Genomic DNA, 70682 nt, shown 5'->3' with positions numbered 1-70682 from the left:
TTGCACTGATCTGTCTGAACACATCCGAATAATGTTGAGGAACAGATAAAATAAAGATGATTTTATAGAGATCTCTCAAACCAGATTCATAAAACTTTGATGATTAGACAACACTAGTCGGGTCAGACTGAAAACATTTGCAACAAATCCCGTCTGATCAAAGTGAGGAACAGTTAAATTTCTATGATGCCTCACCACTTAACCAATACTGCTAGAATATACTGAGGAACTTTAGGATTTTTTAAATCTTTATTTTAATACACAATCTGGTGGCTGCAACTTTTTATCATGAGGAAAATACAGGCTTAAAATGGTTCTGGATGAATGGATGGATGGATGGATTTTGTTTACATCTTTATTTATTAATTACTGAAAATGTTCTGATTTCTGATACATATTAGGTTAGCTGGATTCTTTTTAAATCCAGAGCATTTTCATTTTACTTATTGGGGATTTCAGCATTGAAAAATGTAAGTATTTACTTATATATTCAAAAACACATTTTTGTATGAATTAGGAAATCTATAAAACACAATGTTCCAGAAAAGCTACACATCAAGTCAATTTTATCTACAATAAAAGCCAGAAACTATGTCACTTCTGTAATGTTTTTTTAAAGCCTCTTATAGACAAATCCCCTTTTTGCTAATTTTCTAGATTTTTTTATGTATTTATTTATTTTTACAAGTCAACCACTAAAGATCTAATAATCAGGAGTGCTCATTTATCAATCCTGCCACCACTTTCCAGAAATGTGAGATCTATAAATTAACTTTAGTCAGTTAACACAACATGATGATACAGAATCATTTTCTAAGAAACCACTGAATGCATTTTTGAGCTGCACACCAACACTAAAGGCAGTTCATTGCTCTTTTATACAATAGAAGCAGCCTTCTAGTTATACCCAAATATGTCACTTTGCACATAAATCTGATGGGGGGGTATTTCAGCCCTGTGGGCTTCAATCATGTGGATTATTGGTATGAATGCTTGTTATGTTCCACTAAATTCTGAGGATGTCTCGTCATGAAGAGAAAAAAACTGCTGACCTATAGATACTAGAGGTATATGTTTGATATGAAGGACTCAAGCCAAACAGACAAAGCAGAAAAGGCTCGTTCTGTTCCGTCTTTGTGGATCCAAATGAAAGATATTTTACGTTGAACTGCTGATGGTATCACTGTGCTGGACGGTATAACAGGAGCAGTGTGTCTGTGGTGTCTACACAGTCCTGAAAATTTAATCTGAAGGAGAACTAAGTAACTGCAGATCGCCTATATCACCATAATGATCTGTTTATAGAATTTTCTTGGAATTGTTTTTTTTTTCTCAGCTTAGCGCTTTTGAGCGTAAAATTTGGTTTACAAAAGTAGCAAATTAATAATATGTCCTTTTTTTAACTGTCCTTAGCAAATAAATAAATAGTACACTCGGTCTGTACTAAAAGTTAGATAATGTGCTTGAAATTTTCTTTTTACCGGACATTGTTCAAATCTTGAACACATAAAATGTTCCAATTCAATTTGTAGACGTATTCTGTTAGTATATTTTCTTTACGACATGCACATGGACATTAAAGTCTATATTTTCTATACTTAAAGTACTTAAGAATCCCTAGAAAATAAACTTAAGTTGTACTTTTGGCTCAGGGGTTGTTTAGCAGGGTAATAAACTTTTGGGATATCAGATTAATCTCAGTGTAATATGCCTAAAAAAGTGTAACATTGTGTTTTATATTTATAAAATTACAGTGTTTAAAAAAAACTACTGATTCCTGCACTAACAAAAACTGGTATAACAATTGAAGCTTGGTCTCAATTTGAACTTCAGAACTCTTTTTTCCCCTGTTTCTTCTTCTTCTTCTTTTTTACTGCTTCTTCATTTTTTATTCAACCTCCTTGGATGATGCTCTGTATATTTCATGTTTGTCAATAAAGTTCATCAAAAAAAATAATAATCTCCGTGTTTTCTTTGTTCGTTCACTGGTTGTTCAAGAATTTAATATATGTGAATTTACAAAAATGTATTTATTTTTTATAAGCTATTTATTTATTTATTTTTATAAAAAATATACATTATTTGAGAGCGTTAGACTTCTTTTTTCCTTACTATTTAACCGTTTTTACGAAGCTTTCTGATTCCTTTGCGTGTTACGTCATTGACCATGTGACCAAAGAGAGAGGCTCGTCTAATACCCCGTTGTACGCCGGAAGACGAGAAACTCGTTAGCCCAATTACACACGTTCGCAATAAGATCATTACATTTAACATAATGAACATAACTGCCAATCTAGATTAGTGTCACATATTCGGATGGGCTTTGCTCAATAGAAAATATAGAAAAGGGAGAAATAATACATTGCCCTTGTTGTGAACGCTACGGTGAGTCTCGAGCACAAAAACGAACGCCCCTAACACAACGCGGGAAACGCCGTTGTGTTGTTTTCCACCGCGGAGCAACCACCGGGCTAACCCTCAACTTAGGGGATAGTGTGACTACCAGACAGATGTCCAGCTGTCCGCTTTGGTGTGCTACTCTCTGACCCTAGAGAGTCCGTCCTCGACCGGGACCCCTCGGTTTTGTTTTAGCCCGGGCCGCATGAAGGAAACCCGGAAAACTAAGCGGTTAATTATATGTCTGTCCCCGCGCTGCTCGTTCTAGCCTACGAGAAGCCGTTAGCTCCGAAACAAAGAAGGGTGTTTACAAGCGCAGACGGCCCGGTTCTGGTGGGAAATGGATACGTTTCAAAAAGTGGAAAAGATCGGAGAAGGGACGTATGGAGTGGTGTACAAAGCTAAGAACAAACTGACCGGAGAAACGGTCGCTCTGAAGAAAATCCGACTGGACACGTAAGTGAAAAGTTCCTGCTGTGTGAGCAGCGTTAGCTGTGATTTAGATTATCTCAAATGGTTTATTCCACTCTCCTTGTAATATTTAAAATGTATATAATTAAAGAAAAGACAAGATATTTTAAATAACATGTTTTATCTTAAGTCATTTCTCTAAATGAAATCTCTAACTTGATTTTGTAGGTTGATTTTAAATTCTTTATATTTCCTTACAAATTACTCATACAAAGAAAAATAGAATTTAGAAGATAAAACAAAGGTCAAAGACTAAGTGAACCCATCTAAACTAAAGAGTTAATTTAACTTTTACTTGTTAAATGTTGATACAAAACTCATATCATAAAAAAATACATAAAAACATTCAGCTCTTATTTTCAAATTCAAGCTGGCATCACTGCCAAAATATACTATACCCCTTTTTAAAATGTCCGTTCTTAATATTTGAGTGTAATAATAAACACTTTTGAACAACTGGTCATTTAGATTGATCAAATTGTGCATTAACCTAGAGCACTATCGCTGGGTGATTTTCACCCGAGCAAAAGTATTTACATTATTTTCAAAATGTTACATGTTTGAGTGTCATTGGTCACTGGGTAAAGTCTTACATGTCCCAGAAATGGGTGGATCAAAGGCCAGGTCTCCAGTATCGTTATTATTTTTAAATTAATCTTTTGTTCTCAAATTCCTACTTTTTCAGTAATTCTCGAGCATGTTTTTAGGATCTTCCTGTTTATATTATCCATTACATCACATAAAGCACAGTTTAAAATAAAAGGGAAACTATTTTAATTTATCATATCTATTGTCATATTTTTATCTATTTTTTTTATGAGAAATGCTTTTTATTGGGTGTATTATATCGGGTAAAAATTACACGGCAATAGTGATGGTGTAACTTTTTTATAGCAAAAGAGTTCTAGAGTTAAAAACGTACTTACTTTTTTTTGCCCAACAACACAACTAATAGTCTTAAAAGGATTTTAATCAAAACCGAATGTATATCGTGCTTCTTCTATGTGACATTTGAACAAATGTTTTACCTCATGAAAACATCTTCTCTGATCCATTTATTTGTGATGTATTTATTTTAATCCAGAGAAACGGAGGGCGTTCCGAGCACAGCAATTAGAGAAATTTCCCTTCTTAAAGAACTCAGTCACCCAAATATTGTCAAGTAAGTTTTTAACCATGCAGCAATATTTATATTGTTTAAAATAATATTTGTAGGTTTTTTAACTTTCTATTTTTTTCCAGGTTGCAGGATGTGATTCACACGGAGAACAAACTCTATCTTGTTTTTGAGTTCCTCCATCAGGACCTTAAAAAGTTCATGGACTCGTCCTCGGTGACTGGCATCCCGCTGGCGTTGGTGAAGGTAAGCATCCGTTTGGAGAGAGGATCTTGAGACTTTCCAGACTTGATTCATCACTTTACTATCTTGTGTTTCTAGAGTTATCTCTTCCAGCTGCTGCAAGGCCTGGCCTTCTGCCACTCTCACAGAGTTCTTCATCGAGACCTGAAGCCGCAGAACCTCCTCATCAACGCCCAGGGGGAGATCAAACTGGCAGACTTTGGTCTGGCGAGAGCTTTTGGAGTACCGGTCCGCACCTACACTCATGAGGTATAGTGTGCTCCGACATTTCTAAATCTATAGTTAGGTGCAATAAAAGCTGGTTTTGTTTTCCTGTGATTTTAGGGCTTAATCTAGATAGTGAGAATACATTTATTTCATCATTTAAAATAGCTTAGCTCTTTTAAAAACTGTATTTTTTGTCTTGGATCAAGTTTACAAAATAAAACATTTGCTTTTTTCCTGATTGTGGTATCTTTTAGGTGGTAACACTTTGGTACAGAGCCCCAGAAATCCTCCTCGGCTGCAAATACTACTCCACGGCTGTGGATGTGTGGAGTTTGGGGTGTATCTTTGCTGAAATGGTAACGAACATGACCGATCTCAGTAGAGAATGTGTTGAGTTTGGAGCACGCTGTGACTAACTGATGTTCCGTGACTCTGTGTTCACAGATCACCAGGAGGGCTTTGTTTCCCGGAGATTCCGAGATCGATCAATTATTCAGGATCTTTCGCACCTTGGGCACACCCGACGAAACGGTGTGGCCAGGAGTCACATCCATGCCCGACTACAAGCCTTCCTTCCCCAAATGGGCTCGTCAGGATTTATCCAAAGTGGTTCCGCTTCTAGATGAAGATGGAAGAGAGCTGCTCGCAGTGAGACTTTTTTTTCTTATTGATTCATGCTCTTTTCTTTTGTTAAATATCAGAAAACACATTAAATCAAACGTGAAAAGAATAGAAAGTAATTGGCTTAGAAACCATGACAAATTCTCAACACAAATTATGACTTTTTCATGGGGAGCTTCTGCCTACTGAAAAGAAAAAAAAAAACATTAAAATAATTTTAAATACTGTTCAGAAATATTCAAAACATTTTTTTATTTTCACTTTTGACTGAAGAATAAGAACTTTTCTTGTTATGGATTATTGATGATTAAAGCATCAAACTACTATTAATATTGTTGTTGAGATCACAGTATCATGTTAAAAGTTTGGACTTGATCCTAACTACCACAGGGCCTTTTTGAACTTTTTATTTTTACTACTTTCCAATTTGCTTTACCTTTAAAACTGTTTTGTGGCATTGTTTGATAGCTATCTTTTTTAATACAACTCTGGCTTCTTTTTTATATATTTTACACAATAAATCCACAACAAATCAAAAACTTCACAGAAAAGTCTATTCCAAAAGGTAAATGTAGTATTTTTTTATGCAAAAAAAAACCACATTGGTTGAGATTAAACAGATTTTTTATGTTTCATTACAAAGATCAAAGATGTACTAAGAAAAATAAAACCTATAAACCCCAAAATAATACAAAATGCAAAATTAAAACCGGGTGAAAAATGCAAAAAACGTAAACATTATAAAACGGACGAGCCTCCACTAAATTATATATACAAAGTTCTAAGGATTGATTTAAAGAATTATCATATTTGTTTGTCATAACTTTTGTTTTGTTGGTTTTATACCAAGCAAATTAAAAGCTAAAAAGCTTTTGAAACCTTCACGTAAAAAAAAAAAAACCTCTAATAAGGAGAGTCAGTGTCATTAGCACATTCCACTTTCTAGCAACCAATATTGTTTTTTTTTTTTATTAAACCTTTCTACTAGTGTGAAAAAAATAACATTTTTAAAAAATGTGACAAATGGGACCGTTTGTTGACCTAGGATGAAGTATTTTTTTCGAACAAATTTATATCCTCCATATAAATATAACATGCACTTCTCTAAACTCTTCCAATCCCAGTAAACTTTGTGCATCTCAGCCTTTGACCTGTAAGGAAAATGTACAAAATATAACAGTCACGTGAGATGCACATGCACTTCTCTCAACTTCACTGTCAGGCATAAAACAAATAATATTTTTTTCCATTATTTTATGCAAATATGAACTTGTTATTGGAGTTAAATTGTTGATAAACTTATTTTTTGCTCTAAAAAGTTTGACTTGTTTTGCTTTAATTTTCACTATATATTGATAAACTTGATTCGTATGAATTGATGAATATATAGTGTTTAAAAAAAATCACTTTTCAAAGCAAAAAGAAATGTTTTTGTTGACCATCTTTCTCATTTTCTCTTTCCAGGAAATGCTGAAATATGATCCAAACAAAAGGCTCTCTGCCAAAAACGCACTTGTACATCGCTTTTTCCGGGATGTGACCATGCCTGTACCTAACCTCAGACTCTGAGCTGTGCTAAATCTATCTGCACGCTAAACCGAAATTAAGTCTGAGCTATAAACCCCCCTCTTTTACCTGGGCGATGCAGGAGACGGTGGATTACTGAGCAAAGGCCGGATGTCTGAAGTGTTTTGCTGTTATTTAATCTGCATTGTTCTAGTAGATGTGGCGGTTCGACTGTAATTTTCATGATTAGTTTTTTCTACATGCAAAATTGAGATGTAGCTTGGTTGGGGTTCGGGATTTTGTTGGTAAAAGTTAACTTCAGAATTACTCTAAATCCAAATGCAAGCTTGTGTTTAGGATGTTCAAGTTAGAGTTTAAAATGACTGAACAAAGTGAATGGAAAGGGCAGATAACTGAGGAAATGCTCGAGTGTTCAGAGTCCTCTGTGATGCTTCTGTTATCTTCACTGTGTGGGACCACCAGGGTGTTTAGAACGCCTGCTGAAGGTTCCAGGATCACTACCCAAACTAAAGTTCTGATGTACAAATGTTCTGGGTTTTTATAAAATTGAATGCTTGTGGATCTTAAGTGAGATTTTATCAGTGCCTAAATAGCATTTTTATAGATATTGTTTATATGCAGTTTGGAAAAAAATAAACTGGTTTAAGTAAAAAGTTTCTGGTGAAATGTGTTTTCTGTGTATTTTTTTATTATCAGAAGACTGCAAAATCTTAAATTTGCTAAATAGCACACTTGTAATCAGATTAAACCTTTACTTTAAGATTCACACATGAATAAAGATCAAAAGAAAAGTGGGATTTATTATTTATTCTTTTGTAAAAAGCACAAACAGAAATGAATGTTTTACTTAAATAAGTTGTTTTATATTCTAGATTCCATTGAGTTAATGCTGCTGTTCTTTATACAGTAAAATAAAACATTTTAAGAAAAAAAGTCAAATGTGTGGTTGCTAGCCTACTAGCTTTTTTTGCACGAAACGTGAGAATCTTCTTACCTTTTTTTAAGTTAATAATTAAAATAGACCAAACAGCAGAATAATGTTTGTGCTAAATTTCCACTGGCATACTGTAAGACCATCTCAAACGTTGTTAATGTTTAGCAGATCACTAGCTGTTTTAAATACCTGTATGTATGTTACCTGATACAAAAAGTTTAAGTCATAAAGACGAAACAAAAACGAATTTAAAGTATGAAATGCAACTGAATAAATTGTATTTTTAAAGTAAGGTCTTTGGAGCAATTTGGCTGGAAATATATATTTTATTATTTATGATTCTGCCACATCTTCATCATTCAGCTGTTTTATTTTGGGGGCTGCTGTGTCTTTATTAACGTTCTCTTGGATTCTAGGACAGCAGTATATTCATCTTAGACCATATTTAGGTTGTGTGATTTTTGAGCTTTTATTTAGTTTTTTTTTCATCTTTTTACTATTTGAGTTTATTAAATAAGAGATAAAAAGGAAGAACAACCTTTTTTGCATCAGAGAAGTGAAGCTTTAGCGCAATTTTAATAAGGAGGAAGATCTACTTCATTCGCTGGGTTGCTGATTCTTCACTCCACATGCCACTCATCAATTAGTCTTCACTCTGAGCCATAGACTGTATATATAGAGAACTGGACTGATCCTCCCCCCTCGCGTTCCAAATAGGAAGTAACCGCTGGTCCCAGAAAGCCAAAATCCCATAAACTTCTATAGAGAAATAAAGAGCTATTACTCAGTCATTTTGTTTGTCCGAATAACCATCCTTACTCTGGTGTCTCTTTTTAACATGTTCTTGCTAAACTTTTTTTTTTTTCTCATGACATTTTTCTTTATCACAAGTTATTCAAGTTATAAACTGGCCAATTAGATGCCTCAATAAGAACATGTGGTGGCCCCACCTCAAACATTCAAAGCAATTGACAGATTATTAGACCAACTGCTTGCTAACGTTGTCTGGTCCCAAAATGGCAAAAATCAGGCGATATCCGTACATAAAAAAAAAATCTGAATTGATTTCCTTTTGATGGAACCCGAGGTGACAGTCTTGTTTTGTCCATGTCTATTCATGTCAATGCTCTGAGCCAATAGCCACTGTGTCCACTGTCTTCACAGCCAATCACAATCAAATTCCTCCGGCCCACCTCCTGCCCGTTCTCCTGGCTCTTCACTTTTGGCACGGTCTGGCCTTGGCCACCACCAGCGTCTAGGCTCTCAGGTCTCTTCACATGGTCATCCCAAGTATGCAAGATGTCTCCAGCCTTGAGTCGAACCGCCAAAGACCGCCAACTATTCATACTCAATCACACTTTTAAGATCTCTCCTCATTGAAATGACAGTTGCTTCCCCCCTAAGAAGGCTGAATGTAACTTGAACAGCAGTTGTAACGTTGGAAAAAATCTGAAGAAGTGAAAATTGGCAACACATGGAATTGTAAATATTCTATTTCCTTGCTTCATAACACTCAGAAAAAAAGTCAGACCGAACAAACATACAGAGCATTCACAGCTGTCTGAGAAAAAATAATCAAGAAAAGTTCCAGAAACTTTAACAATTCTTAAAAGTGTAGTCAGCAGATTTAAATAATCTGCTGTTAGGAAGCAAAACCCCCTCAAGACTGAAACGGTTTTATTTGAAGCCTTAAATTTCCAGTTTCTTTTTCATGACCAGCTTGTAGAGGATCTGGTAGCCGTCATCCCAGGCGTAGAGCAGCTGCTCCTGCGGGTTGTACTTCAGGCTGGAGTGAGAGCCGTACCGCTTTGGGAAGTAAATGAGAGGTGCTTCCTCTGTGGTCACCATGTCGTTGACGTCAAACACGCACTGCACTCGTGAGCGCCCGGGCTGCTTGGTGTTGTACACCACGTAAAGGGTGCCGCAGATAACGAAAGCTGCCTCTGCGTTCTCTCTTGGACAGTTTGTGTCCCACATTTGCTCGACGTCCAGAGAGTTGGCGTCCATCTTGGCTAAAGAGATGTGCTTCTCGTTCTGGCGTGTGGCATAGATGGCCCACAGGCCTTCCTCATCCACAGCCAGGTCCATCAGGGTCTCGGGGGTCAGATCGTACACAGGAACATGGTCCTGCAGTGGAAACACTGCACTGTCCGTCACAGAGTTATTTCTCGGGTCGAATTTGACCACCGTTATCTCCTCCGCCTGGCTTACATAATACACCTGGTTGTTGTGGACCACATGTCCTGTTCCACTCCAGGGACTCGGGAGCTTCAGGTCAGAGGACAGAGAGAAGCCCTGGGACCGTGTCAGGTCTTGTACGGAGGCGAACTCGTTAATGGTGTCCTCAGCTGTGCCGTTGAAGATGTAGACCTTCTTGGAAGACCCGCTGGTGTCTTTGGTCCACATCCCCTTCGGCCCGCCGGCTCGTTTCAGGATCTTCATGGCTTTGATGCTGGAGATCATGTCGCTGCAGTCTGGGGACGAGAAAGAAGCTTACATGCCATGGTAACCAAAGAGTAAACCCTTTTTACCTTTTTTTGTTGATTTTTCAGGTCCATCCATCCATTTTCTTAACCCACTTTACCCCTTCCGGGGTCACTGGATTGCCAGAGTCTAACCTGTTTACTATTGAGGGCAGGGTACAAGTATGGACAGGTCACCAGTCAGTTTTAAAACTTTATTTCAGATTTTCATACATTTGTCATTTTAGTTTCCCCAAACGTATTCATTTTTGTTCTCCTTCTTTCATTCTTTACCATTTTTTGTACATCCTTGTAGTTTATTTTTGTTTTTTATCTGTTAATAATGTGAAGGACAAACACATTTTTTGTAAATCGTAACAAAGCCCTGCCCTGACAGCACTGTGCAGTGGTGCAGTGGTTAGCACTCTTGCCTCGTAGCAAGAAGGCCTCCGGTTCCAGTCTGGGGACCTGAAACAGAATCACCAACTGAGGGCCTTTCTGTGTGGAGTTCACATGTTCTCCCCGTGCATGCAAAGATTTTCTCCAGTGACTCCGGTGTCATCCCACCATCCAAAAACATGCTTCATTGGTTACTCCAAATAAGAGGTAGACATGCTACATCCCAGGGGCCATAATCCATATGTTAAACTATTTAATCTGGCCTGCCAAACTAGAATATATTTTATTAGTAATCCCAGATATTGTTTTATTTTCTCTGAATTTCAGGTGTCTCCCCATAGATGGTGCAATATAGAAACATTGACCTCTGTCTAGGTTGAGAAAGTTATACATTCATGTGTTTTTATAAAGATTTGTTGTTTTTCTGAAGTTTATGTGTAATTTCTGAGTTGGACAGGCATTTTTCCCATCATTCCAACGGCACATGAACGCAAAATTTAGTTAAGTTTATGTTGTTCTCTGAGGGACATCAACCCATTGGTGCAGTTGGCAATAAAAATAAACAAACAAAAAAAAAAAAAAAAAAAAATTGTTTTAAAATATGTTGCTTCTAAATTAACATTGTCTTCGTACATTCCGTGTTATTTCTCTAATGAGCTGGTTTACCAAAACCCTCCACGCCTCTACTCTTCGTCCGGGAGGCTGGAGTGAACCCAGCTACTGATCGGCCCTTAGTCTATTGCAGGGCCCCACACTCACATGAATACCCAGGAAGAATTAAGATACACCAATTAACCTATGAAGCATTTTTTGGAGAGAAAATCCACACATGCACAAGGAAAACACGCAATCACTACATTGAAATTTCCAGGTGGGATTTTAACCAAGGCCTTCTCAATGAGGTGACTATGCCACCACGCAACAACAATTTTTAAATCCTTAACTAATTTTCTTTCCTCCTTAAATTTTTGAAGGACTATTTGTAGCTTGAAGTGACAAATACTCTTAAATTAGTAAAATTATTGGTCACTTTTCCCCACCTCTGCTCAAAAATTAAAGATGGATTAAAGTGCTTTAGTTCTGTGTGCAATGATCTGCTCAAAAGAAAAGGATTTCTCACCGGTCAGTTTAAAGTATTTGGCCTTCTGTTTCTCCTGGACCAGAGTCACCTGCTGCTCAATCAGCTTGTCGTCCACATCCACACACGGCTGAGCCCCATTCTGCGTTTCCAGGTAGTCCAGTTCCCTCTCGACCCTGTCCACCCTCGACCCCATGCTGTCCAAGCTGGTTCGCAGCGTCTCCTTTTCTTTGTCCAGATTCTCCAGCTGTGAAACCATCTGCTGCTTCAGTTCCCGCAGCTCAGAAGCGTAACGAGTGATCTGCTCATGCCACAGAGAAATCCTGTCCTGTTTTAAGAAAGTCGACAAGTTCAGCCAGTTGAAAAAGCAAGGAACTGATGTCTTCAAACATTACTGAGATCTTGATTTCCAGTTTTATTCTGGCACGTTAGAAGGAGAACACTGCAGGAGAAAACCACAATGACTTACAGACATACAGTTGTGCTCATAACTTAACATAATATGGAAGAAATTATGAGTTTTAGACTATTTTAGAGGATATAAATGACAACAAAAAAGTGTTTCCACTCATGGTTAGTGCAAGTTTTCCCCCACTATCTTCTGATAACATGCTGCATTCATGCTGCCATCAATTTTGATCTGGGACTTCGTGGCTCACAGATCCCCAAACCACCACTGATCCGCCTCTGTGTTTCACAGTAGGAATAGTGTTATTTTCATCACAGGCCTTTTTGACTTCTCTCCTTGTTTATGGTTGTGACCAAAAAGTTCATTCTTGGTTTCATCACTTTGAATGACTTTGGTCCAGAAGTTTGGGGGCTTGTCCCGGTACTCTTTGGGGTATTGTAAGCAATTTACTTTGTGGCATTTGCACAAAAAAATGTTTTCTTCTGGTGACTCGACCATGCAGCCCATTTGTCTTCAGGTGCCTCATAACTGAAGTTATTTGTTTGCATCCCTAACAATTTTACTGGTAGTTTTAGTGGCTGAAATTTTTGATAACGCTAAACCCCTCACTCTCCACTTCTTCATCAAAGTTTGAACACTTCTGACTGGCATTCTCAGTTCCTTGGATATCTTCTTATGACCCTTTTCTGTTTTGTAAAGTTCAGTTACCTTTTCCCGTAGATCTTTTGACAGCTCTTTTCAGTTACCTTTTCCCGTAGATCTCTTGACAGCTCTTTCAGTTACCTTTTCCCATAGATCTTTTATTGCTCTTTAGCTTTCCCCATGAATCAGGATTCAGAAATGTCAGTGCACCACTAGAAAAGGAGTCTGTTTGTAGCCCAGACACTCCAAGACCTTTTGTGTTCACATACTGATTACAAGCAAATGCATCTCAGGTGAGGATGGTTACCTTTAGCTATCATTCAAACCCTTTTGCATCGGCTTGTGTGCATGTTTTCAGAACAAAGTCATCAAACTTATGAGCACAACTGTGTCTGTTCAATCAGAGCCACACGTGGCAGCTGCTGCCCACACTGATCAGATTGTTTCTTAGAGAAAAGCTTCAAGTTTTGACTGTAGTGCTGCTCTGCTGTGATATCCAACAACGAAAAGTGTTAATCTGAAACGGAGATTAAAGAAGAATGCCGACAGAAGATGATCTCATTCAATGTTTGTAGAAGAACAAAAGAGTCTCGGACACTCTAAAAGTGGGTTTACTGGTTGAAAATATCTTTTAATTGGATGAAAGTTCTAATTTTTGTTAAAATTAGCAAATTATGATGAAAAAAACTATTATTTTTTTTTCTTTTTTTGTAAAATTATTCTATTTTGTCAAAATACATTTTAGAACCTTGACATTTTTTCTGTGAGAATCTTTAAAGTACTTTTCTTTAATGTTTTAAGGCAGACAAGAAACTCCTGACCCCTGTGTTATCCAGCTGTATCCAACATTTTCTCCTGAATTTGCTCACAGCTGCATTCCATTGCCTTTTCCGTGTCCCTGAAAGTTTCCTCTCATGGGGAATCTGGAGAGCAGGGCTCTGCAGAGAGAAACTTACCTCAATCGCAAGCAGCCTCCTTTCTAAGTAGTCGATGAGTGCCTGGTGCTGAGCATTAGCCAAACAGGCCAAAGAGAGCAAGACTAGAAGTCCTCTCATTTTGTGTCTCTTGTAGCTCTGTCCCAAATACTGACCGAGGAGTTAAAACCCTAACTGGAACAAGAAGGGGCGCAGGAGCCAGCAGATTTCCAGAAAGTGGGCTGGAATGTTTTATTTAGGGAGGAGCCAGCCAGAACCATCTGGTTGAGATGGAGGCAGGGGTTGTGGATGTGACGGAAAACTTCACCTGGTTGTCCAAGGAAAACTTTCCTCATGTTCATTTGGAATTCTTTGTCTGGCCATAATGAACTGTAGTCCATCACAGTTTAATGCAGAGAGTAAAAAGAGTGTGTCTGTGAATTATAATAGAATGATGATTTTACAAAATCCTCATTTTAGCATTTAAACAGAAAGGGGAAGTCTATGCCAGGGTACTGGAGAGGAGAGTCTGTCCGATAGTCAAACCTCAGATCCAAGAGCAACAGTGCGGTTTCCGTCCTCCAGCTCTACACCCTCTTCAGGTTGCTGGAGGTAGTTTGTTCATCTAGTCCATATGTGTTTTGTGGATTTGGAGAAGGCATTCGACCGCGTCCCCTGTGGTGTCCTGTGGAGAGTGCTCTTGGAGTATGGGGTCCAAGGAGCCTTACTGAGGGCTGTCCGGTCTCTGCATGACCGGAGCTTCATTGCTGGCAGTTAGTAAGACCTGTTCCTAGTGCATGTTGGACTCCGGCAGGGCTGCCCTTATGGCACAGCCAGGGTCTGGAGGGGATCTGGTTTGGGAATTATAGAAATTCCTATCTGCTCTTTATAGATGATGTTGTCCTGTTGGCTTCATTGACCGAGAGCCCTATGGTCATGAGCTCACTGAAAGACCAAGGTTAAATAAGTTTGTGTTTGAGCTGGGCACTTCCTTTGAGATAGGGTGAGATGCTCGGTCCCCCGGAGAGAGCTCGGAGTAGAGCCACTGCTCCTCCACATTGAAAAGAGCCAGTTAAGGTGGATCGGGCATCTGGTCCGGATGCCTCCTGGAAGCCTCCTTAAAGAGGTGTTCCAAACATGTCTCAGTGGGTGGAGGCTCCAGGGAAGACCCAGGACACACTGGAGAGACTATGTCTCTCGGCTTGCCTGGGAACACCTTGGGGTCCCTCCAGAGGAGCTGGAGGAAGTGACAGAGGACAAGAAAGTCTGGACATCTTTCTTTGGACAATGTTTTCTTGTAAATGGGCCATTCCATGATTTTATTAAGCCTTTCAGAGTGGACTATATTCATATAGATCATGTATTACCTTTGGAACACTTAAAAACAGATTATTTATGAAATATTACTTATTTTTTGTGAGTTTTTTCCTACCTGGAAGTAACATGACTCAATTCCTGAAGCTCCGCCTGCTGCTGTGTGTTGCTGCTGCCCATTTTATGACGTCATCCTAGAGTCTTTCTTTCTTCATTTTTCCCACGAAAATAAACAGTATCCACATTTTTTCAAAGATGGATGCCTTTAGTAGGCCTGGCCATCGCTGCACTGGTTCACAACACAAATACACTCGACGTCTGGACGATTGGGAAGGGGAGGGGGGTCTTAAAGGAGCCAGCGTCTAAAGTAAACAACACCTATTTGAGCTGGAATTTAATGAAGACAGGACACAACTGGAACATATGTGGTATTTTTCATCTAAAATTAAAGTTTTTTGCTGATCAGTACTAGCTCGGTGGAGAAATTGGGCGTTGGTGTTAGACTAGTTGGTGCTGGCCGAGCAGACTCTTCTCGTTTTTGTGGGTATGGGAGGGGCTGCTGCTGAGAGCGCAGGTTTTCAGAGATGCATGAACTGATCAAAATACCACTTTGGGGTTCTTTATAGTGAAGAATGAACAGTATAATACACTTAAAAGCTCAAAAGGTTGGTTTTTCATGGTATGGCCCCTTTAAATAAGGCTGGCTTTCTATCCTATGATTAAAAAAGTAGTGTTGAGTGTTGACTGAAAAAGGTGAATTCACTTGAGAACATTTTAATATTAATCTTCTAATCCTGTCAGAATGCAATCAGCTGCATATTCCCTGAATTCCTTAAATTTACATCATCTTTATGGGGGATAATGAAATATAAACCGCCAAAAATTGCTTATTTTCTCATCATCTTTCACATTATGAAACCTTTTAAGCAAGCAGACTCACATAAGAGGACTTTTTTAGACAATTTTGTTAGTTGAGGACTGATGAATTTGTCACCCCCACTGCTGTTTTGGATGTGCGGGGTACAAAAATTTAATATTCATATAAACAAAAATAACCAAAACCTTTTTCTGCAAATTTCATGCAGATTTACTCTTGTTCTTCTGTGGAATTTTTCCTTAATCACACAAAAGCATCATTTACAAAGGTGTGGGAGGAAATGAATGTTTATCTTAGACCCAGACATGCACGACTTTGCCTTTCATCACCTAAATGGCCGCTTTTCCAAACTCATCTTCTCTGACCTCCCTAGACATTACATGAAGTATAATTTTGTGATTTTCACAGAGGGAACTTGAACGATTGTTTAAGTTTGTGGGTGTTCCATTTTAACAGCAGTTAGATGAGTAAATTAAAGGGAAAAGGAAAGAAATTTATTTTAAAGTTTTCACGTTAATTACACACTCAACAAACAAAACCAAAGTCAATGTATTTTATGTAAAAAAATATTTTTGTTTATTTATTTAAACTCTATATTGTTATTTGTTATTGCCAATTTGAAGCAACACTTAAATTTGTGAATTTGGAATTCCTCTCCATGAACTCAATACAATGGGCAACAGGTTTTCTATGAAATGAGATGTAAATCATTTATCTTCATGAAAGCGACCACACCCCACACACCAAAGTAGTAAATGCACTTTGCAAAGCAAATTGGATGTTTTTTTTTTTTTTTTTAATTCCATGGTAAAAGATGGAACTGCTTTGCATTTTTATATTGACAGGAAGACTAATTGCTTATTTTATTTAACTGATATGCCAAAAAGAAAACATTTATTAAAAAAAACTGAGTTAAAAAGAAAATATTTGGACTATACCTTCCAAAGTTTTACTATAAATTACTTTAATTCCTGAGGTTTGCAGACATTTGCTTAAGTACCGGTTCCGCTGGAGCTTTACAGGCAGGTTGAGGTATGGACTTTAACTGTCACATCTCAATTTTTATCATTCAAAAGCCGTTTCTTGGTGCATTAGATTGACCAGAATTTTTCCGTTTACAGCTGTCAGACAAATTATATTAAATTTAAATAGAAAACAGTCAGTTTTTTTCATAGTTCCTTCTTTCTGTTACAAAAAAATCCTTTCATTTAGAACAGAGGTCTGCAATCTGAGGCTCCGGAGCCACATGCGACTCCTTCATCCCTCCATTGTGGCTCTTTGGCTTTGAATAAAAATGCTAAAAAAATCAGGAAATAATATGTCTATGGTTAATGTATTTTACTTAATCAAGTTTTGTCATTTATATTTCGAATTTTAACACGTCACATAAATGAGAAAAATAATGGGAAGAGTAGTTTATTATCAAAATAAGAATAAAGCACATTTAGATGTATTTAAAAAATAGATTCTACACAAATACTATCCTGTTTCAGTGGCGGGCCGTGCATTTCCCACCTAGGCCTTCAGTAGTGCTCCATCTGAATCAATCCAACTCTCAATAACTATTTTATGGCAATAAAACTTCTAGTGCAGGTACAGCTGCCACACACACACCAAAAGCATAAAAAATAACCTGATAAAATTTCAATATTATGTAGGGATATAGTAAAATTTTACTCACCAAAAATCCAGATTATTTAAACACAAAATCCATCCTTTCTATCCTCAAGATTTCGATCACTCTGTCGTGCAGAATCCATGCGTTTCGCAGATGGAAAGTGTTCCGTGGCTGTGATAAGCTGGAAAAGGCTGCATGCGGGAAATGTTCTGGTATTCCTGAAGCCTCTTGTGGTCCAGGAGGGAGACAAACATCAGTTTTTGTGATCGATCAAGGTCTGTGTCTGGAAAATAATATTGTCGGTAGTGCGCGCGAGGATTTTGCGCTGCACCCCTTCGTGCGCGAGGAGCGCCCGCGGTGCGTTCAGGGGCCTCGTAGATTTCCTCGTATCAGCTTCACTCCCGCTCAATGGAGTCACGGAACTCCTTTACCCGTGTCAGACAAAACTGTGCCACAACTTTACCCAGACATTCATTTTCCACCAAAAATCAGACGATGAGACGCTTTCCACTGGTAACATCTTCAAACCTGACACGCCGCTCCTCGGCACCTGTGTCCGTCACATAACGCAGAACCAGAGCGAGCTGCGAGCTATCCAATCAAAGCGCGTGAAAATGATGACGTTTCCGTTCGCCTGCTAGCTGGCCTTGGTGTCGCCTACTCCAAATCTGAATGGTTGAAGCAACAGTTTGGTCGACAATTATTTTATGCTACAGGGCCCGCTGAACTGATTGTGAAGGCCTCCGGGCAGATTTCTTTGACCCTAGCAACAAATGGTGCTGCAATGTGATTGGTTAATGCTTAAATAGGAAAATACACGTCTGGAAGCAGCGCAACCAGGGAGACAGCAATGAAAGGACGAAGACAGAGCATTTGGAATTATAGAATACGTATTCACGGAAATAAATAATAATTAATATCAGTCTGTGATTCAGATATTTTTAGGCCAGCAGAGAAGGCCTCTCAGGCCCTGACGGCCCGCCACTGTCCTGTTTACATTCAATTGTAAAAAGGAGGAAATATATAAAGCACATCAAAGTCCTAAAAATGGAAAATACCATGTTTGATTTGACTTTCTTGCTTATTTGACACAGGGTTGATTTTATTTTGAAGGATCTTGTGGGCTGCTGTCAAATGTAAAAGAAGTTAAAATAGTTGCACAGTGAAAATTATAGTAATTTAATTATTATAATTATTTAAAACACATTTTATACAAATAAATGGAAGGAAAAACATAGATAAAGTGTATTTTTCTAAACAGTGACTTTGCGGCTCTTACTCGGTTTTGGTCAGTAAAAAACTGGACCAAATGGCTCTTTCAGAATCACAGGTTGTAGACCTCTTATATAGAGTAAACATAAAGTACTTTCATTTTTTAAAGAAAGTCAGCTTCAATTTGGTTTCATGTTCTTTTGTTTTGTTTTAAAATAAGTATCGAGTAATAAATATGACAAGTAAAAAAACCACATAGAACAGCAACTGTGTGTAAATTCACCTATTTCATAGAGACTTTATAAACACTTTGTTGTTCTGTTTGGGATACTACACAGGATTTTATTTGACATTATGTATTGTTGATGATATTACAGTTTTTTTATTCCAACATTTTGAAAAATGTTAGAATTAATAAAAAAAACCCTGTAAAATCATTGTCTTTCTAGAAATAAGTAAAAAAAATGTAGAAAATGAGATGTGTATCCCTTGTAAGTAAAAAGAAAAAAAATCTGCCAATGAAACTAATGGAATTTTTGTCTTAAAATAAATATGTTCTACCCTTTAAAACAAAAAATGCACTTTTAAAATAAGCAAAAAACATTCATATTTAGGGATTTTATTCTGGAAATTGAAAATACTATGTGCTAAAACAGGCGTTTATTACAAAAAAAAAAAAAAATCCTCAAAGTCTTTGTGACATGCATGTTTTTACTTGTTTCACCCAAAATATCCTTTTTAACTTATTTCTCATTTCTATACATCACTCATGTCTTCCACACATTCTAAGTGAGATATCTACAGACACCTCTCCATGTAGCGATCATGCTAAAAACATTAACTAGTAGCTTTTGTCGTTCGTTGTAAACAATGAGTTGCTGGATCAGAAGAAAATTTATTTAATCTGCTGCATTTGAAGATGATTTCTTTTTTGGAATCTGCTATAGAATCTCTAAAAGTATTCCCCTCTCTGATTTTGAAAGATTTAAAGATAAGAAATCCTTTCAGGGTGAAGTTGTTTTAGTAATCGTTTCCCTTTTAACCAGTCTTTAGTCATTATTTTGGCAGAAATTTCTCCTCTAACCATAAAAATGTGACTCATCAAGGATAGCTGCTTCCCCAAACTTGACTGCCCACACTTCCTGTTAGCATTTGCTCTCATATCTGATCAGCATAAATTTTTCCTACAGACAGTGGGTCCTTTCAGAGCTGTGAGTTTATGTCACCTGCAAAACAGCAGTAAAAACCGGAGGGGGTGAATGGGCTCAGAACAAAGATAGACACTGAACAGATGATTGGGATGCTCACGAGTGCACATTTGAATATGACTCGCTCATTTGCCTTCAGTAGTTGATAACTTGGTCTGTGATTGGGCCGAGTGCCACCACATATCCTGCAAATGCAAACTCAAGCAAATATTTTAGGAGAACTGACGGCTCCAGCTATCAGAGAGGATCAGCTGGTGGATATTCCCGGGATCTTATAGGAACAAATAACTGGTATGTATTGCTTTATTTTTTAACATTTTTACAACTCTTTTATGTTTAGCAAGTTTTAAGAATGATAATCAATAAGTTCCAGTAAATGTTTTAGACAGTAACACTTTTTCTTATTACGTTTCTATGATTACACCACAAAATTGAATTTTAAGAAAATAAAAGACTAATGTAAGAATTTTACCTTTTTTTCTGTCTAGCAAATAATAATAATCTCATTAGGAAAGTTTATCATTCCCAGAATAATCGTAGTTCAGGAAAACATGTCTTTGTGACTGCTTCTCAAAATAAGAATTCCTAGTGCAACATGTTTTCTTACCCCATTGTCAGACTTTTAGTGCTTATTTAAAGAAAAAACAGCTCAGTGGCCCTGTGGTGGAGTGTCTGCCCTGAGACTGGAAGTTCGTGAGTTTAAATCCAAGCCGAGTCACACCAAAGACTCTAAAGATGGGACCCAGTGGCTCCCTGCTTGACACTTAGCATTAAGAGGTTGGATTGGGGGCTAAAGCACCAAATGGTTCCAGAGTGCGGCTGTGTCTGCATCTCACCGCTCCCCTAGGGATAGGTCAAATGCAGAGAACAAATTTCACATACCCAGGTGTGTGACAACGGATAGGACTTTAAATTAAATGTATATTTAAAATTTTTCTATTTTAAGATTTTTTGACTTATTTCTCAGGGGCCTGTTTTTGAAGAGGTTTATTCATTCTTTTTTACAGATAACCTTAAAGTTCCTGGTGAAGATTTGTGGATCTAAAAACATGGAGGTCACGTTTAAAGCCGTCACTCACAATCCTGGGATTATAATCTGGAGAGTTGAGGTGAGTGTTTTTTATTGAAAAAATAAAAACAACATAAATATGGAGAATTATTGTTGTCAAATCTTAAGGTAAAATTTGTTTTGTCCTGCTGTTCAACAGAAAATGGAGTTGGTTCTGATTCCTGAAAAGACCTATGGAAACTTTTTTGAGGGCGACTGCTATGTGCTGCTATTTGTATGTTGAATTTTGCTATTTACAGACTTTGTACTCTTAAAAATCTTGTTTTTGGTCTCAATATTGGATCATTCGGTAGTTTCCTCCTCATTTGCATGTCTTTCCAGACTCAGAAGGTGAAGAACGCCTTGAGTTACGATATCCACTACTGGATTGGCTCTGAGTCCTCTCAGGATGAACAAGGAGCGGCTGCGGTTTATTCTGTGCAGCTCGATGATTATTTAGGCTCCAGTCCAATCCAGCACCGTGAGGTTCAGAATCACGAGTCGGACACTTTCAAAGGCTACTTCAAACATGGAATCATGTGAGTGAAAAATGAAAAAAAGGAAGAGAAAAAACTGTTGGAAAGAGGGTGAAACATCTGTTCTGTTTAGATATAAGAAAGGTGGAGTGGCAACAGGGATGAGACACGTTGAAACCAATACTTATGATGTCAAGAGACTGCTCCATGTTAAAGGAAAAAAAAGAGTCATCGCCAGGGAGGTGAGCCTCCAGAAAGTTACATAACAGAAAATGAAGGAAAGCATCTGTTAGAAACATTCACTTTTTTTGTCGTTTGTTTTTCTTTGAACTGTTTATAGGTGGAACTGAGCTGGAAGAGCTTCAACCTTGGTGATGTGTTTCTGTTGGACACCGGCAAGACCATCGTTCAGTGGAACGGACCCAAAAGTCACAAACAGGAAAGACTCAAAGTAAGATTTTCTTTAACTTACAGGAGTTGCAGGAAACAGAAATCGTTCAGTCTAGTCACATCTAGTTTGCTTATGTTGGCTCTAGTTTAGTTGCCAAATCTTACAAATTGCTTAAATTTGATCCTGTTTCTGTCCCAAAATCAGTCAATTTGAGGTTCAAATCCGGGGTTGGGTCATGCAAATTGCTTTAAAAATTGACCTTTCTGCCTGGCTCTCTTCACACGAACTAGGACTTTAACTTTCAAATAAGTTTGAGGTTAGTTTGAAAGTTTTAAAGATTATTTTCTATGTTATGTGCACAAATATCAGCATTTGCTCCATAAAATCTTCCATCATTGTTCTCGTGGCACAAAGTTTGAGTTTTGCAGGTGCAGTTTCAAAAAGGATCATCAGATGACTTCAAATGTTGCTATATTTATTGAGTGGTATGAGTTATATGAGTTAAAATGAATAAATCCATAATTTCTTTAAAAGTAAATCACTTTTAATTTAACTAGAAACTCAAACCTAAACATAAAAACGCATCTAAATAAAACCAAGACGACAAAACAAAATCACAGTTTGTCTTTTACCTTCATCTCTGGAGCTTTGGTCAAAATGAATCAGGGTTTAATGGATCCTTTAGTTGGTTTTCAATTTGTCACATATATATTTCTTATTTGTTTCTTTGCTTGGCTGTGGTTTGTGTGCTAGTTTGTCAAAAAAATGCGACGACAACAACAACAACAAAAAAAAACTTAAAAAAACGGTCAAGTACAAGTGGACTGAAATTGAATTTGCTAGAATACAAAACCAAAGGAGATCTTGGATAAAAAAAGAATCAAATTATTAGTTTTTATTAAAAATGCAAAAATGTTGGGGAAATTGGGAGGAAATTACCAATTTGAGCATTTTTTTAATAATTTATAACAAGGGGTTCTAACATTTGACTGAAGGGCTGGACCAAGAACCCCTCACCAAGGCGTAGCAAGTTTTGCTAATCCACTTTACAAGAGACAAAGAAAAAAAAAACACGCTAAATCTGGATGAAAATTAACTTTAATTTTGATTTATAATGATAATATATTTTAAAACTGAAAATTTTGGAGCATTTATTTCTAAATGTGACTCATATTTTAGTGGCACTTGCATTAATGAGTTCAAGTTCCACAAGGAAAAATTAAAACTTGGAGAAATGTGGCGTTTGAATACTTGGAAAAATGACCGTCCAACTCCGAAAATACACATGAATGTCAGAAAAACGACAAATCTAAACCATGTAACCATTTAATGACATAAAATTTTTTTTAGGAATTTACAAATGGTTAATGGTGAGTACTTACTCTGTAAATGGCACACTGGTGCCAACCTATAACCACCAGAGGCAATGTGGGCATCATGTAACCTGCAAACTTCTAGTCAAAATTAAAGAAAATATTGGTTAGTTAAAATCTCCATTGAATCCTTTAGAAGAAAAATGACTCCAAGCTAGTGGTCAGAGGGGTTTTATTTTGAGCATTTTTTTGTTGCACAGACATGGAAATAATATAATCATGTCACTTTTAGAACCAAAAAATCCATGTTTGTCTGTATGCTTATCTCAGGGTCTTCTGCTGGCCAAAGACATCCGAGACAGAGAGCGCGGAGGCCGGGCGGAGGTCAGGTCGGTTGAGGGCGACGCGGAGAAACAATCTCCTCAGGAGATGGAGATCCTGAACAGCTTCCTTGGGGAGAGAAACATCAAACTAACCGATGGGCCTCCGGATGAAACTTTTGATCAGGAACAGATGGGCAAACTCTCTCTTTATTGGTGAGCTGCACCATAACAGAGATGCTCAGAACCATAACCTGACGATGACTTCACTTTGTGTGTGTTTGCAGTGTGTCGGACGATGATGGTCAAATGAAGGTAACAGAAGTGGCCACACGCCCACTGGTCCAGGACCTGCTTGATCATGAGGTGAGTTTAGACAACAGTGATGTATGTGGACAGCAGAGTGGACAAGAGTGAAAAAATGTGACATCATCGTAGAGCTGCTTCCTTCTGGACCAAGGAGGAGCAAAGATCTTCGTATGGAAAGGAAAGAAGGCAAACAAAGCAGAACGGCAAGCTGCGATGGCCAGAGCTTTGGTGAGCGATGAAAGAGTGGAGGCTCGTTTCAAACAGAGTTCTGACTCTAACGCAGAGTTTGTTTGGCTCCTACAGGACTTCATAAAGACCAAAAACTACCCATTCACCACAAACGTGGAGACAGTAAACGATGGGGCAGAGTCAGCTGTTTTCAAGCAGCTCTTCCAGAGGTGGACCGTGAAAGACCAGACTCAAGGCCTGGGGAAAGTAAACACCAGGGGGAAAGTTGGTATGTGTCATTTCATAATGTTGAGTGAAGATTTTGACAACTTTTGATCATTTGTTGTCTGCCTCTCTGACTGTTTTTGCTGCAGCTCATGTCAAACAAGAAAAATTTGATGCGTCCCTCATGCACGCCATGCCAGAGGTTGCTGCGCAGGAGAGGATGGTGGACGATGGTTCTGGTCAAGTAGAGGTATCGATCAGCACCCCCTGATTCATTTCAACACATGAACATGAAAAAATCTACATTGTATAGTAGCCTACTATAGTATACAGGTTTGTCATTGACACTATAACAGAGGAAAGCAGTTCATCTCCAGGACATAATTTGTTTTCAACAAATCATTTGAATATCTCCAGTTATTGAAGGCCTCTACAATATCATCCACATCCATATTTACGCTCTCCTCATCTTACTTCAACCAGTCCCCAACTATGCATTAGTGCACATCCGTGCGCGCTTACGTCAGTAACTTTATTTTTTCTTTTTTAAATTAGCATCTATTTTGTTTTATTCAACCAAAAGAAAATGACCAACCATTTGCTTTAATTCATTTGTTTATTAGTCACCTGTAGTTTCACAGCACCAGCATGTGACAGATAAAAGTAATTAAATTGCAGTAATTACAGTAATTTACAGTAAATTACAGATAAAATAAAAAGCTGAGTCAAGAATTTTGCTCCAAAGTTTTGTTAATGAGGTTTTGGTGATTATTTTTAGTTCTTTGGACATTATTTTAATCATGTTTATTTTGTGTGAATGGAAGCAAAATGAAAGGTTAAATCTTAAAAAAAAATAATAATAAACTTCTGTACACATGTAGCCCAAGATCTTTTGGAGTTGTTTCATTAAGACGGAGTTTTATTGTTTGGATCTCACAAAATCACTTTCACTATCCCCTAAGATCATATAGATGGTTTAGATTTGTTAATTCCTCACCTGCTGGAGTGCAGCAGCAGACTCACTGACGTTCTTGAACTTTGGACAAACTCAGGTGTGGAGAATCGAGGATCTGGAGCCGGTACCTGTGGACCGACAGCGGTACGGATACTTCTATGGAGGAGACTGTTATCTTGTCCTTTACACTTACTTGGTCAACAACAAGAAGTGCTACCTGCTCTACATGTGGCAGGTGAGCAGGACGTTCATGTTTAGGAGGTGTGTCGCTGTGCCACAATGTAGTCAATCAACTGGGTCTGTTGATCCCGTAGGGGCGCCACGCCACTCAGGATGAGCTGGCCGCTTGTGCATTTCAAGCTGTGGCTTTAGATCAGAAGTACAACGATGAACCGGTTCAAGTGAGAGTCACAATGGGCAAGGAACCAAGACACTTTATGGCCATTTTCAAAGGGAAAATGGTCATCTTTGAGGTAAGGGTTGTAAATAATTGATTTAATCTGAATTAAAATTCTGCTCATTAATGTCCTCTGATATGAACTGTTTTCTAGGGGGGCACTTCTAGAAAGGGGTCTTCTGAACCTGAGCCTCCAGTACGATTGTTCCAGGTTCATGGATCGGACCTGTCCAACACAAAAACCATTGAAGTTCCAGCCCTGGCCTCATCTCTCAACTCCAGTGACGTCTTTTTACTCAGGAGCCAAACAGAGATTTATCTGTGGTGTGGGAAGGTAACAATGATGCAGCTGCTCATGTCTCAAATCATTTATTCAGTGTTTCCTGGATCTTGTCAATACACACCCCTACATCAAATACTCACAAATCATTTCAAAATAAAAGCCCTAAAATTAAGAATTTGGGGATCTTAATATGAATGTCCTGCAATGACATTACCATTTAATCCTAAGAGATCAAAACACATGTATTTCTCTCACTTAGGTCTATTAAAAACAGTGTTATTCTACACAATAAACGCGTCTAAAATTAGGCGTTGACTTACAGATTCACCAAATGAACTTCTTTCTTCCAGTTCTTCCAGAACTTCCTGCCATGTTCACTAGAGACTGAATGTCATGTTTTAGATGAGTTTGTCTGGTTTTGTTTGTGGTTCACCTTTTTTTTCTCGTGCATGCTGACGGTGGCTCCTCCTCCTTCTCCTGATGGCTGTGGAGGAGTGCACCGCCGTCTGCACATAGTCGATTTGGCTTGCTCCCTATTTAAGTTGAGGTCCTCCTTTGCTCAGTGTTGGTTTGTTTTCCTGTCGGTTTCCCAGCACTGCTTGCTACTTTGTTTTTCCTCCTTTCCTCTGGTGAGGATTGTTGTTATTAAATCATTAGTCTTTTAGCTTGTTTCTGAGCCTCCTTCTCTGCATCTGGGTCCTCACCGACCAGCCCGTGACACTGAATCCAATTTTTCCAGCAAACTGTTAGACTATATGTGTGAGAGTGACATTATTTTTTTGTTACAAGGGCTCGAGTGGAGATGAGAGGGCCATGGCAAAAGAGGTGAGCTCTGTGATTTGCCTCGACACCCAAAGAAGCTCAGAAGAGATCGTGGCTGAAGGTCAGGAGCCCATGGAGTTCTGGGAACTGCTTGGAGGGAAAGCTCCCTATGCGAGTGGCAAAAGGTGAAGGATGTCACAAATCCTGAAATCTGGAAAAAAAAAAAGCAGCCATTGTGTGTCCGTTGTGTTGTGATGTGCCAGTTTGTTGTTTGCAGGCTGCAGCAGGTGGTTTTAGATCATGAGCCGCGCCTGTTTGAATGCTCCAATAAGACAGGCCGTTTCATTGTGACTGAGGTGACTCACTTTAACCAGGATGACCTCAATGAAGATGATGTCATGCTACTAGACACCTGGGACCAGGTAAGTTTAGGGGAAAAAATGCAAAAAAGGAGAAAATGTCAGATAAATATTGTTTTTTCTCATTGTATTTTCTAGCTGTTTCTCTGGATTGGCAAAGAGGCCAATGAGACAGAGCGAAAAGAAGCCGTGGCCACTAGCCAAGAGTACCTGCGCACCCACCCGGGTGACAGAGATCTGGACACCCCCATTGTAATGATCAAGCAGGGCTTCGAACCTCCCACCTTCACCGGCTGGTTCACTGCATGGGATCCCTTCAAATGGAGCGTAAGTTTTATAAGATACTGAAGTATAGTAATCTTTTTCTGATAACTAAATTATTATGTTTTTCTTTCAGAGTGGAAAAAGCTATGATGACCTGAAGAGAGAGCTGGGAGACGTGGCGTTACCTGTTGACATCAAACCTGTACAGTCACTTTCTAACATCGTTTAACAGAAATGTGCTTTAAAACTGATAGTGAACTATTAGAAATCGTAATTTAACAGTTTATATTTGAGGGGAATTCACATTAAATATGCTTTTTTTTATTGTGTCAAGGCAAAAATTTGGGTTTTCTTTAAATTTTTCTCTGATAAGGTCAATAATCTGGACAAAGGTTCAACATTCTTTACCAGAACAGCCTTCTGTTACTTACTAAACCTTTTTGCTACTTAAAACAAAAATGTGTGTTTTCTAATCCAGAATTTAGAAAATAATATATGAACTTCATGTACTTGTGTTGCAGCAGGAGCAGAAAACTGTTGAGAGGGAATATCAGTCTTTTCCTCCTGACATGTTGGTCAACAAGCAAGCGAGCGAGCTGCCTGAAGGTGTGGATCCTGCGCTGAAAGAGGTGTGTTTTCATGTGTGGATGCTTGTGCAAGTGAAGGAAGCAGGCCTGGAAACTGAGAAAGTCATTAAAAATGAAAGATGTCATTACCCTCATCACATTTCATATCCCAACTGTGTTTAATTCTGGCAAAGAAGGTTTTATTTTGAAATTGCCTCAGGTTGTACTCAGAAAAATCACAACTTTCCTGCATATTTTTTTTCATAAATGGTAAACCTAAGCTTACACTTGTGCATAAAAAACATAAATGAATACCACTTAACTTTATGACCTGTTTTTTTTTTCTTTCTTAGAAATACCTCTCTGATGGTGACTTCATTGATGTGTTTGGGGTCAGCAAAGATGACTTTGTGAGCCTGCCACAGTGGAAACAACTCAAACTAAAGAAGGAAAAAGGGTTGTTTTGATGTGCCATTAGTCACAGTTTTAACAGTTTAAATCCTGGGATGTTTTTTTCTTTTTTTTGCTTCACAAATCATTGCGAATAACTGCTTCTCTCTGAAATAAACATTTAAAGTTAGCAAAAATCAATTTAGTTACTGGATGGTAATCGAAAATCCAGACGAAATATAGAGGTTCAATTTTATTATGCTATATATTAAATATTTCTGGTTCTATTTAGTATAATGGAGGTATAAGCAGAACTGTTTTGCCATCTGCTGGACAAACTAAGCTAAAGCATGTCATGACAAAAGTATTTTGAAACACAAAGATTTGGGGGAAATGTATTTTTCCACAACTGTCAAAACATTTAATTAATTCATTTCTTAATTTTCATCATTGATTCATCAGATTTGATCTGTTTTTTTCTGAACTTTAGATGTTCAGATGCATCTTAAGGCCACAGTAGCTGCTGCCTCTCAGCTCTTATTTTGAAAGTCACACTGCATAAAGCTGCCACTGGATGTTTATTTCTGAACATGTAAAAGTGACAAACCAGCCCATGCCAGGACTATTAGCTCCTTTTATGTTGATATGAATCATCCACTTTTACAGCATCTCAAAGAAAGTAGAAAAAAAACACACAACTGTCAAAAACAGATGCAATAAAAACATTTTTTGCATGTCAAAACAATCTGATTACACAATCAATTCTTTAAAAACTCTGACTGAAACATTTAAACATAAACAGATGAAATCCCTTTGACCCGTTGAAGGAAAAAACAGGACGTTAGAGCAAAAAAAATCCAAACATCTTGTTAGCAAACACAGAAGTTATTCATGAAACTGGAATAAAGAGGTTGTGGACAAACATTGTTATGTAGTTTTTAACAGCGTGATATTAGAATAAACTGAGCTGGTTCCATATGAGTCCACTGAATGCATTTATGAAAAACAAGCAATTTATCTAAAAATGTTGTTTCTTAAGAGTTTTACCAGTGAAAAAGGTTGTAACTGTTTTCTTCAAAAATCATCTATTTATGCAGTAAGTGACTTAAAGGTTTCACTTAACCAATAAATATGTTGCGTGCAAAAGTATTGATATGGTATGCATGATGCAGATTAACTTATTTGCAGTCTCTTAAACATTAAACGTACTCATGCAAATGATCAAATATAAGAGGAATTGTTTCAAAACATTTTTTTTAAAGGTGATCAGATATAAAGTGTTTACAGCAGTTAGACATTGAAAAACACTAAGATTTCAATAAGTTTGACTAAAAAATGTGCAAACAGACAGAATTACTCTGCAGCAAATCAGCTAACTCGAGCGTTTGGTTCTGAAGAGGAATGTAGTGGCCAAATGAGAAACATTTAAGCCACCGTTTACACGATAAAAAAAAGTGCAAATGCGTTATAGCTTCAGAGCAAAAACGCAAAAAGGACTGTATAAAAATAAGATATTTGCTATAGGGGATTGTGTTTTCTCATGCCTTGCAAAGATCAGTGTAAAATAGAACAAATCTGCTTCAAGTAAACTAGAGTTTAAACAAGATTTGTGTTTTGGATCCAAAAGAAAAAAAAGTAAGGACATAACTCATTGTATTTTGGACATACATAAATCCTGATGTGCACACAGAAAGGTGTTAGACAACCCAAAACACCTGATAATAGAAAAACATCTCCCTATTTATCCACACACAAAATTAAGGCAGGCTTAGAGGGAATACTTGGCAGCTGACATTAGAGTAGGCAGTTCATTTTAAACAAAACGTAAAAACTTTCATTTTTATGCTAAGACTGGGATCTTTTACAGACTGTAAAAATAGTTCAATTAATCTGTTGATGATTTGGTTACAAAACCTAATGGCGTTGAAAATAAAAAACATCTTTTTTTCACTCAAGATGTGGGTATTGGAGCCTCCAAAAAAGCAAATGTTTGGCAATATTCTTTTAAAGGTAATTAAATCTACGACGATAGTTTAATAAAATGATATTAAACTGGCTATAAGACAGATCAAATGTCACCAAACTGCCATGACTCGTTTTGGGTGAGCAGAAGATAGAATTAAGACAAAATGCAGCTGTCTGGGCTTCTGGGATTTTCAGTTTCATCCAGATCTTCGTTCGTTGCTTTTGTCTTTGTGTCCTCTAAATCGTTGAACAGCTCGCTGCCGGCAGCTAACGCCCTCTCGTGCTCCGGAGTGTCAGCAGACGCGTCCTCGTAGGCACTGATGCTGTCAGAGTCGTTCCTGTCGGGGGAAGGATCTCGCCCGTCCTGCGTGTGGACGTCGTAGGGCCGCTGAAGGACGCCGTCCACCGAGTGCAGGCTGCCCAGAGCCAGAGAGGGAGTGTGGGTGAAGGGTTGGCTGGCCAACCTCTGCAGCGTCACCCGGGCCGCTCCAGCACTTCCTGGAACTTCTTCTTCCTCTTCTCCCAGTTTTTCTGAGTTTTCCAGAACTCCACTTCTGATTTTGACGTTGCAGGCTTCGCACAGCAAATGATCCGTGTTGTTATTTGTTTGGCGTTCCTGTTCAGAGGGTTCGATCCCGTTCAGTGGAGCAGTTTGGCTCTTTCTTTCCTGGAAACAGACAGAATAATATCATCATAAGGAATGTTTGCAACAAACATTGTTTGAGTTTCCATTATACATATAGGAAAAACTTTATTGAAACTATTAAAATGTCAACAAAAAAGCAATTTTACAATTACAGTTTCCATTAAATCATTATGTGAATAAACACAATTCAGGCACTGAACAGAGATGTAACGGTGCAGTCACTGTTAGTCATGTGACTCATTTAATTCCAAAAAGAGTTTTTCAAAATAGTAGTTCTGCTAAATATGTCCATTTCGATATGCCTAAGAAACCAAAACATGTTTTCAATTAATGAGTTATTTTGACATTGCTCTGTTTCCATTACGTAAATATATTATCATAAATCTAATTTGCGCAATTCCATTGTGAACGGAAACACAGCTAATGTTGGTCGTTTGTAGGTAAAGAGTGTGGCAATAGAATACGTATCACAATACAAATGTTACGATGTGATATATCCTAATTTACTCCTAGACTGTCAGGTTACGTTCACACCGTCATCGGGAATGCTCGTTTAAGCGGCCGCTTTCAAACTCTCGCATTCACACGTACGCAAGCTTCTACGAGTGTTTTGGGGCAGCAGCTCGACCAATCAGAGACTTGGATTTGGTGACAAATGGGTGGCGTTCCTTTTAATTAACAGATGTGACAACCATTTAATATTGATCCTGGAGGAGAAATGAATAAATGACAAAAAGTTTTTTTATATATCAGAAATAAATCTGTAAAAGAAAAAGGCTGGAGCAAAAATTTGCACCGCTTTGACACTTCCCACTAAGCCTCTTCCAGCTGTAGGTGTCAGACCTGCATTAGGAAACAGTAGAAAGAGACAGCCGCCCCTCTCCGTGGTAGTCCAGTGTGAACACCGTGGGCTAAATGCACGTTTAAGAACGCGGTAAAAGCAGGTTCTTTAACGTGGGTCACATACCAGTTGTGAACGAGCTTCACAGAGAATATATATCACCATTTTTTTAAAACAATGTGATTTTTAAAAAGCCTTTTCTGAATACCTAAACACTCTTCTCATGAATATAACTGTTTAAAAAATGTTTCATTTAATTAACCGCAGCGACTGTTTCTCACATGGAAATTGCTTAAACCAAAGTAAATTACAAGAGTTTTCTTTTGATAAATTATTAAATATTCTATCAACGTTAACAGTTTTATGGTGGCCATGAAGTGCAAATTATAACAACAAATGACTTTACGCTAATACATAATAAAGAGCACAACACAAATTAAAACAGCAAAATAAATAATAAAAAAACAACTTAACATTTTTCTGGTTTATCTAAAAAAAAGAAAAAAATAATTCGGAAAATAAAAGTAGTTTCAAGAAATTAAAATGAAACGTTAAAGAATGAAAGAAACCGGAAAAGGTAGGTAGAGTTTGGCATGAAGGGATACTAGATATGATCCGTACTAATCATGAAACTTGTATTAGTATGGAGACGCTGAAGACGCATTTGAAAAAATCAAAAGTCAAACGTCATCATCCAATCAGTGACGCTCCACAGCATCTACCGTTTCTGGTTTCTTATTGTATTTCATTTAGTTTTCTGGAAACTACTTTTATTTTTCAAAATATTTCACTTTTTTTGAATAGTGTTTTTGCTTCTGGTATCATGTTTTGATTTCTAAAATGAAATGCTTTTTTTAAAAAATTGCTCTGCTTTTTCAAATGTCGTGATCTGTCAAGTGTTTTGAGTATTTTGTGAGTGTAATTTGCACTTCATGACCAGCATACAGTTAGAGGTTTAAATGAAGTGTAAGAGGCTGAACTACAGTCAGATCTGAAATGCTTCTCTACGTCTCTGGCTTCTCCCTGTTCCTCCAACAGTAGAGGCGTTTGAAGATGAAGTGTTGTCTGAAAGTGTTTTCTTTTCGGTTCATTTACATGAAGATTTGTTATTTCGATTGATTTGATCAACCTGATACTTCAATTAAGTGAAATATTTAGCAAAAAATATTCCACTTTTAAAAAAAATGAGTTCACATGTTTAAACTTTACAACAAGACTTTCCCCAACAAAATAATTTTCAAAAGAAGTTCAGAGAACTAAAAATGATAGATCAGAGTATCGAACCTGAACTAAAAAGCGTTTTGAACGATTCATTGATTCAAATAAGAATACCATAAAACCAAAACCCTTTAAAATGAACAAATAAACCAGCATTTATTCAATTTTTGAGTTATATTTGGATCATTTTCGTCACATGTTTTAACACAAAGCAGATTTATCATCACAGATTATCAGAGCTTTTTAGTGGAGCTCTAACTTAAAAAAAATGGATTCTACTAAAGCTACACAGTTTACACCTGTTCTTTGTTGGTCTCTGCTAACGTTTATTTGACAGTTTTCCTCACAAATAATCACAGTTCATAATAGCTGTATAAGAATTTACTTACTGGACCGAAATAGTTGAAAAAATTCAAACTATCTTAAGCAAACCTGTAGTTTGTATCTACATGTCAGAGAAACATTTTCACTTTAGGTTTGTTTGCCTGAGGCTAAACGTCTGCTTTTCACTCAGCTCTGAAGTGCACTTAAAGTCTACAACACATAAATCAGAAGTTTTTAATGGACAGAGAGAGCATCTTAAAAAAACAGCTTTCATCTGAACAGAAAAATACAAAAGTATAATGTAACACACAACTTCTCCTTTTGGTTCCCTTTTTTACCTCATTTAATCTCTCCACCTCCTGCTTCAGAGAACAAAGCAGCCTCTCCAGTTTCCTGTTGGCCTCTCTTTCTTGTTCCAGCTTCTACATGTGTAAACAGACACCAGCATTATGAAGGGAACTACAGTTTCTTTGTTTGCAGTTAGAAACAATGAACTCCACAATCATTAGGACTCAACAGCAACGGCGGGTTCAGCAACGCCTCGACTCACCAAGCTGGCCTGTCCGGCTTCTCTCTGGGCTTCGGCCAGCAGCTCTTCCACGCCCTCCAGCGTGTCCTGCAGGACATCCACCTGAAACAACAGGGCCTCTCGCTCCACCTCCAGCCCACGCAGCTCCTGTACTGCCTCGTCATAGCTGGCCTGCAGTTCCAGCTACACCCCAAAGACAGTTTGGGTTTAGTGCAGGCAGACGACTCCTGTGGGAGTGCTAACGCCTTCTTTTCATATGCAAAGCGGTGACTATTTACAGGTGGACTTGTAACCTTGAACTTTAGAATTTTGTTTTTAATTTCTGACAAAAAAAATCAATGCACTACTGCTTTTTTCTGATTCTATTTTCTGGATATAATTCTGCACCTGATGCTGATCCATTATAGCAATTGAATTTACACATGGCAGGATCAATAAAATTGATTTTATTTTATATTTATATAAAAAAAGAAACGTAAGAACAGCAGAAGATAGTTACCATTTCAGGCAGTCCCATGAGGAGATCCTGGTCCAACTGCTTGAATAAAAAAAAAAACTCACGTTAATTGACAATAAAAACATACAAAAAAACTTTATTTAAATAACAATCACAATAAAAGTAAAACCAATAAGGTTTTGTTCTTGCATTCTCTCACATTACACATTTGAATAAATGCAATATTAAAGCATGATGTTTTGAAGTTTAAATTAATCTTATTCATGATAACAAATACAAACACATAAAACTATAGATGTAAAGGTGTGAAACTTTTTTTTTAAACACATAGAAACAGAAAAAAATATTTGTGTTTTGTGTCAGCAAAAATTGTGTTTATACAATCAGGTCCTGATAAATATATAGATAACCTTTAAGAGCTGCAGTAACGTTTGAATCAAAAATTATATATTTTTGTGATTTTTCAGCGATTATATTCCAAAAAAGCGTAAAGTTTTAAGGTTTTAAAAACTATATTTGATAAATTGGTGATGCCCATCCTTTTAAGTTCTGTATTAGTAGTTATATGTTGTGCAGATTTATTCTGTTACTATCTCCCTTTGGCATGAGTGTTGTTTTTGTTTTTTCAGACACATTTATAACCTGGACCAACTTGAATGTCTGGAGTTGTGCGCAGACTCGTTAGTACCTGGACGTCGGTCCTCCTCCTCAGGGTGCCTCCCCGGCTGTCGCTTCGAGTCAGCCGCCTGGTTGGAGTCTCGCTCTGCGGGTGAAGCCAGAGGAAGCTAGCTTAGCTCAGGATCAGTCACAACAACACAAGATGCAAAGTCAGCTAATGACGGGGAAGTGGAGGAGATGAAGTCAACAATTCTCTTTAGCGAGCTTTTGTTGAGTAATAAACCATTTATTAGACACTACCAATAGTTTATAGACAGTATAATATACCATTTGAATTTTAGCTAAAACGTTACACATTATTAACGCCATTCTTCGTGATTTTTTTGTCATCTCACCTCTTTTATAATGCTTCGGAGTGACTCATCTTCACTCATTCCCCGGGACAGCATCCGTTTCTTCGGAGAACCATTGTTTTCTAACGTAACAGAACACATGATTTTGGTTTTATATTAGGTTCTAGTTATATAACTAAACGCCTACAAGTCGTGCTGCTGAAGTGTTGTGAGGGTTTGACTCCTACGCAGCAGGAGCAGAAGATACGAACGACGCCCAGGCCCAGATCTACGGAGAGCGGTGTGGGCCAAACCGTCCTGATCCCGCCCCAATGACGGAATCAAAGATCGTTTATTCTCTTTTGGGGAGAGTTTGTTTTAGTTTTGTTTTTGCAGAAAGCATTTTTTCTTTGCTGCTGCATGTTCTCATAAAAATGAAAGAAAAAAAGGGATTATTGACAAAAGTTATTGATTATTAAAGTATGTCTGAGGGTTCTGAAGATACAGATTCCTGCAAACTCCATGGTGGAGTGCAGAGTTTAAACTTGCTAATTTTGATTTTAAATGCTTGTTGATATGTTACAAAATAAAAAAGTGAAAAACAGAGAAAAAACTGCAAAAATAAGCAATCAATTGTAATAATAATAATAATAATAATCATAATAATAAACTTTAGTGACTGATCAATGCAAAATCCTAGAAGCTTCAGCCAAAAAAGACAAGAAAATATTTCAAAGCAATAACTAAAAGTGTGTCCAGAAGAACACAAGTAAATATCCAGGAACCTATCTATTAATTATTCAAAACATCCACTTCTATAGATCCAAATTTGACTGAAGCCAGGGAGTAAAGGTTTAACTGATTTGCCTCCTTATCTTCCTGTTAAATTGCTGCAGTGTTCTTGCATTAGTTTTATATTGAGTCTGGGTGTTCTCTTTATCTTGCCCAAGTTAAAAATATGAAAGGAATAATGTTGTGTATTGATCACAATTTATAGAGAAGAATCAATGATTTATATTCCTACGATTCAACCAGATCAATTTGTCTGAGGCAATTTGTTAATTCAAGCGAATTGACCTGTGCTATTATAAAATTGTTTCAAAATGAAATAAATTGATTAAATGAATTGATCTTAGAGACACCGTAGGCTTATTTTGCATAAAAAACAATAATCACAGCAGACAACACGTGTAATGCATCAAAACATGATCAAACCATCATTATGTTCCAAACACTTTGAATTTTCAGACCAAACAGTGTGGTAGAATGTTCTAAAAATGTTTGCATTATTTTGATGTGGAAAAACAAGAGTGGGCGGAACTTTATGAAACTAAAATGTGAACGGATTTGTCATTAGTTCTTGTTTGTTTGTTTGTTTGTACACATATTTAATTTACGCTTGATTACTCTTGCAAGAAACAAAATGAATCTGAAGGTGGAATTTTTGGCTAAAGATATCCTGAATAGATTTTAGGTCAGTGAATCAGATCGCTCAAAACGAACCAATATCAGCTATGAATCATATTAGCAACCTCAAAATATGATATGAATAGAATCACTTTTAAATTGAATCATTACACTCCCTAACACTTTAAACTGAAACAGCTGAGGAAAATCATATTTATTTGCAAGCGATGAATTTTGTTCTTATTCCTTTTTGCCCTTATTGCACAAAAACATAATTACCAATAGAATAGAATAGAATAGAAAGCTTTTACTGTCATTATACTGTACCTCGTATAATGAGATTTGGGTACTGTTCTCTTCAATCTTGATGGTCAATGTAGATAAATAAACAGACAAAAGAACATTCTACGTTACAAAGAAATGTGCAAATATGTACGTATTAAAAATCAGACAAATGTGCAAGAAATAAATTTAAATTTGCAGATCACACAAATGTGTAAGAATCACAGAGGAATGCTCAAGTATCAGGTGACCTGTGGTTTGAAACTGGCCTTCAGTACAGTCACAGTATTTGGAAATAAACTATCCCTGAGTCTATTTGTCCTTGCTGGACAACACACAGGATGTTAGCAAATGTTCATGAAGGCAGACATAAACAGGCACGATTGCATTTAATTTTTCACATCATGACTCTAAAAGAAGAAACTTATATTCATTTTTTCATAAAGTCTGTTAGTTGGTGTCAGGGTCATCCAAAAACAAGGAAACATCCTGTGCTGGATTATTTTCCTTGTTCTCCAAATTTGGGGACAAACTGTAATTTTTCAAATATGTAAATAATGAAGAAAGTATTTTGTAAAAAGAATAAATAGTGCACAGTACAATCATTGAATGCTTTGTCTGAGATGCCCGTCAATCATCTGTTCAGGAGTTAGATCAGGAGAGAAAAGCTTCCACTTTCAGGTGTCTGTTTACAGAAGATATATAACTCATATACCCAGTAGAACGTCAGGAATTCAAAGGTCTGCATTCTGGGCCACCATTAATGATGTGGAACTGCTGACATAAGGATTTTAATAGTCCTGGTGGAATCAGGAGTCTTTAAAAGCTCTCCCCCATCAGGAACTAGTGGAGAAGAGAGGCTGTTGAAAATGATTTTCAGCTGGCAAACCATCAAATACCTGAAAATAAGGTGAAAATGTTCTTCAAAGGATCTGCTTTTGGAGAATTTTAAGGATAAAGGATTAGGTAATCTTTGCTTTGAATGAATGAATGAATCAGTCAATCTTCATTTCTGAATCATGAAGTACTTCAGATCATTATGGTAGACGGATTTTGTCTTGAAGAAAGCAGAGTTTACCTCACCCTTTACCAAAAATAAGTATACTTCAAGTGCTATGTTTTAAAGTACACTAAAGTATAGAAAAGTATATTTCCCCACGTGTATCAAGTACACTCAAAAAGCATACTGGCAGTTTACCAACAAGTGTACTTCTTGGGACTAAATTGGCCCACTTTAAAATTATAAAAAGTATACTTCAAGTAACCTTCTGGTATACTCTTAGTTTACAGACAATAAACTTTAAGTTTACTTTAAGTTTATGAAAGTACACTGATGTATATCTAATGTAATTTTTAACGTTTGCTTTAGGTTTTCTTTTGATAAACATCTACTGATTGGTGTATAAATATACATTTAAATATTCTAGAAATATCCCAAGAATACGTCTACCTCACTGTGTGAGAAAATATTAAAGGGCAGCAACAAATATAGGCTAAATATATTTAGACTTGTAGTAAAATTCTAGGGATAATTCCCTTAATATAAACCTATAAACTTGTAAACATGAACTTATATTATTAAATGTATCTCTAATAAGTACCTATAAAGCAAACTAAAAGTATGCCATCTTAATTTTAGTTAAAACAAATATGAGTCAATGTATTTTGGTAAGGCCATCTGTTAACTTATGTGGCATATTCAAGCTATGGAGGGGCTCAATGATGGTCTGTTAGGCTAAGCCTGAAGTCTCCTCCATATTGAACCAAGCTGAGACAACTGAACCAAACTGAACCCATCTAATGACATCAGGGAACCTGTGAGTTTAGTTGATGATTAGTTAGAAACTCAGTTTTAAACATGTGTGCCCTGCAAAAATTAGGCAGATTTCTTCATAGTATTCCATCCATTTTCTAGAGGCACTGGTGCGTCAGCCTGTCCTGGCTACTGTTGAGCAAAGGCCTGGACAGGTTGCCTGTCTGTTGCAGAATCACTCCCACACACACATTCAGGGACACTTAGAGCAACCAATTAACCTATAAAGCATGATTGTGGGCTGCGGGAGGAAGCGTGTCAGTAGAAAACCCACACAGCATGCACAGTGAACAACATGCAAACTCCACTCAGAAAGGTTCTAGTCAGGACTTGAACAAGGGTATTTTAGCTGTGAGGCAAGAGTGCTAACCACGGTACCACCACAACATTTTAAAATCTTGTTTTTAGCCAAAGTCACAAGGTTAGCAAAAAACTAAAATCAATCGAACAGTGGGCCCTGTTTCAAGTTTGAATGGAACTATATAAATTAATAAACTTTTCCAAAATATTCTAATGATTTTGAAAAGGTATGTATTTGACTAACTACCAACATTTGTGTAGTTATGTAAACATTTGTTTTTAAGTTATCTAGAATATTCAGCATTAAAAATGATGAAGTGAGTAATGTTGGGATGAAGGTGCAATTCTCGTTTCTTCCAGCAGGTGTCAACATTCAGTCGATGTTTCAGAAAAGCGTCAGCACAAAGAGATGCAATCATATGGATAAAATAATAATAATAAATAGAGGAAAATACTTTTAATATCAGGTGTTACTTTAACTTTGAGGAAATTATTTTAAAATTAAATTGGATCTTCACGTGTTCATTAGATAACGTGAAAAACTTAAATTCCTGAATTATAGATGATTCAGATGTATTAAAACAATAATTTGTGTTCATTTTTTTATTCCATCCAAGCTGTCACGTGAAATGCAAACTGATATTTGGTGTTTCGACCCTTCAGGACACAATCTCTGTCTCAAGCTTTTATGTCTTTTCAAACCTTTATTATTGCTTGTTTTATTCATATGGACAAAATACTTGTATGTTTCAGCTTGGAGAGTCTTTCTTTTAACAATAAATTTCAAATTTTCAGTGATGAGAATGGATCTGAAAAAGAAAGAAAAAAGGCGCACGTGGCGCCATTATTTAAATATCTTTTGGATAGATGGACCACTTTACAAGATCATAATGCACATAGGAATAAAATGAAAGTGGGGTATTGTTTGTGCACTGTAAAACATTTATACTCTGGCAGGAGCGCGCGCCCTCCCTTCGCTCCGTCCCTCTTGACTTGGTGACAGACCTAAAAGCCTTTTGTTGAAATCTTAGCCAATAGAGACGGATTACGACACCAGGCAGCTGTGATATATAAAGAGCCCTTTTTTTAGGCGCACTTGCACATTTTTCAGTGACACCTCTGAACATACGCACACCTCCATGGATCAGTTTGCACAGGGGACCCCAAAACAACCATTGACCTGTACGACACGTGAGCTGGCTATGCATTCATCACTCAGATAACCTAACTTTCAGGCAAAACAGTTTGTGCCGTGACACGCCGGGACGCACTTTTTTCCCTTTTTTCCTTCTTTTCTTTTAATTACCAGAGTTATTCTTAAAAAGCATCTTCGGATTCATCTTTTTTTGGATTAGATGCATGTCACTGATTGTGCGCCTTTTGTAGGCTGAGGAGCGGCTCATAATCGAAAGAGGATATATAAGGGAATAAATCCGAAACAAGAGAGGGGAAAAGTTGCCTCTCCTGGTGTCCGCGCATCGTCATGCCGAAGTACAGCTTTCTGTTGTGTTTGGTGGTGCTCATCTCCCTGGGAAAGTCGGGGAGCGATGAGCCCCATCTGCAGCTTCCTCCTGGCAGCGAGACGCCCACGGATGCCGGACTGTCTCTGCTGGACGAGGACGCAGGTTCCCACGAGTGTTCCGCCTGTGTTTGGAGGGAGCAGAGCAAAGTGTTAAGACTGGAGACCATCAAGTCCCAGATCCTGAGCAAGCTGCGGCTGAAACAAGCCCCCAACATCAGCCGGGAGGTGGTCAATCAGCTGCTGCCCAAGGCGCCTCCGCTCCAGCAGCTCCTGGATCATCACGACTTCCAGGGAGACGCGACGTTGCAGGATGAGTTTATGGAAGAGGATGAGTACCACGCCACCACGGAGTCCGTGATCACCATGGCCTCAGAGCGTGAGTAACTATTTACAGCCCCGCAGCGGCATTGCCTCCAAATGCGCCCTGCGCGTAATTGCGGAGCAGATCGGTCCAAGTGGCCCAGGCCTGCTGCGCGGACAGCGGAGCGGCTGCGGGTCACGCAAGTGACCTCACCTACTTTTTTATATTGAAATTGGGGCTCTCTTTGTGTGTCTAAAGCTGGCTGATAAAATGAGACAAGTGACCCCTCTCAGCTGTTCCCCACAGCTGTCAAAATGAGGATTATGTGGGAACCGGAAAAATCAATGGAGCTTTAGAAAAAAAAGATCCAACAATTTGCTTGGTTGTGCACCCAAGAGCGCAGAATTCATCCCAATCCATCTGTAAACTTTTCGTTTGCGCGTTTGACGGACAGGAAAGGCGTGGCGTGCGCGTTTGAATGTCAAGTGCATTATTAATGATAATGGAGCATTTGGCAGACGGTTGCCTCAGTTTACCCTCTGCGTCCTCGTTTGCATGTGGGCCTTAAAACTCTGGAGTTATGATGGCATCACGAAGGCTCTCCGGTTATTGCCTCCCAACAATTTGCTCGCCCTCTTATACTTTCTCATAAATCCACAGGCAGGCCCCTTGGAGACATTTTATAAAATTACTGCTGAACCCCGGCAGCTGGGCTCTATCGGCCTTTTATAGGAGCCTCTACCGGTTTCCCTGCTGTTCATCGCAATGAGAAAAAGTGTGTCCAAAAAGCTGCCATTGTTCCCCTCATGCAGCGGGCCCCCCTCGGTCGCACTTGCCTTTTAAATGCGAAGTTTATAGGCGCAGCTAGTTTTTTTTAAACCACTGGTACACAAAGGCAGAGGATCACTTAGGGTCGAGGGGAGTGTGTGACCTTTTCCTGACGAATCGAGGGGTTCAACAACATTTACGCACGCACTATATTGTGCACTCGGCGGATGAATCTATCTATCTATCTATCTATCTATCTATCTATCTATCTATCTATCTATCTATCTATCTATCTATCTATCTATCTATGTTATTTTGTCCACTGACAAATTATGAAAATTAATACCCAAAGTTTTTTAATGGATCATAGTCTTACATTGATTTATGATTCTTCTTCGGCTTTTCCATTTCTTTTTGTGAATCATATCATCTTCTGCCACTTTTACTTCAGCCTGCAGAACATTTTTATCAAATACAGACAGATTTGTGCACATTTGTCATTAGAGAGTAATTCAATATTCCTTAACCGCTTGTATTGATTAAAAAATCTGAAACAAACCACTTCAGCTCCAAATTTACCTCAATTTAGTTTAAAAAAACACAAGTAATCCTTTATATATAGCTCGAAACAAATTCAGGCATCCAGGAGTTAAACCTCAATTATTTGTTATATAAATGTTAGGCTTTTTCTAAAAATGTATGAAATCATGATGCAGTTTCTCAATTTTGTTGTATTTTTCTTCTTTTTCGATAAGAAAAAAGTTAGAAAGAAAGTTAAAAAGAAATTTTATTAACATCTTAGGACTTGGCGTCCACGTGCATGGACATCACATTTTGGGTTATATTACAGTTAACAGGAGCTCTGTGACTACATCTTTAGTTCAACTATAACCTCAGGCTTTAATAGGTTAAGGTGAAAAAAGTAGCAGCTTTGAACTCATTTTGATCACTTTCTTCCCATTTTCCGTCGTCACGAACACAAGCAAATAAAACCCACACAAAGCCTGTTAACTGTACATTTTTGACAGCCTCAGAGAAGCTAATGACCCGTAGCTGAATCTGTCAGGTTAGATCGGGGCTCCTCTCATCTGTTTTCATCTTTTAACCAGCAGTTTGGATCATCTGCTCCCCCTCTCATCTCCACCTTCATCCCTGTTAGCCCCTCATCCCTTTTTGCCCTCTTTTTCTTCCAGTTTTCCTGGAAGAGTTGAGAGAGAATGAGTGAATCTCTTTTTTTTTTTTTTTGCCTGTGGCGTCTTGGCGATCCCACAGGAATAAAAGTGCCTTTTTCTGTCTGTCTGATAGAAGGAGGACTTCAAACACTATTCCCTTTGCACCTCAAACCCAATCAAGCTTTCATGGTTGTGCGCACTGCCTTTGAAGGGCTATGGGGGTTCACACAATACATACTGAATTGGACCTGTGCCAGAGTTGCTTCTTAGTATTCACTCAAGGTACGTGGGTGCAGGAGTGGGGGTTGAAAGGGTCCATGTTTCCTGGTCTCTAATTACTATGAAATATCATGAAAAAGTGCACCTATTTATATCGCAGTGCAGCTCTGAGCGCACTAAAACATCCCTCACCATAGTGGGTAGTTGCAGCTGATAACTGTATGTTGCAGAAAAAGGAATTGGTCAGGGTCAATCATACAGCGCTGCTTTTGGATTCACACTTTTACTGTGCATGCACGCATATTAACTCTGGATTGAGAACATATCTTGTCCATACTTTCCACTTCTTTTTCCCTGTTTTCGTACAGATTATAACACACAACTGACAAAAAAAAAAGAAAAACATTCCTAAACCTTAGGATAGGTGGCTCCTCTTACGGCTACACTTCTAGAGCTGCCTTATCGCAGGTTTCAAGAGGCCTGACTGTCATTGTTTACTTATTTGTTTCTGGTGCGTTGACTGTACATTTGAGATTGCCCTGTAACACACAATCCAGCAGAGAGCAGCACTTGCTTACCCTCCTTTCAGGCCTTTATTCAGTCATTTGACAATATTCCTTCAGTCTCCGGAAATACAGAACGGAAAGACACTTGAACTTTCAGAGCAAATTTTTTAAAGTCAGTTAAGATAAAGAGAAGGTGGAGCATCATATGTCCACGATCCATGCATTCCTAAAGTATCCCGATGCTGACATAATCAAGCAGAAATCAAAAACAATCACAGCTCTTGCACAACTTTTTGGTGCATCTACAGGCATGTCATGGATGCCCAGGTTTCCACATGTGCACACTTGTGTTGACACATTCGGATGCCCACACACGCCCGCTCACGAGGTCTCACGCGCACACACACCGGAGAAAAGTTCTCCTATTGACAAAAAGGGTCACAGAGTTCACAGCTATGTGATATATTGGACGAGAAGACTATTAGCCTCATCAGGTCTCTTTCTTTGGCAGCAAAGACGAACCGGTAGTAACTTGAACACTTACCCCCCAACCACACACACACATGTACACACACACACAACCATCCACTAGCCACTCCCCAAAAAAAACAAGTCTTTTATAGTGTTGACCCTATAAAAGGGTCATTTCCTGAAGGTGCAGGAACCATAAAAATAAAGAGGGAGAGTGCCAAAAGGACAGGCCGGCAGAAGCCGGACACTTCAGCTCACTGGTCAGTGTTTGTTGGAAGTTGATGACTATGTGAGGTTTTTATAGATTTATTTATTCCATGGAGGTCTCAGTGTGACAATGACACCTGCTCCTCTTGTGTAGTTCCTGGCATCCCTTTAGGGAAAGGCAAACTTTGGGATTCGGCTGTTTGGACGCTGGGACATAAGCAGCTTGTTTAAAAAGAACAGCGTCAGCGGGACAGTAAAAATTGCACAACATACTGTCAACTTTATGGCTAATAAAATTTCAAAGGGACCAAAGTCTATTAATACAGAGACAAAATTTCCCCGGGACCTCAGGAATCTCACTCCTTTAACCTTCCTTCCTCTATTCCCACGCTCCCATGCAGCATTCCCTGCAGCCTGGACTTTCTTTGGGCTTTCTGGAACTACAAATTTAACACCTGCTTTATTAGAAGAAAAACCTCCTTTTTGTTTTTACTGCATCCCTGCTGAAACGCTTCTTTCAAAAGTTTGAAAGAACGTCATCAAGTTAGGTGCTCAAGCTGCAGCTATGAAGAGGAGGGAGGGTAAAAGGGAAGATAGTCCGCAGGGAGCAACAAGCAGCCCAGTCCTATCCTAAAGGGGCTGAAATAATGGAAGGCTTTTATAGGTACAATTAAAAAGAGCTAAAACAGATGTTTCGTTTTACTAATAAAGGAAATAATTACTTCACACCAGTAATTAAGCCTTGTGTTGGGACATGAGTGAGAAGGAGGAAGGGAGTTAAAAGATAAAGTGGAGATCATTGAAGGGATTATTCTTGATGGATGAGTCCAGGCTCTGTGTGTTCACCAGTGAGGATGAGTTTATGGAAGAGTCCATTAAATCTTAGAGGCGTTTAAGTAAACGAAGTGCTGCATGGGCATATTGTTGAATCCCACGAGGGAGCCCCTGTGGCTGAAAGAAGCACAATTAGCCGTGGATTACCTCACGACCATCTACATGAAAATGTATTTAAGTTATCTTCTGCGGCAGGGAGAGAGCACATTCTTGCTCTAATGATCACCTGTGGTTGCATTTCTCCTCACTGTGCCCACATCCTTTTTCAACTTTTTTATGGATGCTTTTGATTCAAGTTATTTATGCACCGAAATATGAAAAAAGGGAGCTTTTGGTGTTTAACATAGCTTTTTAGGAATGTTTTCAGGATAGATTTTTGGAAAAAAATCTAACTTTTTTGTTTTTATTTTTAGAGAAATTTTAAATATCTTCATGGATTTTTATTTCAGGAAGCACTTAATTTAAGCAGAAAAAGGAATTGTTGCTTACATTATTCTTCCTGGTGGGCCACCAGCTAAAACACATCAACATTGATGAAAATGCTGCTAAAATTCTGAAATTGATCAATTTTGCATCAAAACAATTCAACTTACAATTCCTTTTGATCCAATTATTTATTTTTTAAACTTCCATCTGTATATTGTTAAGATTAACTGTTAATACATAATGTTATACAAAAGTGATCAAAACTGAACAAAGATGGAAGTTTTATTAAAGATTTTCTGCAAGAATTACTTCACATTAGGGGAGCCATAAATTATTATTTTAATAGTCGACTGATCTCTGTTTTTTCCGATCAGTGGACTAATCAGACTGTGTGTAAACTGTGTAAAACACACATCTTAACCATCATGAGCTTTAAACTTGAAGTGTTTAAGCTATATGCTAATTAAAAATAAAGACAATTAGGAGGAAAGTTTATTAAACCTTTATTGAATGATTCAGCTTCATTCCTTCATTTGTTTCTGGCATTACAATAAGAAATACGACTTAAACCATAGTTTTGAGAAAAAATAAAATAAAACAACTGATCGACTATTAAATTAGTTGTCAAATATTTTAATAGTCGGGGTAGTCATGACTTATCGACTAATCATGGCAGCTCTAATTCATAAAAAAAAAATAATCACAGTTCGATTAATTTACATTGATTTTTTTGAGGGGTAAAGATTGATTTGATTTTTTTTACCCAAATTAATCAAAAGATTTTTTTTTAACATGTAAAATCTAGAGTTCATTCTGAACATTCCCTTAAGGTCAATCAGCACATACTTGTTCTTCAAGCTCATTTAACCGTTTGCATTTCTCATTCACAAATGAATGCTTTTTGGGAAATAAGAGTTTGGATGCCTAGCCCAAGGATACAATGATTGTCAGTCACTAACTGATCAACGAACGACTATTCCTCTGTAGCTTTAGCAGCAACATCAGTCTTTTTATTAGTGAATATTCAGTTCTCAAGCTCAAATATGGTAAATTCATAAGATGCTGGTTTTTGTTGCTTTGTTTTCCCTCCCCCTTTTTTCTACACTAATCTGTAAAATTTGAAAAAAAAAAATAATAAAAAAGTATTTTTTCAAACTTGAGCAGCATTTAAACTACAGAAAACTTCTTCAGAAAGTTATAAAATCTTAAGGGAACTGGATGAGTAAATTGACGAACAACACCCACAAGTAGTTTAAATGGTTTTGGATTGTAAATTTTCTTCAATGCTATAAGTACTTTATATTTATATCTATTGTAAAATCGTTATCAGTGGTCTCATAATCATGATGAAGCACTTTTTAGCAAATTCAAGAAGGCTGTGTTGTTTTTAAGATATATTTTCTGCAGCGTGCCAGGAGTTCATTAGAAATTCTCATCTGGATTGTGGGTGAAACTGTTGGTGCAGAGGGTAGCTTCACTAATTTCCCATCAGCCCTTTGTTTACACCCTCCCACTAGCTTATAGCACCTCACAAGCCCAGGCTAACATTAGCATTGCAAAAAAAATATTGGAGCTATCCAGACATTCACTTTAGAGGGTGATGGTGTGGAGATTGAAAATTTTATAAATTGCAAACAAAATGGAAAGTGCTAAGAATTAAACTTCATAGATTGCAAATGAAAATGTTTAATATTTGCTTCAAAAAATATGTTTGCATTTGCAGCACAAATGTTTTTGATAGTAGCTCAGATGAGGAAAATGGAGACATGAAGGATCTACTTTACTGCAAGTGGATGCTTCACAATTGTAGTGAAGAGACTTTGGCCGTCCCCATGTAAGTTGCTGCGTCACAAACCCGAGCTTTTTTAAACATCCGGTTTTCATCTGCTCCTGATCTATCGCGATTTAAATAAAGAAATGCTCCAAAATGTATTTTAATCTTAAAGGCCCAATCCGAATTCTTCCCTTCTCCCTTCCCCTTCATTTAACCCTCCACACAGAAAGTCATGAAAAAATAGTGTCTCATATTTCAGACGTCATAAATAATTGCTGGTCTGCTAGCTTTAGTGTGGAGCTTCCAGCACTCAAATATACATAACAACAGCAGTTTTATAACTTTAAAAAGGTCATGCTACAACAAAAAGTCATTACATTTAAATGTAAACTTTTGTGGTTCAGAGCGCACCCACGTGAAGAAAAGCATTTCTCTCTGCGGTTTACCCTTGTGATAGAGGACTTTATATCCCTCCGTTTGGAGAGTCGGATTTAAAAAATACATTTTTGGGACATGACTTGCACTTAAACTGCCCCTCCAAGTGGAGGGGAAGGGAGAAGGGGAAAGTAGAAGGGAAGAATTCGGGTTGGGCCAAATTATTTTATACATGTCCTCCATCATGAGGAAAAAAACGCTACAAAAGAATGTTAAAAACACAATTTTCATGGATGGCTTTTCTTGAGAAAGTCCTTTGTCAATAAAACCTGTGTTCCAAAATGTTTTTTCATTCACATAAGAGCAAAAGTCAATTTCTTAAAGGCCTGATAGAGTTCTGGTCGACTTTGTTGTTATACCTGATTCGGAGAAAAAGCTAAATTAATAAAATCAATGTCTGATGTAACATTATACATGTGGCAAACACTGTATACACATTGTATTTGAACCCGTACTGTAGCCCTAACCCCAATAATTCTGTGCAAATAGTCACTTCCAAAATCAAACCAAATAGATTTTGACTGCACCAGTTTTATAACGACAAAAGTGAACCCTCATCAATTCTAAAAGTACCACATAATAAACTTGACTTGGTTCAAATCAGGTGAAAAAAAACAGCTGGTTGGTTGGAGTGGGAAAAAAATAAACTTTTTCAGTCTTTTTCATCATTGTGGAGTAAGTAAACTGCACTCCTCTCAACAATACTGCAAAGTTTTTATTATACGATTCAATCCATAGGAGGTTTAGACTCTGTAAACACTTGGACCCCATAGTGAACAGGGTCATCATCCCCACAGCCTGACCTAACGATAAGCTTTAGCAGTCAGATTTTGATTTGAAATCAAACATTGCTTCAGAGGAGTTCTTGGTCTTCAGCGCCGCTGTCCCATGTAAAAGCTGTGTCTTTTTTATTGAATGTTAAATAAGATTCTGTGAATTATGACCATATAGTTCCACTTTTGACCAAAATAAGATTTTTTAACAAAAATTCAGATTTGCATTTCAAATACTAAATTTTAAAAATAAATCTTCTTAGCAGCCAATCCTTGTTTGGCCTTTTTCTATGTAGATTAAACAGGTTTATTATGAGAAAGATGTAATTTTGAAGTTATTTGTATCTGACAGTTTAACTTTGAGGGAAGCTTTTTCAGAAATCCGCCATTTCTTAGAAAGTAATTTTAAAGTTTTTTTATGCATGACTGTGTGAAATATAGCATCATTTTGCAGAGCTGATGCCTAATTCTAAAGCTTGTTAGGGTTAAGTTTTTGCTTGATTTTGGCACATTTAACCTTAGGTGAAACAGGGACATGGACTTTTCTCATGAGTTTAGATTATATGTGATTTAATTTGGTTTGTACATTTTATTTTCCATATCTGTTATAATAATATTCTTCAAATTAATGGAAGATGCAATGAGACAAACTTTTGGAACAGATGGGATTGAGGTTTTTTTCAAACTTTCATGTAAAGATGTTATAAATGCAGAAGATTTGGAGGTTTATGGAAGTAAAAGCTAAATAGATATAATAAAATAAAACCTTAACATGGTAGAAAACTTAAAGACCCAAAATCTGATTAAAAAAAAGTGGAACTATTGGTGAAAAAGGTGAAGATCTAATGGTGAACTACAGAAAACATTTAACTGAAAATAATTAACATGAAGCAGCTGTAATAATTATTAACTAAAACTTGGACTTAAATAAATTGAGCAAGAAAATCAAACAAAATTTCATATTATTTTGTGTTTTTTTAAACAAAATTCAGAAGGCTGACAGTTTTTATTGCTAAAAACTTTATTTTGCTCTAAAGTTTGGTTGTAAGTGTGGCTGGCAAGTTCAGCTCTTTCCACGCAGAGCGTGAAAAGTTGTGTGTGACAGAGATCAGGGGTGTCCCGTGGCGTTAATGGCTTGCACATTTGTTCGGATGCACACAAACGATAGCTGAGAAACAGGCCGGCATTCCCCGTGCTGTCCAGCTGTCCACCTTATCGCAGTTCACTGCTCCTCCATCTCGCTGTTCAGCAAACGCTCTCATAATGCAAACATATGTAGCCTTAAAAACAATGAGCTCCGAGTGTGTTCAGCGAAGGCAGGCAGTTTGGAGCTTGTGCATGTTGTGTGTTTTTGTGTGGCTGCTTGTTTCCGTCTATGCATGTGTGTGTGTGAGTTCAGTGAGCTAGAACAGGGAGCATGAGGAGGTGTCTTTTGTTGCTCCTGGGGGGCTACCGTGCCCAGTCCTAATAGGAGTCTTGTGCCTGCCGTTGTCCCAGGGGAGGCCTCTGAATGAGGGGGCCTAACTTCACACACACGCACACACACAGAACCCCTCCCTGCTCAGCCCCAGCTCGGCCTCCCCCACCACCCTGGCCCTGCTCCCCTGGGACTGGCTGAGAGACAAAGAGGGAGTGGGGTTGGGGTGGGATGGGATGTTTTAGGGGGTGTGCTGTGGCCCCTGTCTTATTAGAAGGGTCGTGAACGTGTCACGATGATTAATATGCTGAGGTGCGTGGGGATACCCTAGAGTCACATTTATTCAACACGAAGGCTCCCAAACACACACGTTCACAACAAAATGGCACATTTGCATTTCCCATTAAGAAAAGAAAATATAGATATATATATGCAAATGAAACTCTTATGTAGGTGTGTGCCGTCATGCATTATCCATTTGGACGTGAACAAAAGACGACCATTTCCCTCACCACCCTATCAGCTGTGTCTTTATACCTGATTGACATCGTCACGTTGGTGTAGTGTAAAGGAACCAACACTAATTCCAGATCCTCTTAATTAATCTTAATTATTAACAACCCAATTTGCAGTAATTCTCTTTCAATTGTTTTGTATGCTTTTTCTTGCAAGATTTGAGTTTTGACCAAAGAGGTTAGTTCATAAAAACTCTAAAAAACTTTATATTCAGTCGAAAGAAATAAAAATGTTTTCAGCAACTTGTGTTTAACTACACTTCTACGCCCCCCCACCCATCTGTTTTCAGCAGTTTAACTGGTTCAGTTCTCATACGCCTCAGTGACATTGCTCCTAAAAGCATTTAAATAGGCTACAATCGTATGAAAATGGACAGATGGCATGTTGAATAAACCCTTATAGTCTATATGCCTCCCCTTGCATGCATGTATAGGAGGGCTAACTATGGAACGCAGGTACCCCGGGAGTCCACCAGATGTTTGATAGGCCCACCTGCAGGTCCACTGTTGTGTTGGCAGTAAAATTTGTGCACTGCGTATGCTGCAATTATACTGCAGGGAAATAAGCCGCTGTTTTAATGAAAAAAAAGGGATGGAAACATGACAAAGACAACCAAACAAACTTGTTTCCTTTGGAAAACTCTGTACCTTTTCAAGAATAAAAACATATTTTTTTTAATTAATTTTGTTTGTCTTCAGTTAAGAGTTTCTCCGGTAGGTGGTGCTGAACGTTAGTATCTTTACTAGAGGACTGAGGTCAAAAGTATTGAAGTACTTAGCTATAGTTAAGCAAATTGTCCAGGAAATTAACTCATAAAAGGCCTTGCAGTAAAACAACTGGCTGCTGTCCAGGAATATGTTCTGGTTGTTGGAAAAAGTACGTTCAGGTGGAAGGATTAAATGTCCCGTTGGCTTTCTGGACTTTACAAGCTAGCCTTGCTCGTTTTGCATGGGCTCTGCCAAGACATGAGCTGTAATTAAACTGCAGGCATTTATCCCTGCCTCCAGCTTGTGCTTTTTACAAAATCCATAAAGGCGCAAATTGATTTCACCTATCAATGCAGTCATTGTGTAACATGGCAAAGTTCATATGTTGTGCAGGTGTGTTTAATAACCGGGTTCCTGAATTGGATTAGGTATACAGACCCGAGCTCTCAGGTTACAGCTCGACAAAAGCCTCAGATTAAGAAACTTAACCAGTGCAGCTCCACCTTTTTTTTCCCCTTTAATGACTGTTGTCTCTGTTTTTTCGGGGGGCTTTTCTTCAGTAACTTAGAACATAATGAAACTGGTTGGGAGAAAAGGGCTGCTGTGTCTGTCCCAAAAAGTAGTAATCATGAGTAAACCCGAGCAAACTGCAGAATCATTCATTCCCAGTTTTGTGCTGATGAACAAACACAACACCACCCACGTTAATTGCTGTGACCTCAGCAACCCACTAAAAGGAACATTGACATATTGTTTGTCCACCGTGAGACACTGTATAATTTACACTCACTAATGACTGTGCTTGGAAAATACAGGCTGAAGGACCACGTCTGTCTCTAGCTTGGCCCTTATTCAACGTTTGCCCTGGAACCTTCTAATGGATAGTCCATCTGAACCTCGGTGAATTCATATCCCTCAATGCATGCCTATAATTCAATTACAATACTCGTTTAGTGTGAAAAAAAACACAGTGTTCTGGCCTTGTCAATGGAGTTTAATAAACATTGACTATTGGCTGGAGAATCTCCAACTGAATCAAGACAAAAACAAACTGTGACTGATTCAGTCCTCTCTGATATTTTCAACGATTTTCTGGTGAAAGGGCGTGATGTGAAGAAAGACATATTACCATTGCCATAGGGTCGACCTTGACCTTCAAACTCAATCTGGCTGTTAGGGCTGCCCCTCCCCAGCACCCCTGATATGTAAAGAGGCTGACCGTTTTGACCCCTGATCCCATTTCTTAACTAGGCTGAGGTGCCAAATAACCTTTTGACCCAGGAAGCATTTGCAGGTTGCCTGAGCAACCTCAGATTTCGCAGTGATTGACAGATCCAAGCAGTTTTCTTCTTTTCTGTTTTCAGAAGAGATTAGGGACAACAACTCTTTCATGAGATAAATGAAAGAATTCTTCTTCTACAAACTGATGAGTTGAATTTCCTCCCAAAAAATAGAAAGATTAGATATTCTATTGTGCTCTGCCAGCACATTATCATGCCGGATAGATACGGAATAAATTTCCCTTAATAAATGAACACTTTACATGGAAATGAATGTATGAATTCAACGGATGGATGTCATTATATCAGATGGAGGTCTATGTAAATGAACCATGTGCTGATCTAACATGTGGTGCAAATCACACAAACACCAGAGCCATGGATCATGACAGGAATAAATCTGCCTGTTTTAGGAGACAGCTTGTCTTCTCTAACATATCTACTAATCCACACCCTAAAATATTCCTCCAACAAGAGGGGGAGCCACTTACAAACTTGGGATGTTTTAATTTTGCTGGTTGTGATGTAGAAGTAGTCCATTTCATCCTGGCTGACCCAGGGGAATCTAAGGTTACCATCTGGCCACCATTACTGATCCTTGTTTTAATATGCAAATGGTCCCATTTCCACGTTGGATGTAACTACAAATGTATTGTAACTGAATGGAACAAAGAGAGCATGTGCACATATTACATTACTCTATGCAAACTGTTGAGAGAATGTATGCTGCTTTAAATCACAGTGTTGCATAAATAAACAGTGGTCATGTGTGGATATTTATTGAAACGTGTTTAAAAATGATACAGTTTGAGGCTTCAGTGCATTGCTAAAAAGCCTAAGTTTCGCTTAAATCTATCATATAGTCCTGCACTACAAAGTTAGGATTAGGGTGGGAATTCAGACATTGTCAGGCTTTTTTATTTTGGCTGCATAAACAAAATTAAAAGACCACTAGAAACAATTTTAAGACAGAAAAAACATATAGGCTTTAGTTGGAGTGGGACTTTAGAAAAAATAGCAAATTGTCAAGCAGCATGAATTCCTAATACAAATCCTTTATTTTTTTTGACTTGACACAAACAACAAACCTTTTGTTTAGAGGAAATGTGGCAGAAAAGACTGATTGATAGTTTTGTGGTGGGACGAAATTGTGCCATGTAGATAGGAATAGTGTTAATTTGGACATTTTGTGGATTATTTTTGTGGTCTTGTTTATATTCTTTACTGCTTCCAAATATAAAGACACTGTATGTTGTTCCACAGCGGAGCCCCTGGTGCAGGTGAATGGGAAACCCAGTTGCTGCTTCTTCAAGTTCAGCCCCAAACTGATGTTTACCAAGGTCCTGAAGGCCCAGCTATGGGTGTACCTGCGACCCCTGCAGCAGACCTCCACCGTCTACCTGCAAATTCTTCGGCTGAAGCCCGTTACGGAGCAGGGCAGCCGCCACATCCGGATCCGCTCCCTGAAGATCGAGCTCAACTCCAGGGTCGGCCACTGGCAGAGTATTGACTTTAAGCACGTACTGCAGAACTGGTTCAAGCAGCCCCACACCAACTGGGGGATCGACATCAACGCCTTTGACGAGAGCGGCAATGACCTGGCAGTTACCTCACTACGACCTGGGGAGGAGGGGCTGGTAAGGATCCTCAGACCTGTCCCTTGGGCTGGGCGGGGTCATCACAACAATGACACCTCACTTTTATTCAGCTCAAACCAAGGCAGGTTCATGCTTTATCTTTCAGCAGATCCTTTATGAACATTATATCTGAAGGTTCAAGATCAGGATGTTGTTGCATCCTGTGGTATTGATGTACGGTGGCCCTGAAGGGCAAATCACATCAGCACTCAACCCAAAAACACATAAAAAGTCACAGCAACACTCAAAACAGCAAAAAAAGCCATAACAAAAATGAAATTATATTTTTTAAACCACAGCAAAATTACAGAAACCAAAAAAAACAAATATTTAAAGGCAATAAAAATGAAACATTTTGGAAAACAAAAGTAATTTCCAGAAATCAAAATGAAATGTTAAAAAATAAATAAACACAACAAGAAACCAGATGAGGAATTTTTAGGTCATAGTTAATTGAATAACAACATTTGATTTTTGACATTTGAGGTTTTCAAATGCATTTTCAATGTAAATATATTTAAATAAAATAAGCTCATATCATATACTGTATTTATCAAGACAAAGTTTACTAGTGTGTTTACATTAAGTTTAGTTTCAGCAGCTTGCACAAATGCACAAAACTTTATTGACATTTTAGAAATGTTGAATAAAAAAAACACAATCTTATTTTTACATTGTTTCCATTAGATCATAATTATGCCAATAAATACAAACCAACTCACGCGATAAGTCATTCAAAAACATTGTGACGGATGTGAACAATACTCGGATTTACAGCAGATACATTCAAATCTCTGCCATGCCACTAGCGCCTATCAACATCTATGAAAGGATCCGTCAGCATCTTGTTTGGGTCATGGAGGGGCAAGCTCCTTACACAGGAGCGGCTACCGATGAAGTGATTTTGTGAGATTGTGATTGGTGATTTTACAGAGGATCTTTGGATACAACAATTCTGCATGACATGCTCAACTTTTGATGATCTATGTGATGCTGTGGGACCTCTTGCGTTGCCCGCTATGCATGGTATCCTGTTGTTGGTCATGTGACTCTTTTAATTTAAGAAAAAAAGGGTTGCCAATGCAGTTGTGCAAAATATGTCAATTTCAATACAGCTCAAAAAACCACCTCCCCGAGCACAAACATTTTTTTTTTGATAAATGCATTTTTTTTTTTTTAAGTTTTGTGTTTCCACACGACACAGTGTTGCTTCACTGAATTGTTTCAATATTAATTTTACAAGTTTTTTTGATTAGTAGAGCCAGTATCACTTCATGTCAAATAACTTACAGTTGAAATGCTGGACAATGTCATCATCCAATCAGGGATGTCCTATATTACCCACCTTTTCTGGTTTCCTTAAAAGAAAAAAAAAATACAAAAACAAAAGTAATTTACAGAAATAAAAAGAAAGAAACTGTAAAAGTAGGGTACAAGGAAACATTGCTGATTGAATGATGACGTTTGTCCATCATTTCAACCATAAGTTATATAATACTGTACTAATCAAACTACTTTTATTAGTATGCAGACATTGATGACGCATTTGAAAAACTAAAACGTCAAAACTAAAATGTCATCTAATCAGCGATGTCCTATAGTACCTACTTTTTCCATTTTTTTCTTTGATTTTTGAAAATTACTTTTGTTTTCGGATTCATTTCATTTTATTTAATTCTTTTTTGAAATTGTTCTGAAATGTTGCTTGCAAATTTAATGCTTTTTTTGTTTTGCTTTTTCAACTTTTTGAGAGATCTGTTGGTGTGATTTGCACTGCAGGGCCACCGTATTGATGGGGATAATAAGAACAAACAATTCAAATGTTGTAGTAAATTTTAAGAATGAAAGACAAAAAAAAAAGTTTTTTTTCATGCCACTTTAAATAAATCTTTAATTTGGACACAGCTTTTTAAGCTGCATTCCTTTTAGCTGTCTAAATCAGAGAACCACACAATAAAATGTTTTACTGAATTTAAGTGGTGATTCAATACATAATACAGAAGCGGAGGTGAAGTCATTTTTAAGAAGAAGTTATTTCTTTAATCTTCACTGCCCTACAACAGAATTTTCCTCCAACTAAACCTTTTTTGTAAGTGTACACATAAGGGATGAGCTCTGAGGGTGTGTGTGGAAAATGTTGTATCTAAGATGCAGCCGGTTCAAAGCAAAAGTCATCAGTGAGCCAACAATCCTGAAGGAAACCCCACAGTTATAGTGACAAAGTGCAACATAGGGGGTTGGATTATGTAGGCCATGTCTCCAAGTTACGCAATACTAAATATTTACCAAGCAGTTATTTGGGTCAGATCTTCTCAATACAGCAGAGGTCATCTTGGGTGTGTTGGCCAATAAATCCCTGCCGCCTTTAACAAAGAAAAAAAAATCCAGATTATTGAACAAAAACACTGACAAAAAGTAAGAAAGAAGCTAGCTCAGCCTCTCCTTGATCCTGTAGGTTGTTCTTTCTTCAACACAAAGGCCACGAAGGCCGATCTGATGTGGTTGCACCCCAGCAGCCTTTCTGCTTATTTCCTCTTTTGAATGCTTCACAATAAACCTGTGCTGCAGCTCAGCTGGAATCACCATGGGGAGAAGGAGGCTATATAAAACAAACAGGCTGAAGTAAAATATTTGATCTGCTTGCGGCACCCAGAGGTCAAGGTTATAGTAGCCAGCAGAAGACCTCCAGGGTCAGAGGTCAAACCAAGCAAACACAGGCCACCATTAGTCTTAGCAAAGGTTATTTTCAGTCAGTGCTCGTTGAATTTGTGATTATATCCTGTTGAAAGTTACAGATTACAACTCAAAAGAATGACATTTTGTTTTAGGAAGACAGAGTACTGCTTTGATGGAAATCTAGAAGCAGCAATGAGGACAAAAAATAAAAGCTTAGAGAATTTCTTTAGGATGTTTTTCGAGTGTGTGTTAAGTTTAGTTTCAGTTGCTGCTTTTCCATTATACATATCTGAAAAAGTTTATTAAAATTCTAGAAATGTCAAAGACAAATTGCAACTACACTGTTTCCATTAAGTCATAATTATGCGAATAAACACAAACCAACTCACGGAATAAGACATTCAAAAACAAAGTAACGAATGTGAACAATACTGTAATACATTTAAATTCTGCCACAGCACTCGCACTCATAATTTATCAAAGGAGATGTTGGCGTCTGATTCAGGCTACGGAGTGGAAAGCTACATGAAAGTAGCTATGGATGAAGTGATTTTAGGAGTTTGTGGATGTTGATTTTACAGAGGAGCTATTGGTCCAACAATTCAACATGACATGCTCAACTTCTGATGAGCGGTGTGATGCTGTGGGACCTCTTGTGGCGCCCTCATGGCAGTGCCCACGGCACTTTGCAGCCACTGTTGGTCATGTGTCATATGTTTAACAAAATATCTTAATTTATCTCCTCCTCTAAGCGCAAGAACTGGAAATATAGAATTCTTGAGAATTCTTGAACTTGCATTTAGCCCACAGAGTTCACACTGAACAAGCTGGGAGGGGCTTCTTCTTTTTCTACTGCTTACTTGCGCATGTCCGCCATCTACAGGTTTTTTCTTTCACAGGTGTCCTCCGATATATGAAAGACTTGATATCATTGGGAACAAACTTCAATTAGACTTGATATCATTGGGAACAAACTTCAATTAGACTTGATATCATTGGGAACAAACTTCAATTACAGGCTATGTCCAAATTTCTTCCTAACTCACTATATAGTGCACTAGTGTGTTCACCATTTTGTAGTGCTGTCTGAATCTATTAATTCCAAAATCAAGTGCACCAGAAATTTCCCAGAATTCTTTGTGAAAAACTAACTTGCATTGATACTCATTACATTAGCAAATATAGAATATAGTGTTTAAACTATTTAAGATTACTTTATTGATCCCACAGGGGGAAATTCTTTGTTTTAGTGTAATTTCTTAACAAACCATCCACCTTTTCACCATTATAATTGGCATCAAGAAATGTTCATATTGATTCGATTTGTGAAATTGGTGATATTATATCCGACGTTTAGCAAAACTAAAGTTTTGCATCTGAAGGAGGTGCTGCTGTTTTGAATTAAAAAAAATATATGTTAAGCAATGCTCTAATGTTCTTTAATAAATGTTTTGCAAAGCGTGGTCAGAGGTGTTTTTGATGAGAATGTTTCGGTTATGGACATTCTTCAGTCGCGGGGGTAGAGGTGAGGTGGGGAGTAAGACGCATTCATGAATTTAGCGTATTCGCAGAAGTCTCCAGTCCTTAACCCTCGTGAATAAGGGGGGAATACTGTATTTATTGCTTCTCCATTGTCGAATTATAAATGGTTAGCACTTCTGTGAAGTAAAAGGGAAGACATTTATTCTTCATTACCAAAACAGAGTCCCTGATTGGTCAAGGATTAACCTGGTTTAACTTGCAACACGTTTTATACTTAGAGCCCAAAAACAGTCTTAAAAATGTGCGCACAAACATGATTTCTGAATGCAAAAGCCTAAAAATGTGCATTTACACGAGTTTACATTGATATTTCTTATAGAAATTGGCACTTAAACCCACATTGCTGATGCAGGTGTGAACATACAGTAGCTATAGAGAAAAATGATCCAGCTTCCCCTAAATTCAACTTTAATTCATGCTCCATTTGTGCAGCATCCCTAAAATCAAATTACTATAAAATAAAACTTTTTATTCTTTCAGAAGGGAAAAATCTGAGGCCTTAAAATTGGCCAAACTAAATGTTGGAGCTGCAAATTGTTTATAAATAACCCATATCGTGACCTTAATAACTGCTTGTCATGAATGTAATGTTTTGACATTATTATGTTATGTTATATGTATAATATATAAAAATATACACACACACAAAACATATACATGCATACATATGTGTGTATATATCTAAATTTATATATATATACATATATATACAAATTTTTTACCAATCACAATATTGTAGAGACATAGTCTGCTTGTGTTTATGTCTTATCAGTAGATCACATGACAGCAGGTCAGCTGTTTTCTCATTTTGACATGGGCAAAAAAGTTCTCAAAGTTTAAAGCATTTTTTTTACTTCAGATAAAACTTTTTGATTATTGATGAAGGGCAAAATGCAGACATGTTTCATGATCAGTAAATTTTAGCACTACCATTTTGTTGCTTTTATGCTTTCAGTTTTGGGAAGACTTTAACAACTCTAACCTCATTTTGCTGCTTTTAATGAATTCCCTCTTTTCATCTTCTGCTTTTGTTTTTTGTGTTTTTATTATAAATCCATGTATTTAGTTTCACAACTGGTTTAAAGAAAGTAGTTTTGCTTTGCCTGAAGTTGACAAATAGACGAGACACACTGACTTGATAGCTGTTGGAAGGATTTCTAAGGATGTATTTTTGTTTGAGGACTTAGCTGTAATCTGTCAATCAAAAGGCCCCGAACTTGCTTGAGTCTTGGTCTAATAAAAATATAGCATGTTGTGCTTAAATTTCCTCCCTGTACAGTTTTTGTGAATATTCAAACACAGAGATGAAAAAGGAGTTGATACCAGATTGTCAGTGTGTTTCTTTCACTGGTAAATTGGACTATTTTTATTCTCTGTTTGTTTAGCAGGCCACCTAGAGGTTAAGTGGTGAACTGACCTGGCTCCAGCAACTTCCGTTTTCAAACAGGCTGCTAGTCCCAGTGTTGTTGTTAGGAGTTGTGCATCTGCTTTAAATATCTTTTAGGTTGTTTTGCTGTATCTGCACTTCATCAAACTCATTTGGCTATTGTTTTCTGAACTTTACTCCGTATTCACAGATGTTTCTGGTCCGTTCCCCCCGCGAATAAAGTGGCCTTAATGGAGGTGTAATGCTTGCAGTGTGAACCCGAGGATAGAACCAGTTTCCTTTTTCCCATGGAAACTCAGTTTGCATTTAGCAAGAATTGAAGTTCTTAAACTTAACAATTCTGACTCCATCCCTGCATTGAACTGCTGTTCTTTAAAACATTGGTGCAATAAACAGTTACATTTGTGTTAGGCTGCTCCAAGTTTTAAGTTAATACTTCACATTCATTTTTTTGTGGACGCAGCATTTCTTAATGAGTCTGAGGTAACCTACAGTTTTGCTGTTTTTTGTAATTTGCTTGATTTTGCTTTTTACAATTAGTCTGAATAAATGCAGAAAAATAATTGTATATGTTTATTATCTATTGTTTAAATGAGACCATTTCTAACTCTTGCCTCTAAGCAGGACCGTCAAACACACTCCAGGATTATTGCCTTGACAAATGTCTTGACAGTTGGGTTAAAGGAAATCAAAAATTGTTTTTGTATGTTTTAGTGTTTGTAATCCTTCTTTAACTAAATGTAACAAATTTGGATTATTTCTTTAAGTTTCAGTTCTTTAATTTGTCACATATTTTATTGTTTTTAAGGAAAGGCAAGTTTATTTGTAAAGCACACTCAATGACAAGTCAGAGTTCTTTACATGAAACATTCAACATTCAAGAAACATTCAAGGAAATACTAAAGGAGTGATCACAAACAAAAAATTTAATTTAACGAAAGCAGAATATACAAATATACAATGAGCTTAAAGTAACAGAGCAGGTGTTCACTTATGAAGAAAAGATAAGCAAATGTTGCTGAGAACAGGTTGAATAAGACTGATCTATTGCTTTTTGGCATTAATAACTTCAAAATGTATTAGGTTAACTTTAATTTTTTTTAAATTGGCTAAAAAAGTCATGTTAAAAATTAATATATATATTACTGCAGGTGCATTAAAATGTGCTTAAGGCTGGATGGTACTTTCTGGAAAGTTGCATTGAAGGTATTTTGCAATCAAAATGTAATATGTTTGTGTACTATATTTAATAAATAATGATTATAATTATATTTTGTATTACTTTTTAAAACAAGTGACTCCCCTAAGATGTCAAGATGAAAAATAATAGCTTTTATTTTAGTATTAGGTTTATTATATTAATTATGAGTCATACTAAATCAGATTTTTAAATGAATCTTTAATGACTTAAGATTACTGACTTTAAAATAGCCATTAAGCTTGTTCTTCTTCTTTTTTTAATGTGTAAGCTTTTTCGAACACGTTTACAATAGTTTCTACACATAAATTGAATCAAAATTCTTGTTGTGGATTTTGTAAGGACAATATTTAAATATTTACAACAAAACAAATGCAACAACCTCAACAAAAAATATATTTTCTATATATATTTTCAAAATTCTGTAGTAAATGCAAGTAAGAACAGCAAACCTTACATACATTTTTTTAAATCACAGATTTCTCTGGACTGAGATGCTTTTAATTTCTAGAGTGCTCAGTCAGTATCAGTTGTGTGTATTTGTTCTCTTATAACCACCTCCTTTTCTCCTTCCTCCCTCCCTTACCCTCCTCCTCCCCCCTGATTCCAGCAGCCGTTTCTGGAAGTGAAAGTTCTTGAGACCAGCAAACGCTCCCGGAGAAACCTGGGCCTGGACTGCGACGAGCACTCCACCGAATCCCGCTGCTGTCGCTACCCTCTGACTGTGGACTTTGAGGCGTTTGGATGGGACTGGATCATTGCCCCCAAACGCTACAAAGCCAACTACTGCTCTGGTCAATGCGAGTACATGTTCATGCAGAAATACCCACACACACACCTGGTGCAACACGCAAATCCACGAGGTTCTGCAGGGCCTTGTTGCACCCCCACCAAGATGTCCCCCATTAATATGCTTTACTTTAACGACAAACAACAGATCATTCATGGCAAGATACCAGGGATGGTGGTGGATCGATGTGGGTGCTCTTAAATGGTGTATAGTAGTATAACTGTCTTCAAACCACCCAAATTTCCTCACAGAGCCCCCCGGCACAGGAACCCACTCAGATTTCACTTTTGCTCACCCAGAAAAACCTTTTCCATTTTTCTGAAATTAAATTTATTTAAGTGTATAACAAAGAAAAACATGATTGAAATACATTAAATTAAAAAATAATTTGGAGAGGGTGTCCTTTTGGAGCAAAAATGTTAAGTAAGACAAAACTATGTATTTGAGTATGTGTTAGTTATGTGTTTTTTATGGCATTTTTGTGAAATGTCTAGGATAGTGGAGTGAGACGAAAGGAGACAAGCATTTTCTATTAAGACACCAACTGTTTGTCACGTCAGTTAGGATATATGTAACGTCACAGCTACACCTACTCACAGGTGAGAATCCTTTCTCCTAAATGTTTGCAGAGGAACATGAGCAGAACGATGTTGCAATCAATTAATTTAACAAAAATTTAATTACTGTGATGCTGTTAGAATAAATTCAGATTTTTGTTTGCATTCGTAAGTGTGAAAAAGATCCAAAAACAAACCAATAATTAATCATTCTTGACCATCTTTCTGTAGAATTTGAAAAAAGGAAAGAAAAGAAAAATCTACTGTTTAGCAAATAAAAGATGAAACGTTTATTTCATCGTGCACACTAAAAAAAGGCTACACATTCTGCATCGTTTAGGAAAGGAGAAAAAGAGCAATATTTAACCTGACAATTTTTTTTCTGTCTGTTCAACAAACTGCAAATAAAAACAAATGCTTTTAACTTTTACTGTAAATGTTGAGAACAGTTACACAAATGCACTGTTTCATAAATCAAAGGGGCTTGGGACTTAACAGTTTAAAAAAAAAGGAAAAAAGGAGAAAAAAAAAACAGCCGATAACATGAAATAGACACACTTCTTACATTTTGGCCAGGAAGTAGCACCGACTGGGACTATCTCTAGAAGTTTATGTATTTTTATATGTTCACAATTGTGTGGTTAAGGGTGTTGGGTGGGTGGGGGTGTGCAGGACAAAAAACACTTGAAAAAAGAACGAGCAGAGGCAACGTTGATTCTGTCAAGCCATTTAATTACCTGTTTTGACCCTTTCTCAGTTTTTTATTTTGTTGTAGAGCATCTGTGCTAAGAGTTAAAGTCCCACTCCAATCATCTTTTGATCTGTTTTTTAAAATGTTCCTAATAGTCTTTTGATTATGATGATTACAAAATCTGACGTTTTCTAAGACTAAATTTCTACAGGAGTTCAATAGGAATTCACCTGTAGCCGGGGAAAAAGTCTGCCCTTTGTTTACACTCTCTCCTGCTAGCTTACAGCCCCTCACAACCTAAAAGTCATGTCACACAGACACAGCATACATTTTGCGCATTTAAAATATTGTTTTTTTGTGATACGTGCTTGATATACCTAATTCTTAAAGGCCTATACCATTTTTTTCTTAAGCCTTTCAGAGTAAACTATATCCATATATATGATCATATATTACCTTTGGAACACTAAAGAACTAATTATTTATAAAACATGAATTATTTTCGTGCTTTTTTTTCCCACACCGAAGTAAGATGCCTCAATCTCTGAGGCTCCGCCCACCGCTCCATACATTTCATAACATCATCCTAGGGGCAGCCTCGCAGCGTTTCATCCATAAAAGCAAATAACATCCGAACTTTTGCAAAAATGGATGAACATACGGGGTTATTTATTGGAGGCCGGACACAATTGGAAGATATATGGTATTATGCATTTACAATTCAAATTTTTAGCTGATCACCGCTAGCTCAGTAGAGAAAGCGGGTGTTTGTGTTAGCCTGGCAGCACAGATTCTTCCTGTAAGGGGCTGTTCTCAATTTGTGACATCAGATCGTGAGAACCCGCTTGTTTGAGTTGGTTGAGGCTGGTGCTCAGACTGAGTAAAGGTTTTTAGAGGAATACTCAGGAATGAACAGTATAATACACTTAAAAGCTCAAAAAGTTTATATTGCATGGCATAGGCCCTTAGAAACCCTAGAGCTATCTTATGGGGTCCAGATGACCCAACCCTTACATTGATGTGTTGTCCATCCCATGACAAAGGTGGATGAAGGTGGACAGGATTTCATGTCTGCCACAGATATCAGTGAAAATTTAAAATTATAAAAATAGAAAAAAGTGGGATCCAGATGACCCCACTCCCTAATTATGTAACAGACGCACAAATCACTAATAAATTGCCTATAAACAGCGCAATAATCACGCACGGTTCATGTCTATGTTCATTTTTGTGTTCTCCGCGTGGTTTATTCGTACTTCTTCTGTGGTTTTAATGTGGTTCAGTCGTGATACATCTGTAAAACATTCAGGTAAAGTCCACAACTTTTCTCAGTTTTTCCACATATATTCACATATGACCAATTTTCATCCATTCAATAAGCAAAAAATGTACCTAGTGTCTGTGTGACATGGCTTTTACATTACTAGTGCAACAAAAATGCACAATTTTGAACCCGATGCAAGGAAAACAAGCATCATCTATTTGTCTACAAGTGGATGCATCAGAATGGAGCACATACATCACACCTGCAAGCATTTTTTTCTCTGCTCCTGATTCTCAAAAATCTAAATAAAGAAATACTCAGAAATCCAATATTAAGCTTAATTTACTTTACATATATGCCCCTAATGAGAAAAATGCTGCAAGAATATGTTAAAATCATCAGAAACACTATTTTCATTGGAGTGGGTCTTTAAGTGCTTTTAGAAACCACAATACACCAGATAGGCTGCAAAATCTAAAACACAATGTCTTCAGTTTAGAAAACATTTTGGGAAATGCCCCCAGTCATCTCATCATTCTTATAAGGGAGAAAATACTGTTAGTGCTTGAACACAGAATAGATTAGTTTTCTCGAAGCTTGTCTTTGTCTCCTGGATGTCAATGCAAAGATATCCTTTTGTTATAAACGAAAGCACTATGCTGTTGGATAAAGTGAGAGCCTTCTGACATTATATATAAATGATATATGTATATATTAAAAAAAGAGGTACAAAAACCTTTTTGGGGGGCACTCTACCTTACCAACAATAAATTTTGCACTATGGGACGTTCATGGCGTGAGGAGTGTTGTTTGTGTTTTACCAAGCATAAGAGAGCTTGTACATTATAGGTTTAAACAATATCCAAGCTTTTGGTGATCAACCATGAACTAGGGAAGTTTTCACTTCTTTTTCATGCCATCATACCTTTCTGACTTTGTCTGAAGCGGGGGCCTGTCCAGTTATTCATACATTTTATTCCAATCCAGAACCTGAAAGTACTGTAAAAGCGACCTGAGAGGTCACCACGCCCCCTTTGGGTACGAGATTGTGTTTGTGTTACACATTCTATCCTGAACATAGAATGCTTTAACTTCCACCCATTAACTTCAATCTGCTACCAGGCTAGACTGATTGTATCCTCTTTTATTTTATATTTTGTTGTGTGCCAACTGTCTTGCATTGACATGTTTTTGCCTTGAGTGTATTTTAAGTGAAAGAGCCCATGTAAGAATGGGAGGAATATCCAGGGATTGTTAGCCAAAGTAGAGGATGACATGCTGAAACCTCTGTGATTGCAGAAATATGCTAGAACATTTCAAAGGGAGGAAAGCGCTGGTTTAGGGACAGTGGTTGCTTAAAAAAAAAGAAATTACAACTTGTCAGTTGTTATTTATTAATATGAATTACAAAGTATTTCAAAGTTTGTCTACCTCACTTTAGCCTTCTAAAAACTTTGCTTTTAAAGAAAAATGCCAGCAGTTCATCATTTCAAACGCTCACAAGAGTCATTCCCATCCCCTCGAAAAATGAAAACCACAGGGTCCCCTCGCTCTCAGGTTCAGACTGAGTTACTGACAGAGTGACTGATGGTAGCGGTTTTGTTCAAGTGTGGTCAAAATAAAAATAAAAAAAATGATCTGAAGCCTAACTATTATTAAAGTTGTTGAGAAGTTGCATTTTGAATTTTAGTGTTTGTGTTCTGGTATGTGTTTTTTTTTTGTCATATAGATATATGAGAGTAAAAAAAATATCTATGTAAATACATACCCAAATGTTAACTTTTATGCTGTTTTGGACAGGTTCGCCGCTTCTAACATTTCTCTCTTTTCCTCTTCATTCCCCTTGTTCTTTGTGTAGTAAAAAATGAAAAAGTCACCCCAACTTTGTAGTTTTAATGGTTGTGCATATGTATAACTGTATCATTATTTTTTCTTTTGTTGTTTATTTACTGTCATTTTCTTTTTGTACAATAAATCATTTATTTAGCTTAAAGTGTTTGGAGTTTCATTTAACTTTAGAATTGAATGCAAATGCCATTTGTCATTAGTAATGTTGTACGCTTTGTTGTACTGCACAAAATAAAAGTGCCGTGCAAGTTCTAAGAGTTGTTGCTGTTCAAAAGGTTTAAATTTGAATTTAATTTTCAATTTAAAAATATTTTTTTCAAACTCATGTAGAGAAAACCTTACTTTTTAACAGATTCTAACTGTAGCAGGTATAAATATATATATATATATATATATATATATATATATATATATATATATATATATATATATATATATATATATAATGTATATTTTTCAGTTTTGCAGCTGACTTAAAGAAGATTTTGGCTGACAACTCTGACAACTATGGCGATACTACGAATATTGGTATCAAACCAAGTCATTACTGGGCTAGTATTGGTGATATTGATACTGATACCTTTACTTTTTCTTGAAATTGGGAATTTTACAACTTTTTTTTGTTAGTAAAACACAGGGCAGAGACTTTTGGCAAATAAAAATGTTAGTTAACTAATAACAACAATCTGAACTGAGCACATTCAATATAGAACATATATTTTAGTTATAGCATGATATAATAATAACATAACAGTAACTAGTACAATTTTCTTAAGTAAAAAACCTGAAAAACAACCCCCCAATTATATATTTAAAAATAAAGTTAAATAAAGTCACAAGTTAAAAAAGTAAATAAAGCAACACTGTAATATCATTAAGTTCACATTAGTTGTCACACACCTAGATGTCTCCTGGGGGAGTGGTGAGCTGCAGACACAGCCGTGCTTAGAACCATTTGGTGGTTAAATATTAACATATAAATAAAACAAAAGCCCAATTCAAATTCTTCCCTTCTCCCCACCCCTCAACTTGAAGTGGTGTCATAAATATATTTTTTAATATCCTTCACTCCAAGTGGAGGGACACAGGCCCCTCCCTCAGGAGGATGTTCCGTGTCGCGCAGTGCAGCGGAGGAGGAGCACATTTCTTCCCGTAGGTGTGCTCTGAAACACAGAGGTTTACATTTAAATGTAAGTAACAGCTTTTTCCTGTAGCATGAGCTTTTTAAAGTTATAAAACCGCTGTTGTTATTTATGTTCGAGCACTGGAAACTCCACGCTAACGCTAGCTAACTAACGACTATTGGTGATGTCATCAAACGAAAGTGACGTCCAAAATCTGAGACCCTATTTTTCCATAACTCTCCGTTTGGAGGGCTAAATGTAGGTGTAGGGAGAAGGGAAGAATCTGGATTATGCCAAAAAATCTTGCCATTACAGGCAGATATGGTGAAAAAAATATGAGCAAAAGTCAGACGATTCTAGCATGTCTGACATTAAAGTAAAACTTTTTACTGTTGTAATGTTTTCTACTGCGGTCAGTGAGGTGCCGTGGTTCTCATCGCTCCTCTTTCATAACTGTGTCTGATCTCTGGGAAAATAAAGGTAAAACATGATTAAATTAATTGGAAGATGTTTTTAAAAATATGAAAACGACTATTTCCATGTAATGTTATAAAATAAGTTCACCAAGAGGTTCTTTTTTTATTTGGCCGCCCATATTTGGAAATCTGAAAATACGAGGCTGAATAGCTGCTCTTAACATTTTCACTGAACCAAACCATTCCTGTTTTTACAATTATTCCCTAAAATATCCCATAAAACAACAGGTAAAGCCTGGGAAGTGATTCAAATCCGTGCAGACATGCAGCAATGTGCGTCGTTGCTGAAGGTATTAAATGTGCCCAATATGAATTTCTATCTGCTTTTGTGCTGATCCCACTAAAATACAGGGAAATAATATCAGCCAGAATAGAAACCATTAGAATAATATCTGTTCAAATAAAAAGTTGATATTTTCATTAAAACATCCGATATTGGAGGATTATTAGGCATTTGTATTTTGATTTGAAAATGATCTGACAGAGGAAAGGATAATACAGTTCGGCAGGACATTCATAAAATAAATATTGTACATTTCTATGTTCAAATTGGTATGGTTACCTTTGATTATTTATGTAAAATTGTGTTAAACAGCATTCAATTCTTCACTTTAGCGGTCTAAATCCAGTAACAAGAGGTTACGTATCCTGCCATTTTTGTGTGACGTCACCGTGAAAAGGGTCTATTGACCTTATCACGCTGTAAGAAGTTAGCCTATAAAACATGTTACTGAACTGTGGGAGGAAGCAGGAGAAAACTCAAACTTCCCACAGACAAGATTGATTTGGGATTTGAACAAAGTACTCTTGCTGTACAGTGAAAGAGCTAGCCACTACACCATCGTGCAGCCTTGATAGTCATAGACTTCGAGTCTTCATAAAGTTCTACATTCCAAGAAGTATCAAACATGTCTATTGAAATGAACCTGGAGTTAAAGGTCTCAGAAACTTTGGTCAGAGTGGATCATGATAAGAATTAGCTTAAAGCACATTTTCTTATCTTCTGTTGCACAACAGAGTCTAGTTGATATTCAGAGACAAAGATCTTTAAGTACAGAATTGCATTTACATGTAAAGATCAGGAAAAAATTCTACAACACTGTTGTCATGTTCATATTTAAAAGGAGAAAATGGATGATGAGATACCAAAATCATGAATCTTGAAACAATCAGAAACATGTTTGACTTGGCGTTTCTAGTTTCAATCTAGTAAATGTTTAAAAAAGGACTCTAAAAGACATCTAAAAATATTCAAAGATTAGATGTCTACAGTGAGATGAAGACCTCCATATGAAGAACACTATTGGTAGACATCTAATAGAGTTGTCCAATAGACATCTACAGTCAACTATCTATAGACATCTATTGTAGAACTCACAAGGCATGATGGGACCGCAGCACAATTAGTTGTGGGAAACTCATCTGCTAGTGATCTAAACCACAATATGCAGTAGACCTCTATGAATTGATGTCTATCAGATGCATGCATTTACACATTAAGCAGAGTCACGTTATGCATTTAATACAATATTCTTCCATGCAAACTCAGTTCCAAAAGTTCCAGATTTATGTAGAGCACAAAAGCAAATTTATTTGGCTGAATTAGGGGTTTGAACTAGGAAGCTTCTGCCCAACGTGTGACTGGGCTAAATTTGTTCCCTCTATTCAGCAGTCATTTATCTAGTATCTCATGGGCCCAAAATTGTTGTTGCTTTTAAGCTTTATTTCTTTTAAAGATCTGATGTTCCTCCACAATCAGATGTTCACCCTTTCTATTTGTTCAAGAGAACTAGTAGCCATGTTTAAGGCTTGTTTTTTTTTAAATTATTATTTATTTAGAAGTAAACTATTAACCACATTTTGATTGCTTATGTCTTCTTCACTGCTCAGGCCAGGTAAGAGTAATAATAAAAAGTTTTAATATTTGTCAGAAATGCAAGCACATATGCTATGTTTTATTATTAACTAGCACCAAACATTGGTTCTTTTAAGAGATTGCAGGTATGAACAAATAAAAAATGCAAACATTAATATTAGAATTAGAAAATAAACTGCTTTGAAAGTGAGTTAGATTTGTCTTTGTTTTACAAAAAAAATGGAAGTTCTTTGATAATTTCCCTTTAATATCAACAGGAAAAGAAGACTATATGTGCTCTTATTAACAAAAATATAACTTTTTTTAAAGTGTTATATTCTATGCATCTGCAAGTGTTAAACATTTGAAGAGAAAAGCTGCTATGATTTCCCTTTGAAATATGATAAATATGCTACATACATAGACATATCTACATATGCTATTGGTGGCATTCTTATTCCTGGAAAACAAAAACAAGCATGAGAGCAGGCAGGAAGCAGAATTGAGGCTAATTGGTTAAAGAGAGCACTCAGAGGACAAAGGTTTGGGGTTGGGCTTTGGCTTGGCATTATTTGGATTTCATATAAGATCCAGTCCGACCCAATTAATATGCCACCTGATCAGTGGGCCTCTCATCAACCTAATTTAGGGAATCAATAGAGGACAAATGAGAGTGAGAACGAAGCTCTTTACGCATGCAAGCAGACAAAGACCACCCAGTACAAGCTCGCAGAGCCTGATGCCAGTAATGACATAAACCTTTTGAAAAATTCCCACTCAACATAAACAAACATCTACAGTCCCCTGCCCCTGAAGTGCATCAATGTGCCAAAAACGTCATCAGTCAAACCCTCCCTACATAGACAAGGGAGGACATTGATGGATGTTGTTTGGCACAAAAGACACAGTTGTACAAACTATAAATGAAGTGGAAGCAGCTGAACACTGCACAAAAGCACATAGTCTGACATCTTGGATGCTTCAACATCTCTTGCAGGTTTATCAAAGGAGAACTGAAAAATATCAAACTGAATATATTTAGACAAATACAAAATATGCTTCAGTTACAAAACACACCTGTCACACCTTTTCCCTTTTTGCTGGAAAAACAACAATTTATACACGTACTTCAACTTTGTTTTTCTTGCTAATTTGCATTTTTACACAATTATACCAGTTTTTAAGATATTTCTGAAATTTGACCATCTTTTAACTTTAAATATTCTTGTAACTTTAGCACCTTGTCGAGTGGATGCAGGGATCTTTCAGATTGAAAGCAGCCGTAAAATCTGCTAAATCAAGTTTACCTCTCAAGAAAACTGGGATACTTGTTTGCCTTCTGCAATTTCGCAGGTTCAGACTCAACTCTTCACAAATGACAGCTCTCTGCTTGGTAGGCTTGCAGCACTCCCTTCAAAGCTCACATTTGCTGGATCTGCTGCTCTGCAGCCATACATGGGCATGTCATGTACCACCCAACAGCTAAAAGTCAGAATAGTAACAAAATGAACAAGCCATATGCTGAGGGATTTTCTTTTGATGCAAACAGGCCCCAGCTGGAAGAATCAGCAGTATTTTTCAGTGAAACTCAGCTTTGTGCTTGCATCATTTCAATGCAGTGAGTAGTTTTTAGCTTTTTGCAACATCAGCATATTATGGAGGATTGTATATGCATAAATGCTGTGCGCACAAAAATAACCT

General features: G+C 37.3%; 5 protein-coding genes across 8 annotated transcripts; 3 read left to right on the top strand and 2 right to left on the bottom strand.

Moving 5' to 3' along the window:
- Positions 1-2195: 2195 nt before the first annotated feature.
- On the top strand, positions 2196-7249 carry LOC112145163 (cyclin-dependent kinase 2). Its single transcript, XM_024270245.2, has 7 exons — positions 2196-2853; positions 3953-4030; positions 4111-4231; positions 4307-4477; positions 4690-4791; positions 4880-5083; positions 6521-7249. Exons 1-7 carry the CDS (start codon positions 2738-2740, stop codon positions 6623-6625), a joined length of 897 nt encoding a protein of 298 aa, XP_024126013.1. The 5' UTR covers positions 2196-2737; the 3' UTR covers positions 6626-7249.
- Positions 7250-7397: 148 nt separating this feature from the next.
- On the bottom strand, positions 7398-14250 carry olfml3b (olfactomedin-like 3b). The gene is made up of 3 exons (XM_024270244.2): positions 13464-14250; positions 11499-11784; positions 7398-9991 (listed from the first exon to the last, which is right to left on the bottom strand). The coding sequence occupies exons 1-3, from the start codon at positions 13560-13562 to the stop codon at positions 9207-9209; spliced, it is 1170 nt and encodes a 389-aa protein (XP_024126012.1). The 5' UTR covers positions 13563-14250; the 3' UTR covers positions 7398-9206.
- Positions 14251-19506: 5256 nt separating this feature from the next.
- avil (advillin) lies at positions 19507-28779 on the top strand. 2 transcript variants are annotated; one of them, XM_024270603.2, is made up of 20 exons: positions 19507-19941; positions 20658-20759; positions 20859-20933; positions 21041-21237; positions 21308-21416; positions 21515-21625; positions 23209-23414; positions 23486-23564; positions 23637-23735; positions 23811-23964; positions 24050-24150; positions 24953-25090; positions 25170-25328; positions 25407-25586; positions 26325-26482; positions 26575-26719; positions 26795-26983; positions 27054-27122; positions 27442-27549; positions 27840-28779. In XM_024270603.2, exons 2-20 carry the CDS (start codon positions 20700-20702, stop codon positions 27951-27953), a joined length of 2451 nt encoding a protein of 816 aa, XP_024126371.1. In that variant the 5' UTR covers positions 19507-19941; positions 20658-20699; the 3' UTR covers positions 27954-28779. The 2 variants fall into 2 exon arrangements, with proteins under 2 accessions (XP_024126371.1, XP_024126372.1); XM_024270604.2 differs by lacking the exon at positions 19507-19941 and having other exon boundaries at positions 20700-20759; positions 27445-27549.
- On the bottom strand, positions 28438-35149 carry si:ch1073-456m8.1. Of its 2 annotated transcripts, none has more exons than XM_024270606.2 (6): positions 34870-35149; positions 34545-34619; positions 33899-33934; positions 33421-33582; positions 33209-33292; positions 28438-30508 (listed from the first exon to the last, which is right to left on the bottom strand). In XM_024270606.2, the coding sequence occupies exons 1-6, from the start codon at positions 34966-34968 to the stop codon at positions 29996-29998; spliced, it is 969 nt and encodes a 322-aa protein (XP_024126374.1). In that variant the 5' UTR covers positions 34969-35149; the 3' UTR covers positions 28438-29995. The 2 variants fall into 2 exon arrangements, with proteins under 2 accessions (XP_024126374.1, XP_024126373.1); XM_024270605.2 differs by having other exon boundaries at positions 33899-33937; positions 34870-35147.
- Positions 35150-39698: 4549 nt separating this feature from the next.
- Positions 39699-65671, top strand: LOC112145543 (growth/differentiation factor 11). 2 transcript variants are annotated; one of them, XM_024270833.2, is made up of 3 exons: positions 39699-40506; positions 53200-53573; positions 60990-65671. In XM_024270833.2, the coding sequence occupies exons 1-3, from the start codon at positions 40092-40094 to the stop codon at positions 61365-61367; spliced, it is 1167 nt and encodes a 388-aa protein (XP_024126601.1). In that variant the 5' UTR covers positions 39699-40091; the 3' UTR covers positions 61368-65671. The 2 variants fall into 2 exon arrangements, with proteins under 2 accessions (XP_024126601.1, XP_024126599.1); XM_024270831.2 differs by having other exon boundaries at positions 60987-65671.
- Positions 65672-70682: the final 5011 nt, after the last annotated feature.

This window comes from Oryzias melastigma, linkage group LG1, assembly GCF_002922805.2.
Source record: "Oryzias melastigma strain HK-1 linkage group LG1, ASM292280v2, whole genome shotgun sequence".
NCBI lineage: Eukaryota > Metazoa > Chordata > Actinopteri > Beloniformes > Adrianichthyidae > Oryzias > Oryzias melastigma.
The sequence above is the reverse complement of the archived record's forward strand: the minus strand, read 5'-3'. Positions and strand labels throughout refer to the sequence as shown.

What these genes read in the sequence shown, in the direction of transcription:
- LOC112145163 (XM_024270245.2), top strand. Translation starts at nt 2,738, where the DNA reads ATGGATACGTTTCAAAAAGTGGAAAAGATCGGAGAAGGGACGTATGGA. An exon ending in AAGAAAATCCGACTGGACAC is followed by an intron (nt 2,854 to 3,952) that starts GTAAGTGAAAAG and finishes ATTTTAATCCAG; the next exon opens with AGAAACGGAGGGCGTTCCGA. An exon ending in TCCCGCTGGCGTTGGTGAAG is followed by an intron (nt 4,232 to 4,306) that starts GTAAGCATCCGT and finishes TTGTGTTTCTAG; the next exon opens with AGTTATCTCTTCCAGCTGCT.
- olfml3b (XM_024270244.2), bottom strand. Translation starts at nt 13,562, where the DNA reads ATGAGAGGACTTCTAGTCTTGCTCTCTTTGGCCTGTTTGGCTAATGCT. An exon ending in GGAGGCTGCTTGCGATTGAG is followed by an intron (nt 11,785 to 13,463) that starts GTAAGTTTCTCT and finishes TTCTTAAAACAG; the next exon opens with GACAGGATTTCTCTGTGGCA. An exon ending in CAAATACTTTAAACTGACCG is followed by an intron (nt 9,992 to 11,498) that starts GTGAGAAATCCT and finishes TCTCGTCCCCAG; the next exon opens with ACTGCAGCGACATGATCTCC.
- avil (XM_024270603.2), top strand. Translation starts at nt 20,700, where the DNA reads ATGGAGGTCACGTTTAAAGCCGTCACTCACAATCCTGGGATTATAATC. An exon ending in TACTTCAAACATGGAATCAT is followed by an intron (nt 21,238 to 21,307) that starts GTGAGTGAAAAA and finishes TGTTCTGTTTAG; the next exon opens with ATATAAGAAAGGTGGAGTGG. An exon ending in CCCTATGCGAGTGGCAAAAG is followed by an intron (nt 26,483 to 26,574) that starts GTGAAGGATGTC and finishes TGTTGTTTGCAG; the next exon opens with GCTGCAGCAGGTGGTTTTAG.
- si:ch1073-456m8.1 (XM_024270605.2), bottom strand. Translation starts at nt 34,968, where the DNA reads ATGTGTTCTGTTACGTTAGAAAACAATGGTTCTCCGAAGAAACGGATG. An exon ending in TCCGAAGCATTATAAAAGAG is followed by an intron (nt 34,620 to 34,869) that starts GTGAGATGACAA and finishes CTTCACCCGCAG; the next exon opens with AGCGAGACTCCAACCAGGCG. An exon ending in GGAGGAGGACCGACGTCCAG is followed by an intron (nt 33,938 to 34,544) that starts GTACTAACGAGT and finishes TTTTTATTCAAG; the next exon opens with CAGTTGGACCAGGATCTCCT.
- LOC112145543 (XM_024270831.2), top strand. Translation starts at nt 40,092, where the DNA reads ATGCCGAAGTACAGCTTTCTGTTGTGTTTGGTGGTGCTCATCTCCCTG. An exon ending in GATCACCATGGCCTCAGAGC is followed by an intron (nt 40,507 to 53,199) that starts GTGAGTAACTAT and finishes GTTGTTCCACAG; the next exon opens with CGGAGCCCCTGGTGCAGGTG. An exon ending in GACCTGGGGAGGAGGGGCTG is followed by an intron (nt 53,574 to 60,986) that starts GTAAGGATCCTC and finishes CCCTGATTCCAG; the next exon opens with CAGCCGTTTCTGGAAGTGAA.